Raw genomic sequence first — 65,559 nt, 5'->3', positions numbered from 1 at the left:
CTGTAATACATGTGATTTTATTTGCAATTCTTTAGAAACTACCGACTCTTTAATAATCGAGCAAGTGGGATTACATTTCTTGGAACATTCAAATTTTTGGAAGAAAATATCATATACGCAATAATGGTGTTTAAGTACTTCTAAACCCAAAATAAATGTATTTGAATCGAGTTGGTACAACCAATTGAATAAAATACATCATTAAACTATAGCCGACATAATATTCAAGAGAACAAAATAATATTAAGATCGAAATTCCGAATGATCGAGATCAGCACTCATAATTTAAACTGACTGTTTATGGACTTATCTTAAAAAAACAAAACTAGGCATGTTCTAAAAATTAAATAAATAACCCAGCACGTATTCAACGTAAAAATGCACATTACATTAGTTAAGTTACATACCTCAAACCAATCATACATCGGTTCCCACGCACATTCCAGGAATAGGACACTGCTGGAACAGGACAGGACCAGGTGGGGTAGGATCAGGTTGACTCGAACCGGGCGGGGTGGGACCGGTTGACTCGAACCGGATTGGTCGGACCAAATTTGAATTGGACCGGTTTGGACTAGAACAGGACAGCTTGGAACCGACCTGAACAGGAAATGCTGGAACTGACCTTGGAACTGGGTCGGCCAGAACAGAATAGGACGGACCTTGGAACCGGTCGGTCAGAAGAGGATAAGTCTTTTTCCACGGAATTTCCTCCTCCTCGGAACATATGGCATTCCCAGATCCAGATTTCTCTCCTCGTAACAATGGAGGACACAAATTAAAAAAAGAAACTAAATCGTGTACATGGAACAGTGGGATTGGATGTACATAAAGGAAAAAAAAATTAAACAAATCTATAGTAATTCGAACAAATATTTATTATGGGATTAAAATAATAGCATAGCAAAAGAAACAGATAGCATGTTCAATCAATCATCAGGATATACATGTACACAAGGGAAACATGGGAGACAACTAGACTACTCATAGATCACATCACGAGTTTTTTCTTTTCTTTTTTTTTCTTAAAAAAAAAAAAAACTTAAAGAAGACCAAATGTTTTCTAGCATATGATTACGAAAGGAAAAAGAATAAAATAGAAGTACCCGGTTTATGATATGCCTTCCAATATAGTACTCGCTGATTGATGTGAACGGAAGAGAAATCTCACGGAAGAGTTCGTGTCTGATAACGCGTTTTAGTATGATAATAGGGAAAAGGGAAAGAGACAGAGGCATAGAAGAGATTTATATTGATGGGCAACAACCTTATTACATAGCTATAGTATCCTTTATATACATGTAAGGGAAAACCCTAGGTATAGCTAGTTGGGCCGCACATCCATGGGCCGTAGGCCCTACAACAATATTCATATTTTTAGGAATATTATATTTTCGGAAGTATGAAATTATAAAAAGATCCTTCTTCTTCTTTGGTCATTCCTTGTCCGAACCATGAGTCTGGATCCAATATTTTGGCAAGATGTTAGATCAGAAAGATCAACTTAAGATTAAGTCTGGATCTTTTCTTGATAAAATTAGAAAAGGAAATTGGCTTAGTAAGAAGGAAAGAGAGAATATTCTGAAGAAAGATCAGTGTATTGAAGCATTGACACACTTTTGTGTTCAATCAAAGGAAGAATTACATGCTCTTGCAGAATCCTTCACGAAAATTTCTCACCTGCAAGAGATTCTGGTCAAGCAACAAGGTTTTCTACTTGAAGAAATTCACAAGCTGAAATCCGAAAGTAATAATCCACCTTCATTTTGCACTGATATGAAGGACTGAGTTGCAAAGGAAAATAGACATCAGTTGTTGATTTCTTTCAATGATTGTATTAAGTCTATTATGAATAAAATTATTTGATTTATAATTTTTCTTGTGATGGTTTTTGATTTACATAGCCCGTGCTAGAATGCTTTATTATTGCTATGGATGTTTATGGGATGTTTGATTTCGGTTTTATTATCTTGATATACAATGTCATAATATTGTGAACCCTTATGGTTTGGGTGTCTTTTTGATTTAGCAGGATTAAGTTCTAGCCCATGATGGTAGGCTTTATCAAAGGATCATGAGAGGTGTTGGTAGAAACAATATGTGAAAAAGACACAATATGTTGAATCTGTTTTGGTTTAACATAAAAGCATATGTGTTTCGACGGTTTTCAACTTTTGCTCGCAATTGTTAAAAACCGATTTTTCAACCTTTCTCTGGTAAAGGTTGGCTGTGTTATTCTTTTGTTTTGCATAAGGATGACAACATAATGATATTTCGATATCAATTCTCCCTGAAAGAAGATGCAAACATATTGGAGAAGTGGATGCGAAATTTGAGGTAACAATCTTGTTAGTTAATTATTTTCTTGTTTAAGAAAAGCCTGATTTTTATTTCATATATATTTTGCTTTTGCTTAACAAAATTTCGGTACAATTGATGTTTTATTCCATTATGTGTGTATGGATGTGTGTGTGATTCAATTGGTTCCGGTTAAGAAAAACCATTGTTATCTTGCTTTATTGTGTCGTATCAATTGTTTAGGCTTACAAAATTTCGGTGCAATTGCGGTGTTTTAATGCTTATGTTGATTCAATTGCTTCTGGTTGAGGTGAATAATTATGAAAGTTGATTTATTTGGTTTGTATGAATTATTTATGGCTTAACGAAAGAAAAGGTTTACGAGATGGATTTTTTAGTCCAATTCGATTCCGTATAAGAGAAGCTAAGTATATCTTAGTTAAAATTATCAAAGTGGAGGTTTCGGTCATTCAATTCTAATCGAATGCCTTAACAAGAAATGCTAGTTAACTAACCTGGTACTTGTCTTGTTTAAAATTTAAAGGTCTGAGTTATATGGATAATTAGAACCTGATGAGAAAAATACAGTTATCTTTATTTTGGTCTTATCGAATGAAGCGGTTGTATTTTTACAAAGAAAAGGGACTAAGTTGCTTAGTTTTTTTTTGGTTTGCTAAACTAAATTGGGAAATTTCTTCGGGAAATTGTTGCCTTGATAACATATCAAAACAAATTACTTTGTAGTTTCGGTTTTGATATTGGTTATTAAAAATGGTGTGTGGAACCCTCGTGCTTAACTCTATAGGTTTGCAAGTCTATTTTCAGATTTGTAAGATTCTTTCGGTATTGTCCTTTATTTTTTCGTTTCTTTGTCATTTGTGACAAAAAGGGGGAGAAATATATGGAGTAAACAAGTGATACTGGTATTGATTGGTATCACTAAGGAAAAGAACATTTGTGCTTAAACGTTTATCTAACGAAAGAGTGAAAGCATAGACTAAGGGGGAGTAGCATATCATATTAATTGGTATAACAAGGACGTGCAGGTTGATGAAATCTACCTATATCACCTTTAGGGGGAGTATTAGCTTTGTTATTATAATGTCAACAACGGCATTTAAGGATTGAATGAATGCAGGTTATTGTGCTTTTGAATTCGGGAATCAAGCGTATGTATAATGAATTCTTGTAATTTGTTTATCCATATGATTGTAAGAGTTTTGTCACTAAAATTGACAAAAGGGGAGATTGTTAGAGCATAGCTCGGTTGAACCCACCAAGCGTTGGTATGTCAAGTTTGGTTGTCATATTTTAGTGAATCCAAACTCATTTTAAGAGTCACTTGATTATGTACTAGAGTCAACTTCGTATAGGTTAGCTTGAAAGTATTAGGATATGAGACATTACAAGTATTGCGAAGACTTGAAGAAGTGAAGAATTAAGAAGCTACAAGGACAACATCATCCTTCCACTTGAGGCTAGTGATATTTGACTTGAACTGTTTCATTCCCTAACGTATCTTTCAAGTCATGCATATTGAAAACGAAACTGCGAAGCATGAACACTCTAGATAGACATGGTATTAAGGAATACAATATTTATTGCTTAACCATTAAACTTTGTAGATAAGACATCGACATAATCGTTTAAATGCTATTGTGATTATGTATGGGTATGAGGTAAGGATTTCATCCTAGGAAATAATGTTTTACATGTGTTTTAAGGAAGTAAGTTCATAAACTTGTTTATGAATCGAAAAGGAAACCGCCAGGCGTTATTGGGATTGTTATTCATCGCATATATTGTGGATATCCAATATGTGTGATTTAGTATAACCGCTCACGACTTGTTTGTGTTCTTGGTAAAACTATTCACAAAGGCTTGACTTATGTATTGGTATGACTTTTTTAGTGAAACAGATCTTAAGTAATCACCTGAGATGGTATGATCGAGTTTGTGTTTTGATTGAACCGAATCTGGGTAAAGGGGAACCATCCTATGAAGAGGTACAACACATCTCAAAGGGGAATCGATCCTTGTATGAGGTGCAACAAGTTTGTAGCAGAAAGGGGAACCGATCCTATGGACATGTGCAACACGTTTTTAGGCAAACGGGAACCGATCCTATGAACATGTGCAACACATATAAGTTAGATACCATATATATATGGGGAACCGGTCCTAGTACCTAGTCAACCGAATTTTGGAAAGCTAGTGTAACTATGCACAGTACTCACATGGAGGTAGAACCGAAACTTGTTTTGGTAGAACCGTTAAACCCATGATTTGTGATTGAGTGCTTCTTAATCAATCGCATAGTTCTTGAAAGTCAGATGAACCAATTCCAAACTTGTTTGGAAGTGTGGAAAATAGGTTTCGAGGTTGTAAGTATGAAAGGCGACTTACAAACTAAGGATGTCGACATACTTTGAACACGTACAGTAATGTTTATCTTTTATTGTTCAAAGTTATTTCTTAATAGCTACAAGAAGAAAATCCCAGGATCGAAATATAAATAAGTTAAGAATCTTTTAATTAAGGTTGTTAATTTTATTTTAGGAAAATGAGAATTAGTAATGTGTATTTACTAGTTGAGATTTTCCAAAGAGATTTTCGGTCGTTATTTTGGACAGAGCATTTCCAGGAATTATGAAAACCGAATTTGGAATATATTGAATATCTTTGAGAATATTCTCGGTTTTGGAAATTCCTTGGTGTCCAAACTTCCTTATCTATAATCATTTGTGACATCAAACTTCCTCGGTTGTGTTGTTACAGGTGTATCCTCCTATTCAGAGAGGAGAGTAACCTAATTAGGCGAAATGTCTTACGACTGCTCAGTTTAAGTCTTCTTTGGGATTGAGAAGCTCTACGAGTACCGTTGGTGGGAAACTAGATAATTTCGGTTTATCTTGTGTTTTCGATTGACTTGATTGACTAACGGTGGTTGAACTTTGATTGCACCTGGTTTGTTTATGCTTGAGAATCTTCTCTTCTGATATAAGATTCACTCAAACTAGATCGAAGTTTCGACAGGGATATTTAGACTGTTATTAGTGCTAAAGACGATCTTGTGACAATCCATTGTTAACGGACTCCGTTCTGTGCGTGATTGATCACAAGAAATTCAAGTTGTTGTGTGCAGGTGTTTATTGAAGATCTAAGAATATATTGAAGATTTCTGATTTTGGGTTCATAATCTTTGGGGTGCACAATACTTGTTTCGGTATAAGAGGATCCAACTATAATCAATTTATCCTTGTGGTAGGTTGGATTGATTATTTGTGTAGATCGGCATCAATACAATTCTTTGTGATTAAAAGTATTGATTACAAAATCTTAACAATTACTTCGGTAGTTGAGAACAAGATAGATCTAAGAACCTGACGAAGGAGTTTATGTTAAGATAAACAGAAGAGCCTTTGTCCGACTCACATCAATTGGTTGAATAGAGTTGATACCAAACAGATTTGTTGTTCCTTTACTGTCTGGAATACGAACCAAAGGAATTGTTCTAAGTATGTGACTTATTCATAAGTTGGAGGCGTGGGAATACAGACGGAACTAGGTGAACTATAAGTTTAGTTCCTTGATCTCAACTATACGAAGTTAGGTTTAATTTTGTGTAGCGGCTTAATCCTAAGAGTATTCAATTCTGGACAAGGTCCCGGGGTTTTTCAGCATTTGTGGTTTCCTCGTTAACAAAATCTTATTGTGTCATCTACTTAATATTTCGTGATAACTTATTTATTTTTAATTATTTGGAAATAACTAATTAACTAAAGAAATCAAACAAAACTTTTGGTCGGAAGCCTAGCAACAAGCTGGGCTCCAACTCCTCTTTGAATAGCAACACCTAATTTATGGAAAATGAAACTACCAAAACCACTACTAGTGTCATTACTAACTAGACAATTATTCAAACGCTTGAAAAAACACAAAGAGTCTTCACCAAGCTTCCCTAGAGTAGAGAAAGTTAATAATTGTTTTATTATAATTAAAGTAAATTACACAAACATTAATTCATATTTACTTGTTAAGCAATCCTATTGTGTTTGATTAAGTCCGAACCTTTTTTATCAAGTAAACATACTTCATTGTTGTATTATCTCAATCTCGTGTCCATAGATGATCGCACTTCGTGTGAACCGATTAGTTGCATTGTCTCGACTCAGTCCATAGACAATCACTTTCGGAGAAAGGACTTATATGTAGGAAAAGTTTTAGCTTGAGGTATATTTGGGTACCCTCTCCTTTTCACACGGTTTTGTAATTTATAGAAATAAATAGTTTCGTATTTACCCTTAAGAAAGCTATATTATATTATCGTAAAAGAATCCACACACATTAATCTTTATACAACATGGGTCACACGCTAGTCTAATATTATTATGCACCATAATACCATACCATCCATAATAACCGATAAGCATTTATACCAGTGGCTCTTTCTCTATCCTCTTTCTTATCTTTTCTCTTTGAAGTTTCCTTCCATGGCTCGTGAGTGATTTGTTATGTTTCTCTTCCTTAGATAGGGTAGAGGGTGAGACAAACGGGAAGATGATTAAATCAATTTAATTAATATCCATTAATATATTAGTGTTTGGAAGAACATAATCCTTAAATTTCATCTTGGAGGAATTTTATCTTAGTTGTTGTTTTTTAAATCATGTTACGTTATTCTTTTTCAACGTTCATATCCTTATTCATGTAGATCATTTAGCAGATTTTCAAACAATATATAATTTTTATTATATTCGATCTATTACTTTTCTTATTATGTTTCCTGAAATTTTTTCTTTAGTTTCTTTATCTTTTTATTTGATTTGACTCCTTATCCTTGCACATTTAAGCTAAAACAATGATGTATTTTAATTGTTATGTTTATTTTTTACAGACTTGTTGTTCTTGTCCTATATTAGTATCTTGGACCTTCACGTATCCTAATCTCAAAATACGCAAGATCCTTTGTTCCAACGATTCTAATTTCACCTTTTTGTATTTATCCCCTTTATAAAATCTTTGGAATTTATTCACCCTTATCTATTAATATTTGAAGTCACCTCTGTCTAATTTTCTTTGAAATTCTCCTTGGAAATGTATTAACCTTCTTTAAAAATCTCAATTAGTCTTTCCTATTATATGTTTGTTATCATTCTTTTCAATTATTCTTTTCAGAGTTTACTAGGATTTATAGCAAAATTAGGCTTAATTTTAATTACTAGAACAGTTTCAAGTATGTGAATGCAATAGGAGAACAAATTATGTAATCTAACTAATATAATGAAATCCCTCTTGTATGACAACTTAATATCAATTAGGATATAATATATACTTTACTAATATAACAATCAGATATGTGCTTATCTACTAGGATATGAATGACACATAAATTCCTAATATCAAAAAGATATTTAGAATATTTCGGTTCGGGATCTCACCTTGAGTATCAAAGAAAAACTTGAATATTATGTAATAACAGTTTAGCACATGTTCAAATACTATGTCGACATCTTGCAAACTTTCTATTTTTTATACATATTTAAACCCTAAGTTAACAACTGAATCGAAATAACTTTTTTAAACTATCTTGGGTTAGCCCATTTGGCCAGAATCCTGACTCTCAAGTAGGAGGTCAGCGGATCGAGTCTCCCCTCAAGAGTTTGGATATCTCATGAAATATTCCTCTTACATAGAATCAACTCAAAATTTCAACATACTAACTAGTAACGAATAACCAAATAGTGTTATGTCGAATCTACGAAGTTCAAAAGATAAATGTTATACTTCGTAATCCAATATACCAAAGTTGTATAAAAAAACTAGTATACGCTTCCTTGACACTTTGATCATTATGGAATGATCAAGTCACTAATACTAATTAAAGTTACGTTTTCAATCTAAATGACTTGAAAGAAAAGTATATATAAATGAAACAATTCAAGTTTGTACTACTAACCTTGAACAAAAAGATGATGTACTCGTTGATGCTGATACGTCTTCAGGTTCTTCAGAGTAACAAGAGCAAGTCTCAATATTTATGTTTTTCCTAGTCTAACCTAACGAAGTTGACTCGGTAATCTAAGGAAGCAACTTCAAGTTTTTGGAGCTAAAATATGATAACCAAACTTCATATACAATGAGTTCAACTGAGCAATGCTCTAACAGCAGGAAATGCTGCATCTGAGCAGGATAGAGCATTGGCTTTAATTTTTCTTCAGCATCATATCCATGATGGGTTAAGATCTGAATATTTGACCGTTAAGGATCCTGAAATTTTGTGGAATTGCTTGAAGGGTAGTAGATATGACCACTTGCAGATGGTTATTCTCACCAAAGATAAAATTGACTGGTTGAATATATGTTTGTAAGATTTTAAATATGTTTCCGAGTATAATTTTGTATTGTTTAAAACCACTTCCCTTTGAAACTGTGTGGTTAAAGTGTGACCGATACACAATTGCCATTTTTCTTGTCTTGAGTATTGTCTTACACCAATAATATTGAGAGCGTGTATTTAAGAAATATTCATAGTTGATTTCATCTCTGCTTGCTGCAGAACAAAATAATGAGTTATTACTGAGAAATCACGAATCTTATCATGTGGGCTCTGTTTCTACGCTTAAAGTACCTGCGACAACTAGTTCTACATGTGGTAATGGAAGGGGTAATAATAAGGGTAAATGAAAACGTGGTTATGGGTAAGAAAAATAACCAAGACCAGAATTAATGGTTCAAACCAAACCATCGTGAGTGGAAGTATGGCACGCCAAAGAAATAGCATAAGCCGAAGAAATAAAAACATTTGTATGATAAGCCTATAAAGAACAAGGAAGATATGTGTTACCATTGTGGTGTAACTGGTCATTGGTCGTCATACCGCCAAGCATCTTATTAATCTGTATTAAGCATCCATGAAGCGACACGCGGTTGATATTGAGACAAATCTTATAGAAACTAATGAGGCTTCTACTAGTTCTCCGACTTAGACTTTGATTTTCTTACAAAGTCATAAGAAGACAAATGTGACATATCTTATTTTCTTAATAAGTCAGATGACGACGAATATAACTAGTTATGAATTTGTAAATTTCGTATAATATAGTTGTATGTGTTCTAAGTTATAATCTTGTTTGTATACCATCTTTAATACGTACAATTACATGTTTAATATAAGACGTATATTTTATTAACTCACTGTTATTCATGTATTATATTTGTTGTTAATGATATCAAAACCACCGCGAAGTTGGTAGATAGCGTAACGACTAATACAATATTTCGCAGTAATAAGTACTTTACTTATTTAAAAGGATATAAGCCAAAAGTAAACACTGCCTATGGTTCAAAATTTTTTATACATGGTTTCGAAAGAGCCAATATTATATCTTACCATTAGGTATGAAACTGAAAATCAGTGATGCCTAGTATTCCCCGAGATCTTTGAGAAATCTGTTAAGTTTCAAAGATGGTCACCAAAGTGGATATCAAATAGAAATAACAAATGAAGGCAATACATAGTACTTATCCTTCACTCCATCTGGCACATGCTAGAAGCGTGTCGTAGAGAAGCTTGCAGCTATCTCTTCTGCGTTTTATCTTACAACAATTAAAGTTAGTGAACTGTATAGAGTCAAAAACCAGAAGTATAATAATCCAAAAAAAAAATAAGTTTTGGCATGATCGACAAAAAATTATGTGTTGTGATAGTGATAAGAAAAGTGTTTGATTTTTTAACTTGTAAAGATTTGTTTGTTGACTAAATTTCTAAACTAAAAATAGCAAAACCCAAACAAAGGTGATAACAAATTTTAAAGAATACTGAGGCTAGCTAGGATTCCACTATTTTTCAATTTTCAAAGTGATTTCATTCAATTAAAATTATGCATGCACACATTCAATTTGATTCAAAATTATTGCAACAAGTAGATTTTCTTAATAATAATTGTATATCGAAAGCATTGTCTATCAAAAACCCTAAGGTAAGCATATACTACCAATAGAAATCACAATTGCTTAACAAAAATCATTAAATCAATTTATTAACCAGAGCAACTAATCATATAAGAGAATTGCATAAATTGCTAATACTTGGAGCATTTATTCCCTTATAGCCCAATCCTCGTGTATCACAATGATTTTTACTTGCTCCTAGCATGTGGTTAATTTGCTTGAACTAGTATTGAACTTTTTTAACTCATCTTCCAACATCTTGATTTTATCAAGAGCAGCAGCTAAATCATCCTCAGGGCGTCTCGAGCGAGATAAGTGCTTTCTTTGTCATCAAAACTTGCTTACTGAGATTTAATCATTGTTTCAATTTCTGCAAGTTTCTCTTCCAACACAAGAAGTATGTTTGATAAAAATTATCACATTCAAGTGACTTTCTACTCAGGTTTTCCTCGGAATCCTTGAGGATCGATTCGCAAGAGCGATTCCAACCATAAAGACCTCCTTAAATCCTTTTCACTTTCTTGTTTTCGCGATAGAGAGGAGTCTGAAGAGGTGTGACATGAGAAATTGTAATCTTCTTCATTTTCAACAAATCCAAAAACTTAACATACACTGAGACTTCCTCGTTAACATCTCTATCAATATCTGAATCACCTTCATCAAAAAGTTCATCCAACTGTTCTTTTAGGCGTGTTTCCCAATCAACAGTTTCTACATTTTAGAGAATGTTTAGATATTGACTTACATGTGACAGTTCTCTCAAGTGAATTAAACTTTGAAAATCATATGGTAATTTCTGACCTGATACGTTATTAGAGATATACTCGTCCATAATAATCAGATTGCTACAAACACAGACTTATGAGGTGTTTAACGCCTTTGCCTCTGATACCAATTGAAAAAACGGGGATCTAACAACCACACCCAATATTTCGCTTAGAAATCTGTATGAACTAACTCCAATATACTTTCAAGAGAATCAACTAGACAGTCAGATTCAATCTTAAGAAAAGTATATCAAAGAGTTATATCCCAATTTCTCAATTCAATCCGCAATCAAACAAATAGGAATTTGTGGGCCTGATTGAATATAAGAAATAACTTGGACGGTATCAAAAACCAATATCCATTGTCAATCAATTTAATCAACAACCAAAGGTTGGATTCACAATTGATTGAACTTACGCACAACCTGTGATATTTCAATTATATAAACAATATAATGCGGAAAAGAAATAACACAGACACCAGAAATTTTGTTAACGAGGAAACCGCAAATGCATAAAAACCCCGGTACCTAGTCCATATTTGAACACCATACTGTATTAAGCCGCTACAGACACTAGCATACTACAAGTTAACTTTCGTCTGGAATGTAGTTGAGCCCTAACCAATCTCACACTGGTCAAGGTACAATTGGTTCCTTACGCCTCTTGAACCACTCCGGATTCTGCGCACTTGATTCCCTTATCTAATCTCACCCATTACTAAGAGTTACTACGACCCAAAGTCGAAGACTTGATAAACAATTTTTTTTCACACATAAAAGTCTATTGAATAGATAAATTTGTCTCCCACAGATATACCTATGAGTTTTGTTCTGTCTTTTGATAAATCAAGGTGAACAGGAACCAATTGATAAACCGGACTTATATTCCCCAAGAATAGCCTAGTATTATCAACCACCTCACAATAATCTTAATCGATTAACAAAACAAGATATTGTGGAATCACAAATGATGAAAAAAAGATGTTTGTGACTACTTTTCAATCTTGCCTATCGTAGAATAAATATCGAGAAAATCTTAAAAAAGATTGTACTGAATCACAATAGAAAACAACAACATCAGAACACGTAACTACAAAGAAAATAGTTGGGTCTGGCTTCACAATCCCAATGAAGTCTTTAAGTCATTAACCTACTGGGTTTTGGAAAAACATAAAGTTAAAGGAGTATTGACTAGTCGTAACTAATATCACACAGGAGGTGTGGGGATTAGGTTTCCCAGTTGCTAGAGTTCTCCTTTATAGTCTCCAAATCAGGGTTTGCAATCAACGTTACCTTGGTTACAAAGCATTCAATATTCACCATTAGATGAAAACCTGATTAGATTCAAGATAATATATTTCAATAGTTATATCAAACTTAGCTTGTTATACACAAATGAAATGTACCATCATTTAGATAAAGGTGACCGTACCTAAACGTGTACAGTTAGTTGGCAATAGTTAACCAGTGGTTAGCCATATGAGCACTTTCATATCAACCTTATTCATCTTTATCACAACTAGTTCAAATGACTCAAATGAAACAAGTTAGAGAGTTTTTAAATTATTTATATTCTCATAGAAGTATATAAAAAACAATATAAGCAAAATCGATTTTGATTTACTCGAATCATTTCATGAACATTATAGCCATGGTTTGCAAAAGATTGCATTCCATATTATATAAATGTATTAGTTTATGAACAAACCGATTTTAGAGTATAACCTACTTAAGTATGCAAACGGGTACGCATACCTAAGTAGCCGGACTGAGTTTATTTTTGCCAGTACGCGTACGGGTACGCATACCATATTACACACGGAATTTGAACTTCCGCCAGTATGCGTACATGTACGCATACTTAGTTCCCAGACTTCCAACAACCAACCAGTACGCATATCATGGTTCCCAGTTTTTGACTTTACACAAATGTGAATACACACTATGTTTATATCCAATCATGGTTACATGTTATAAACCCTCATTTCAATCATTGAAACATTCTTGGAAGACAACAATAGCTGTGTCACACAAACTATTAGCTTCAAAGTAATTTTCAAGTGATCGAACGATCAATACGAAACATTCCGAGTCTACATCAAATTACTGTCTCACACAAATCATGTAAGATGTTACAAGGCGATTTTCAAATGATCATCATCTGACTTTCGTCAAGAATAAAAGATGAACTTGGTTAAAGCGAAAACTTACCAACGCATATTTCGAGAAATAGATAAGGCTCGAAATATCAAATGTGTATAATTGAAGTCTATATAGCAATACGACTTTTGTCTCAAATAGGAGATAGACTAGATATACTTTTGAGTGATAGATGATTTCAAGTCTCCAGATACCTTTTGTTGATGAAGTTTCACAAGTTCCCTTGAGTAGTTCTTCTTCTTCATTCGATGAACGTCGTGAAGTCTAAAGCTCAACTACACTTACTATCCTAATCCGAGACTTAGCTATAAGTAGACTAGAAATCATGACTTATAGTATTGACAAATAAACTTGACAAACAAGCTTGAGATAACAACGCTTGCGAGTTCGACCGAGCAGTGCTCTAACACCTCCATATAAGAATAATTCAGAATAATATATATATATATATGTCATATAGTATATCAAAGTTTAAGACGAAGAGATTCTTTCAGGCAATTTGAAAAATCCTTTTAATTTTTATAGTGTATGATAATTATTTTTTTTGCACAACTCATTTGAATATCTTCGATCACATGAATTTGTTTGTTGATTTTTCGTATCATTGTTGAATTTTATCTGAATTGTGTTACATAGCAAACTTCATGTATTTAACTGATATATGTGAAAATAAACAAATTTCACATGTGAAACTAAACAAAATTATGTTTTCCTACGTATTTCCTAGGTACATTGTGTTGCATAGAAAAATTTGTGTATTTACCATACGTATCATACATGTGAAACTAAACAAACTTTAACTAATATTTGTATTGCCTAGGTACATTGTAATGTTTGTCGTGCGTAATTATGTTTTCTCCTAGGTACATATATAATTATTGATCGTTCCAAGGAAGACCTTCATATAAGAATAACCTCTATATTAGAATATTTTTTTACACCCTCTCGTTTTTTGATCAATAAAATTTTCTTTACCGATCAAAAAAACAACACTAAACAATGCTAATATGCATGTAAAATGTAGAAGTTTGAGGCATTTGGACAGGATTTTGATATATGATTTGGTATTTTGGTTAGTAATAGATTGTGGATGTGTATTTCCATGTTTCTAAATCTAATGAACTTATCGTTAATACTTCTTTCAACGTTTGATTTTTTATCCTTCTAGTTCACTACGCCTGACATGGGGAATGAACAAGAACATTACTGAATTTGGAAATCATTCAATACCAAATCAAGGTATGGATTTATATACATAATCAATAGTATGGTGTCGTGTAGTGTACGACACATCAATGATGCTTTCACCAAGTTCTTATTTTCAACCTATAATGTTGATTATTGATTTTTTATCAGTTCATTGTGCGTAGACCATTAATAAGTGACTACATCACTATTGACATTGGCGAACCATTAGATAGCGAATCAGAGTATGACTTTTTTTTGTGATTAATTGAGTTTGTCACCATCTAATAGTGTCGATGCATTTTCACTTATATTTTTATGAAATTTCGTTTGTTTTTTATTTGCAGTACCACTATATGGGATGAAAAACTCCGGACAGATCAATTTGCAGATCTATATACACTTGCTGCCGCTGCTTTTGTGGTTCCTCCTATGATTATTGCCTTTGGATTATTTAGCTCAAGATCAATAAGTTATTCAGAGGAGTGCGATTCATGTACAAACATCACAAAATAATCCATTCTTGAAGTGGTCGGATCTGTTACTTCTCTCCTTTCATCAATCTGTATGAGTTTCATAGAGAAAACTTGTATTCGAGGATTGCCAGTCAATTCTGATACATTTGTCTCCTCTTATGAACAATTAAGTCAATTCTGATTTTTATTTTTCCTTAACAAGAATAAGTTCAATTTTTTAGTAAAATTGATTCATGATAAGTAAAACTAACTCAATTATGATCTTACTTTAAGCTTATCAAAATTAGGTACAACTACATTTGAAATCCTGATAAGTAACGAAGTTAATTACAATCTTAGTTAAACTTATCGAAATATTTTTTTTTTACTTTGGTTAGTTATTTCCTTGGTAAGATACAAAAACCAAATTACTATGGTGGTATGTTTCCTATCAAAAGTGGTATGTTAGACCTTCTTGCTTAACTCTTATAGGTTGTATTGATTTCTTCTCAACTTGAGGGTCCTTTCGGAATACTTGTTGTATTTTTTTGTTATTTTTTTGATAAAAAGATGGAGAAATATGGGCATACAGTGACTCATAATCACTAAGAAAGTATATATATATGCTAAAAAGTATATATCTAAACAAAAGAGTAAATCATCGATTAAGGGGGGGAAACATATCATCATGTTTTGTAGTATTACATACTACGAAAGTGAATAACAAATGTGTTCGGATTAATTATATACCTATATTTCGTTTAGGGGGAGTAAAGCTTTTAGTTATCCAAGTGCTTCAACAACGATGTTTATTTTTTGAATATTTGTTGGTTAATTCATTGTTGAAACTTGGAATCAAACGTATGAGGAATGAGTTAACATACTATACTATAACGTAATGTAATATATTTATCTTTTAATTCTTGTATTGTTCATATGTAAAAGAGTTTTGTCACTAAAATTGACAAATGGGAAGATCGTTAGAGCATTGATCTGTTGAACCGACAAAGCGTTTGCATGTCAAGTTTGCTAGTCATATTTTAGTTCCAAAACTTGAGTTACTTGATTAGATTACTAGTGTCAACTTGGTTAGATTAAACTAGGAAATCTATGAATGTTGAGACAAACTTGTGTTACTTTGAAGACCCTGAAGATGTATCGGCATCGACGAACACATCATCCTTCTGTTCAAGGTTGATAATACAAACTTAACTTGTTTATATTGAAAACATAACATGCGAAGTTATATATATGAGTCTCTAGTATATGTGGCTTGATCAACTTTGTATTTGGTCAAGGAAATATATCCAAGTTGTATTACAACTTTGGTATATTGGAATTTGGAATACGAAGTATATCATTTATCTTTTGCACTTCATATATGAGACATAACACTATCTCTGTAATTCGACTAGATTGTGAGTTGAACTTTGGGTTGATTCCATGCCTAGATTTTTTTTTAACTACATGAGTTTAAGGAATTAGACTTGCAAATCTTGTTTCGTAGTTGAAAGGTGTCAAAGGGATTTATTAGTGGTCTGATTCCTATTGAGGATCTCTAGGAGGACCGATCCCTACCTTGGGGATATCTAGCATGACCAATCTTTAATAACAATTGTGATTCTGGTGTATGTATATATATCTTAAAGTTTACATAGATATTGGAATATGAGTTATTATTTAGGAAAGTTCAATGTAGACATTACAAGTTTTTGAACATGTACTCAAATATCATTTATTTATTGTTCAAAGATATTCCTTGATACTCAAGCTAAGATCCCGAAACGAAATATTTAAGAATCTTTTATTAGGTTTACGAATTTATTTGTCCTTACTTTTCCAGTAAGTAAAGCATATCTCTGGATAATATATTAATAAATTATACTTGTATGGTAGCTAATATTGAGTTGTCATCCACGAGAGATTTCAGTATATTAGTTGTATATTAGTCGAAATTAGAAAAAACTTAAAAATTGGCATTTATTGCATATTTGTTTGTGGAAATTCCTTGGCGTCCATTCTACCTTAGTATATAAATAGTGGGTTTTGTTCTTCTTACAAACTTATCCCAACACGTGCACTTCATTTTGTAATCAAAATAATAAGTAACTAATTAGGAAATCTCTATGGCCCGCTCTTTAAAGACTTATGTGGGATCAAGAAGCGTCTAGAAGTACCGTTGGTGGGAAACTAGAATCATATTGTTATTTTAGTTTTTGATTATTGATTTGATTGAGGTAGTTGAACCATGATTGCACCTAGTTTGTGTATTTCGTGATCCTTCTCGTATGATATAAGGTCACTAGAACTAGATCAACGATCGATGAAGTTTAGATATGTTTTTATATTTGAAGATCGTCTTGTGATCATCCATTATTACAGACTTCGTTATGTGCGTGATTGATCAAAAGGTGTGCAAGTACATTGAAGATCGAAGATTTGAAGACAAGAAGATTTCTTATTGGTTTATGATTGTTGTGATTATACTTGGTGCACACTTGGTTGGCTGAGATCCTACAAGTTGGTTTTTCTTTGATATACTTCCATAACTTGTTGTGTAGATCGAAAATCTACCAGTTGTTGGTTATATTCAGGATCCCAATCCGATAGGTTGAGCGAAGATCGGATTATCTTAATGATGCTTATATGACAAATTTGAGGATAATGATCTTGGCAAAACAAATTTTTGTCTCAATTTGTAGATCGAGCAAAAGACGCATACCGAGAAACTTTTAAAACGTTTTAATATGGATAAAGCTTACATTCTTAGCACTTTTATGGTAGTAGGATCTCTTGACATTAAAAATGACCATTTTCATTAAAAGGTAGAAAACGAGATTGTTCTTGATCCAGAAGTACCATGTTCGAGTGCAATTGGAAAACAATTAATCATGCCATGAACATGGCATTTTTTTTGCAGTTAATTTATTAACAACATTCAGCTCTGCTCCGACAAGAAAATGTTGAGCAAGTATGATACATATCTTTCGATATCTTCACAATGCTACAAATATGAAATTATTTTCCTCAACAGATGTATCCATTCTTGGCTATTAGTGGGATACAAATGCAGGTTATCTTTCCGGGTAAAGCCATTTCTCAAAACCCAATCCTTCCGCCCTCATCATATAGACTTTCTTCCCCATGACTGTCCCAATGGCCCGTCCCTCGGATCCCGTGCCGTAACGTTCCGGGTCATACCCAATTTCAATATAAATATATCCTTCCTTCGAGGCTTCGAACACAAAATAAAAAAAAGGAGCTCTCTCTCCAAACACTAAATAGTTTGCTTCCTCAAAAGCTTTTCTGCAAATCGATTGGATTTCGTCTCTGCAAATTCTTCTGTAAGTTCTTCTTTCTCTTCATCTTTTCATGTATTTTCATCTTCAGTTTTTTTTGTTTGCTTCTTCCAGTTTTCATATTTGATTCCAACTTCTACGCCTTTTTTTACTTAGCTACAAACCCTAACCCTAAATTTTCATCCCCTTTCGAAGAGTTTCAGAAACTCGAAAATGAAAGTTTTTGATGATAATATGGGTTGTTATGCAGCTTCTTTCTGTAGATATGGGTTGAAACAAAGAATTTAATTTGGGTTTTTGGTTTGATTTCTGAGTTTATTCTTATCTGGGAAAGTTAAAACTAGGGTTTCTCACTTTTGGGAAAAGAGGTATATGAGTCGCATTTTCGAATTTATTTGAACATTGGGGTTGTTTATTTGATTACATTGTTTAGATTGATGTATAATTACTGAATTGAAGTTAGATTATTAGGTCATACTGTGTCTTCTTTTTTCTTTTCTTTTTGATTTGGGAATTTTTCTTTTTGATCGGGTTTTACTTTGTTTGTTTTGTGATATTGGAGATGGTTGTGGTTTATTCCAACAGATTTGTGTGAGCTTTCATAGCTTACGATATGTGATGGCATCTCCAATGTGATTTTTTCATGTTTGAAAATATATTTTATGTGGAGGCATGGAGATAGATGGGATGGTGGTTTTCTACCACCTTAATGTGTAGTTGATCTCCAACAGAACTTGGGGAATTTTCTTGTTTTTACATCTTCTCTTGTGTGGAGTTATGTTTGCGGTTGGTTTCTCTTCTTTTCTGATAATAGTCAAAATACTGATGGAGATGTTTCCTTTTTCTTCAGGATTACATTCTATGGTTGTCTGTGCCTTTAACAGGCAGAGTTACTGATTTTTGGATTTCCAATGGCGGCAAATGGAAATGCCTCTGGAAAAGGCGTTAGTTACACCATTGATCTCGAAAACTTCAGCAAGCGCTTGAAGGCATTTTACTCTCACTGGAAGGAAAACAAGACTAATTTCTGGGGTGCCTCAGATGCAATTGTTATTGCAACACCTCCTGCTTCGGAGGATCTTCGCTACTTGAAATCCTCTGCTCTGAACATGTGGTTGTATGGTCTGGAGTTCCCTGAAACTATTATGGTTTTCACGGACAAGCAAATCCACTTCTTGTGTAGTCAGAAGAAGGCATCACTGCTTAATGAAGTGAAAAAATCCACAAAGGACACCATTGGTGCTGAAACTGTGATGCATATTAAGTTGAAGAACGATGATGGAGCTGCATTGATGGGGGATATTTTCCAGGCTATTTCAAAGTCAAGTGATAATGGCTCCCCTATTGTTGGATACATTGCGAAAGAGGCACCTGAAGGTAGTCTGCTGGAGTTATGGAGTGACAAACTGAAAACATCCAACCTCCAACTTGTTGATGTAACTAACGGGTTTTCGGAGCTATTCGCTGTCAAAGACAACACTGAGATTACTAATGTCAAGAAAGCTGCATTTCTGTCTTCTTCAGTGATGAAGCATTTTGTTGTGCCGAAACTTGAGAAGATTATTGATGAGGAGAAGAAGGTTACACATTCTTCGTTGATGGAAGAAACTGAGAAGGCTGTTCTGGAACCTGCAAAGGTCAAGGTGAAGCTGAAAGCAGATAATGTTGATATTTGTTACCCTCCAATCTTTCAAAGCGGGGGAGAGTTTGATCTCAGGCCCAGTGCTTCTAGCAATGAAGATAATTTGTATTATGATTCAGCAAGTGTGATTATATGTGCTGTTGGTTCTCGCTATAACAGTTACTGCTCAAATGTGGCAAGGACATTTCTTATCGATGCAAATGCAATGCAAAGTAAAGCGTACGGGGTTCTCCTTAAGGCCCAGGAGGCAGCAATTGGTGCTTTGAAGGCAGGGAGCAAGGTCAGTGCGGCTTACGAAGCTGCCCTTGCAGTGGTTGAGAAAGATGGTCCCGAGCTTGTTCCAAACCTGACTAAGACTGCAGGAACAGGAATTGGATTGGAGTTCCGTGAATCTGGTCTGAATTTGAATGCCAAGAACGACAGGATATTGAAAGCAGGGATGGTGTTTAACGTTTCCCTTGGGTTTCAGAACTTGCAAGCACAGACAAACAATCCAAAGACAGAAAAGTTTTCTTTATTGCTTGCTGATACTGTTATTGTTAAAGAAAATATTCCAGAAGTTGTGACCATGATCAGTTCAAAAGCCGTGAAGGATGTGGCTTACTCGTTCAATGAGGACGATGAGGAAGAAGACGCAAAACCTAAAGCTAAAGCAGAGCCTAATGGCAGTGAATCTTTGTTGTCTAAAGCCACTCTCAGATCAGACAACCAGGAAATGTCGAAGGAAGAGTTGCGTAGGCAGCATCAGTCCGAACTTGCTCGCCAGAAAAATGAAGAAACAGCAAGGAGGTTGGCTGGGGGTGGATCAGGAGCAGGAGATGGCCGTGGTGTAGCTAAAGCTTCAAGTGATCTAATTGCCTATAAGAATGTAAATGATGTCCCGCCTTCAAGGGAATTGATGATTCAAATTGATCAGAGGAATGAAGCTATTATCTTGCCGCTCTATGGGAGCATGGTCCCGTTCCACGTGGCGACAGTCAAGAGTGTGAGTAGTCAGCAGGACAACAGAACTTGTTATATCAGGATTATCTTTAATGTACCAGGGACAGCGTTCACTCCTCATGATGCAAACTCCTTGAAGTTTCATGGGGCTATCTATTTGAAGGAGGTCTCGTTCCGCTCCAAGGACCCGAGGCATATCAGTGAAGTGGTAAACATGATCAAAACTCTTCGGCGGCAGGTTGCATCGAGGGAGTCAGAGAGGGCAGAGAGGGCCACCTTGGTCACTCAGGAGAAGCTGCAACTAGCGGGCAACAAGTTTAAGCCAATGCGGTTGTCTGACCTCTGGATACGCCCTCCATTTGGAGGGAGAGGTAGAAAGCTTTCTGGTACTCTTGAAGCTCATGTCAATGGTTTCCGGTATTCAACTAGTAAGCCAGATGAGCGTGTTGATATCATGTATGCGAATGTCAAGCATGCTTTCTTCCAGCCTGCAGAGAAAGAGATGATTACACTCTTGCACTTTCACTTGCACAACCACATTATGGTGGGCACTAAAAAGACAAAGGATGTTCAGTTTTATGTTGAAGTGATGGATGTTGTGCAGACCCTGGGTGGTGGAAGGAGATCTAACCATGATCCAGATGAAATTGAGGAAGAGCAGCGGGAGAGGGATAGGAAGAACAGGATCAACATGGATTTCTCGAACTTCGTCAACAAAGTGAATGATCATTGGGGGCAAGCCCAGTTCAGAGGGATGGACCTTGAGTTTGACCAGCCACTTAGGGAACTTGGCTTCCACGGTGTGCCCTACAAGGCATCGGCCTTTATTGTCCCAACTTCAAGTTGCCTGGTGGAACTTATTGAAACACCCTTCCTAGTGGTGTCCTTAAATGAGATTGAGATTGTAAATCTGGAGCGTGTTGGACTTGGTCAGAAGAATTTTGACATGACAATTGTGTTTAAAGACTTCAAACGTGATGTTCTTCGAATTGACTCAATTCCTTCAACTGCGCTGGATGGCATCAAGGAGTGGTTAGATACCACAGACCTCAAGTACTATGAGAGCAGGCTGAACCTGAACTGGAGGTCTATATTGAAGACGATCACAGATGACCCAGAGAAGTTCATTGAGGATGGTGGATGGGAGTTCCTAAACATGGAGGTAAGTGACTCTGGGTCTGACGATACTGAAGATTCAGATCAAGGGTACCAACCTTCGGATGGACAGTCAGATTCTGAACAATCAGACGATGATTCAAGTGGTGGATCACTGGTAGAGTCAGATGAAGATGAGACGGAAGAGTCAGAAGAAGAGTCGGATGAGGAGGAGAAAGGGAAGTCATGGGAGGAGTTGGAAAGAGAGGCTAGCAATGCAGACAGGGAGAAAGGGGTAGAGTCAGACAGTGAAGAAGAAAGGAAAAGGAGGAAGATGAAGGCATATGGGAAGTCTAGGGTCCCTGATAGGAGGGATCCAAGGGGTAGCAGCAGTGGTCCTCCCAAGAGAGCCAAATTGAGGTAGAGAAGCACAACTTCTGTTAATCTCAGTAAATTACCAAGATGTGGTGCAAGCAGCAGTAGAGGTAGTAACGTGTAGTTAGTTTTTATTTTTGGTGTTATCTTCTTCCTCCATCTTTTTGTTTCCCTTTTTCTTTTTCTGGGGGGTATTTAGTGAATGAACCTACGTATGATTAGTAATTAGAGGATGCATCTACTCCGTCACTTATTTTGATCAAAAGAAAATCTTCATTGTGTTGAATCAATTTTTCTGTTGCTCATTGTACTATAATAGATCTACAGACTCAAATTGGAAACCAAATAATGTTTTGTAGACCTGAGAAGAAAGGATCGTTGAAATGCATTGCTTAAGCCAAAAACTTAAGATTGTAGTCTCTGGTGATTCAGATTTTTGGCTGCAAAATCATGCAGGTGGTGTTTGCACAGAGCCTCTAGAGTTGGCATTAGATGTTGCTAGGTCTCTCTCTAGGTAGTTCTCTGTCTCCTTTTCTCCATCACCTCGCCTCTGAAGATTGTTGAAGACACTTGAGACTGCAAAGTGAAATGGGCTTTGGTAAAGAGATCCAGACCATCACAACTTGAAAAAGAATAGTACATTCTAAGATTTCTTCATCGTTACAAACCGAAGATGAAACAGGTTCTGATTCTACTAATTCAGAAGAAGAAGAAGTAATGACAAATACCCACCTTCTCAATTCATTAGTAAGTTTGCAGCTTCAAGATAGACCGCGATTAGAAGAAGAAATATTAGGCTTGAAACATTTGGTTGGTTGGTCAATTACATAACTTGGTATAGCTGAAGCTTGCTCATTGAATTCTACAGGTTGATGGTTGATTTTATTGAAGCAGAGAACAAGCGATTTGGAGACATGGTTTTTGAGAACCTTAAAATTGGTTGGTGACTAGAGACTGTTTACTCGAAACGAAAGTAAAGAACTTGTTGAGTGCAAGTAGGGAATATGCTCATGTTGCAAGCAAGCAGGCATTGACATTACGAGCTAGAAAAGCTGAAGCTTCGAGAAATCAAGAAAAGCTGGAACACAAGGATAATATGATGAAGGATTTGCGAAATCAAATTCTGGAGCTAAAACAAATTCTTGATCAATTGGAGGACCAGAGGAACACCTCGACAGAAAAATTAAAGTTGGTAGAATTAGAGAAGAACAGCTTGACAGAGAAACTACATTAGAGTTGGCAGAAATCTCTTACTTCAAAACTCCATCCAGTGCAATGCAAGTGATCTTATTCATGTTGTAAAATCAAACCTCACAGATATCATGCCTTCAGATGGGTTCTAGTCTCATTTTAACTGAGTTGATATGAATTTTCAGTTTTGTTTTTCCCCCAGATTGAACAGGTGTCAACTGCAGAACATCAAGAAGACCAGCTGTTACCTGAGCTAGAACAACTTTGTAACCTTAGGATAGATTAGTTCAAAGAAGAATCAAGAGCAGGAAAGCATGAACAAAAGAAAAAGCATAATCCCTTAGAACTGAACTTCGATGAATGAAGAGAACGATCATAACCCAGGTTATGGTTCCGACAATTATTTTATAGATACTGCAAATGGTGAATCATGTCTGTACACATATAACCACTGGTATGAATTACCAAAGAAAGCCAAAACTGCTGAAGAAGTTGAAATGGTGGATGATAGGGTATGAGAAAACAAGCAAAGGATATTCGACAACATGCAACGACGAAGAAGAATATTATCAAAATAAATGTTTCGGTCGGTCGGTTTCTGTTTCATATGAACATCATGTTGCAGGGAGGAAATCTTGCTCAAGTTTATAACATACATGGACTTGCTATTATCTTGCTAACAAAATAGAACCTGATACAAAGCTGTAAAAAAAAAATTGTGTGTAAAATTGTTATTCTAGTTCATGAACTTCAAGCTTCTTATTATCTAGCTGATGATGTGAACCACAAATAGATACAATACAAAGTTATGCATCGCAAATGTCGATTCTAGCATCAAACAAGCAAGTTCTGTAAGAGAAAAAAGATAGAAGAGTACCTTGTTTTATATATAAAGTAACCAAGGGATAATAACACCTTGATTTTTGGAGAGATCCGAGTCCTTATTCTGTCCTTAGTAAGCGTCAATAGGAAATATGGTCCAGTTGCTTTACATCTAGAGGCAATTATTGATCACGATAAGTGAAAAGATACTTAACAGATCCGACACTTGGAAAGCAGCTAGACCTTACTTCCATGCTGGCATTTGATCCGTTAGATATCTTGTCACTCTCATAACCAACATGGCTTTCCTGAAATAACTGTAGAAATAGGTCAGAATGATCATAAGTTGGTATACAGACTCTCACTAAAATATTTTGGGTTAGACACTAGTGATTTTCATTGTAAGCATGGCGGGTCAACTGATCATACTGTGACAAGCCTTCTAACATTGTGCTCCAAATCTATAAAAACTTGTTTGCAAAGGTTTAACTAGTATTTCTAAGGGTACAAATACATTAAAAGGGAGATTATATTTGATAAAATGCGGAGTTCAAATTAAAATGATCAAACTTATACATTACCTATAGGAAAACAACAAGGAATAACATGGGTACAGAGGCGAACAAGCTGGGTTGCACCAATACGTCTTGGTGGTCGCCGTATCGTGTGTCCGGCAGTATGGACACAGCCACGTACGGGGACACACCAAAAATACGGCAAAATTATTAAAGGAAAATTTCTTGTTTGGTCCTAGGCCCATATAGTTATTTATAGTAGGGTCCAACTGGAATTTTTTTTTATCCGGAGGTCCAAAATTAATTAAAACATGGAAATGTCCTAATGCCCATTACTACCAAACGTGTGTGTCTACACTGCTTACAAATTTGAGTACATATCTGGTACACTGCTTAAAAATTCGAGTACATATTTGTTACACTGCTTACAAATTTGAGTACATATCTGTCTGAGTACATATCTGTCGTACTGCTTACAAATCCGATTATATATCTGAATTCTTACAAATTCGAGTACATATTTGCTGCACTGCTTCCAGGTAGAGTACAAATCTGTAAGAATCAATGATAAATAAATTAGAAAACGTATTACATCACATACACTGTAGGATCATACAATGTAGCAACCCAACCTTCTATGTTCCTCCAAATCCATTTGCAGCACACCTTCTTTCAAACACACGTCACAACCAATTTGTAATTTCATCAAGACCACCACCAATTTCACAAGCTTGCAAATCTGAACCAACGACAACTCCTGTTCCTATCATTCAAAATCTGTCATTTCTTGCAATAAGTTTTGAACTGCAGCTCCAGATCATCTCCATATCCAATTCCAGTACTAAATCAAACGTAACAAAGAGCATCTATTTCAGTATTTCATATACGTACTGAATCAAACATAACAAGGAGCACTTCCTATCAGTATGCGATATATGTACTGAAGATTCATGAACTACAAATCAACAGTATGACAACAACAGGTGACAGATCTATGAAAAATAAGAGAATCGAAAGACATATTACAATATTTCACATAAGCACTGAAGGGTAAGACTAAAAAAAGAGCAAAAACACAGCAAATAACACTTCCTATCAGTATTATACATACATACTCATGGATCGAACCAAAAAAATTGGAAAAACTTCAAATAAAACAAAATTAGAAGAGTTTTGTATCAGTACGCCATATATGTACTGTCAATTCATACACGAAAAACAACTGTAACAAACCTAAAAAATGTTATAATGTTGAACCAATGATAAATAACAAATAACCGCTACAGTTTTAGTTACCTGTAACCCTGGGAAAACAGCATTGTTAATCGCAGATTCCATATCAACCCAAAGAACAGGATCTTTCTTGAAGAAAATCATGCCACCTCTGGGACCTCGTAATGACTGCAAATTGAAACAGAAGACATATTAAACAACATGACCCTTGAACCTAAACCAATAAAAACAAATGCTGCTTGTGTTGGTGTCAGTAGTTGCAGTCTTGCAGACTTCATGAATGGGACTAGGTGTACCTTGTGAGTGGTGGTTGTTACAACATCACAGTATTCAAATGGGTCGGAAAGTAGAGATGCAGCAACGAGACCACTTATGTGAGCCATATCCATCATGAGAAAAGCCCCAACAGAACAATCTTCAAGAAACATAGTAGGAAAGGGAATTAGGTGTGCGTAATGGGTTAACTAGTCTGATTCTCTGATCACTAAGAATCACAACTGTTGACAATCAAAAGATATGTGTATACCTTTCTCATTCGAGGATAATCGAAATCACGAGGATAAGCACTAACACCAACAATGATGAGTTTTGGTCGAAAGAGGGTGGTAGTTTTCTCAAGCATATCATAATCAATAAGGCCTGCAAGTGAATTTGGTAATGAATGCAAATTATCAACGAATTATAAATGAACAACAATAGACCACATAGTCATTACACAATATAAGAATGCAGAGCAGCACCTGTTGATTCATCAAGACGGTAGGGCATTGATTCAAAATAAATCGAAGTCCCAGATACCCGTCTTTTAGGAGTCATAAATCCATGTGACAAGTGACCTCCATGAGGAAGATCCAGACCCTGTGCCAGTTACATGAACAAATTAATACAGCCTCATATTTTGAAAGGAGAGTTGATTACATCCCTTAGGGGTTCAAAACTGATTTCAAAAAATTGGAGAGAAAGAGGCCTCAACTTACCATAATACAGTCATGTGGGTTGAGAAGTGCAGTGTAAACTTCAAAGTTAGCAAGAGAACCAGACAGAGGTTGGACATTAACTCCCCATTTCTTTGGGTCTAAGTGAAATGCAGCCAAAGCCCTTTGTTGACAAAGTGTCTCTAACTCATCAATGTACTCATTGCCACCATAGTACCTACATTGCAGAATGAAATGATCAAATGCATTTCAATACAAATACAGGGAAAAAATACAACATTAAGCACCATCTTTACCTTTTACCATGAAGCCCTTCTGAATACTTTTTTGTGAGACAAAAACCCACAGCTTCCATCACTGCGCGAGATGTAAAATTCTCTGAAGCAATGAGCTCCAAGCTGTTAAACTGACGATTCTTCTCACTATCAATTATTGAACGTACTTCAGGGTCTGCCTAACTTGAGAAGGTAATCTATCCGCAGTAGTAGTACCCAACTTGGGAAAAAAAGTTGAAGAACCTTTAGTAAAAAGATTGGGTTGTTGTACAGCAACACCCATTATTGCAGCTCCACTGTATGCCTGCATCTTCTTCACTTCTCCTTAAACATAACAAGGAGCACTTCCTATCAGTATGCGATATATGTACTGAAGATTCATGAACTACAAATCAACAGTATGACAACAACAGATGACAGATCTATGAAAAATAAGAGAATCGAAAGACATATTACAGTATTTCACATACGTACTGAAGGGTAAAACTAAAAAAGGAGCAAAAACACAGCAAATAGCACTTCCTATCAGTATTATACATACATACATACTCATGGATCGAACCAAAAAAATTGGAAAAACTTCAAATAAAACAAAATTAGAAGAGTTTTGTATCAGTACGCCATATATGTACTGTCAATTCATACACAAAAAACAACTGTAACAAACCTAAAAACCATAAAAGCGTCAATCAAATCGATTTGATTATCATAATACAATAAAAAAACAAGTCAAAAGAAGAAAAACCGAACAAAATAATCAAACAAGATGATTAGAAAGCATACCTGGAAACAGAAAAACAAATATTCTCCTCGTAAATCATAATAATGCACCATCTTGTTCTTCTTCTTCTTAAAAGTAGACTAGGTTTCTGTCAGTACGGGATATACGTACTGCTGGTTCATACACAACAACAAACTGAAATAAATCTAAAACCAACAAAAATGGAACTGGTATAATCAGATCTAATAACGAAATGAACAAACAATCTGATTATTCATCTAGATCTAGTAAAATAATCAACAAATTAGACACGGAGATAAAAGACGAAATCAAATACAACCACGATTAGATCATGAAAACCCTAATATAAACATTGCAACAAAGAAATTTTCATCTGATTTTGTAGAAGCGAGAGATATTGAAGAAGACCATAAATCGAGAGAGTCTTATTTCAGTATCGAAGATATGTACTTATGAATCAAACAACAACAAGTGATAAAACTAAGAACAAAACAGAATCAAAAGCAATTTGTATCAGTATTCAACATATGTACTGTTGGATAATACCCCTGAAACAACAAACAAGCACGATTTTGATAAAATGAAGAAGCGAAAACAACAAGATAATCAAATCGAAAGTTCAAATATGTTAAAAACATCATAATCTAGCCAAAAAATTAAATAATTACGATCAAGATTCATAAAAATCAAACCAAAACAAAAATAAATGCAAAAAACAAACAAAAACCGAAAGAAGAAGGTGAAAACGTAATCAAAACGATCCGATCTTCACAGATTCAGTTGAAAAAAAAAACAGCAGAAAAAGATATTACATAACATACCTGTAAATCTTCAAAGAGATCTTCATAAAAACTCTACCTCGTAATTCAAAAGCAGGAGCAAAATTTGAGAAGATGAAGAAAGAGAGGAGGAGAGTGGAACTCGGATCTGTAAAAAATGGTGATTTTTTTTAAGAAACATATATGTATTATCAGGAATGGGTAGTTTGGGTATTTTTAAAAGTGGATTATGACATCCCACACGTGTAACGGACCAGGGGATAAAAATTTTGGTCTAATTTCTTCTTTTTTTTTTATTATGGACCTCTGGTTACTGGGCTTTAGTGGGTGGACCTGCTACTAACTAAGACTACCATAATAATACCTATATTGGCAATTCCTACATTATTAAACCTATTATTTTAATTGTAATGTAACGGTCACCTACTTTCAAGGGAGGTAGTAATTGAAAAATTACAGCTGTGTCGTTGTAATCATCTGCCCGTGTTAGCATCAAAGATAATAAATATCTTTGAGTGAGATGAAAAACCTAATCTATCTCTGTCCGCCATTAAAATCAATCTCCATTCTTCACCATAAGCCATTACTCATGAATCTGTATTACGACTAGGGGTGTAAATAATACCCGAAAATATTCGGCCTGCCTGTATCCGCCCGATCCCGCCTGTATCCGAAGTAGTCCAAAGTCTGTTATGGCCCGTCATGGACCACCCGGCCTGGCCTAGATTAATTTATTGGGCGGTCTCGGGCTTTGCGATTAATTATGATGCCCGGCCTGATCCCCGGCCTGAAAGCCTTCTATGTACCATTAATCATTTAATATCCTCTTAAAAAGAGTTAAAAGTTACAATTTTATAATTGTCAATTTTGTGTCAAGAAAAATAAAATATATAATTGTTTTTTTACTTATAATTAACCTTTTCAAAACATTAATGGTAATATATTTTCTTATTAGAAAGTTTATTGTACTCTAATTAATTATTTATTATAGGCTAAAATTAAAAATTTGTCAGTGTAATTTAAATATAAAATAATACTATCACTTACGATATGTGATGTTGGAAAGGAAAGGATATTGTATTTAATACCGTTCATTTGAAAATTTAAACTTAAAAAAAAAAAAAAAAAAAATAGTGGCCTGTCCGGCCCGATCTGGCCTGCCCGTATAAAAAGCGGGCTTTGGGCGGTCTTTGAGTAGCAAATTATCTACTTGTGCCCGGCCTGTCCGGCCTGAATTTGTTTACGGACTCACAAATATTAAGCCTGGCCTGCCCGGCCTGTCTTAGTTTTTGGGTCGGGCGGCCCAGCCTGCCCGAATTTACACCCCTAACTACGACTGGTAAGTAAGCTAAACTGTTGTATTTTAGACTTGAGTTGTCCCGTTTGCTAGTTAGAAATGTCAGAAAACTCAGATGTTGCACCATTATGGAACTATGTTGACAAGACTTGCCAAGTTATAACAGCCAATACCCAAGATTAGCATACACACTAGAGGTTGAACACACAGAAACTACTACTGTGAATGGAATGTCAAGGTCTAGAATACTTGACTTGTTCTTGACAGAAGTTTATACTTAGCGCCAACTTTAATTGACTCTTTACCTGACAGTTACAGTATCTTTCCCAAAAACGTGGAGTTATAGAAAGACATCGATACATGGATCAGAGAGTTTCAATAGCTGAGAAAAGAGACTCGATGACTGGAGGCCCTACGGCCAAAGCAACTGTTCAGGAAACTCTAGCAAGTAAAACTCCTTTTGTGCTACATCCTATAAGTAGGTAAATGGCGATCAGTCGTAATATGGTTACATGTGGTTCTGGACATTGGCGGGCATCCAAGAGTTTTGTAGCATTTGGACAACCACAAACACGATGTACGCAAGATTCACTAAAAAGATGTAGATGGCACCTTTGTCTGATTCAGATGAACTGTATGTAAGATTTCAGACTGTCTCCTATTCTTACTTTCAAGCTCAATCACCTGGGGCCAACAAATTGTTTCAACGGTTTCTCATGCTGAGTCGCTGACTTATCGTAATCACTTTTGACCAGTTCCATAACTTAGAGAAGAGGATACTTCAGCATCCCTCTCAGAACTTAGCGATGCCCTTCATAAAAGACTAGCTAAGTGAACCCAAACCTATTTGGGGATTTTCATAAATGCAAAACCTATTGAGACCAATTACTTGTGAACACTAAGCTCAGATATCATCACTGGAATCTTTCTTGCTGTTGACAATAAAGAAACTAAATGGTTTCAAAGGATAAGCAACGAGACGACAATAATGGTTCCTGAAAATGTTCTGTTGTTAATGTGCATCAAAGAAAGCAATATAGACTATAAATCACTAATACAGGAATACTCAGTTTAAGTACCAACGAGACCAGTTAATGTAATTTAACTGTCATCATAGAAAACAGGCTCAGCATAGATGACTGGCCAAGCAAATCCGAACCTATTCAGGTTGTCTTCACTATTCAAGATTTTCCTCAGGTTCAGTTTAGTTTCGAAGTGTTTACCAAATGGTTCAACATATACTACGAAATTCCAAAAGCATTTTGAAATTTGTTTTCAACATGAAAGCTGAAAAGAATATTATTCTCAGGCTTGACATGCTGAAGACAGCGGTTTTGCAGTCAGGAAGGATGCTAATAGACCATTGGGGATGGTAAAGCATTTCCCGAAGATCAGAATTGCAAAACCGTTTGCAACTCACCAAAATTGAACCACCTAATTCACACACGAAATAAAATCCCGAGCAGGTTCTTAAAGCAAACAGATATAGATAATAGATTCTTGCATATGCCATATGTACCATTCTCATCCACATATATGCTAATTTGCTCAGATTAGATCAACTAAGCTAGTATTTTATGGAAGAAATAGCACACACAATTAAGTGGTGGCAAATGATGCCACTTGGGGTTCTATCTGAGTCGAAGTTAATCAACTGGAAAGTTCATTCATATGTGGATGTAGGCATGAAATGTGTAAAGTACCTTTGCTAAAAGCCTGAAAACAAAATCATTGTTTTACATCCTGGTAATAATCTGCAAGGTACATTTACCATCAGAGAGAACTGCCTAGTTGAATCTATTGTTCTTGTAAAATTTTCATTGATGAATGAAGACAAATTTTTGTGCAGTTACTATCGGTTAAGTCACTAACGAAATGCAGAGTTGATAAAACAATATAGCTTAACCTCAAATAAGAAAGTAAAAACCATTCCCACCAAAGGTGGATCGATGATATAAAGATAGAACAGCAAGAGTCGACATATATCACTTACTAAGACAATTTCATTAGCATTAATATTCACGTAACTGTTACTTTTTATCTAATTTCAAAATGAAACTCAACGAAGACTGACCAGTTTATACTACCAGAACCTGGTTTACTTTTGGAGCAGTCCATCTACACTGTGAAGCAGCGATTGCAGCAAACCCAGCTTCTAACTAGAGAGAAAGGAACATGTTGACAGAGAACTAAAGACCCACTCTAAAATGTCCGGATAGCTAGAAACCTGAAAATGCAAGCAGCATAGATCCATAGATGCAAAAACTGTTGCATAAGATTTACCTTAATGGCCTGGGTTGCACCGATACCGCCACGGGTGTCCGACGCACCGACGTGTCCGTGTGTCCATTACGACAACTCTGAAAAACCATAATACGGGGACACACCGGTATACATAAATATCGTAAATTTTTAAAGATATGTATAGATACATAATTTTGCCGATGTGCCTTAACCCTTGAATAAGACCCCTTAAAAGTCTCTAAACAAATTTTGCATTTGATTTCCCAATTTCCACCACCACTTTGACTCCTACAGACTCTGTCAACATAATTCCATAATGGTGCAACATCTGAGTTTTCTGACATTTCTAACTAGCAAGCGAGACAACAACTCAAGTCTAGAATACAACAGTTTAGCTTACTTACCATTGGTAGTACAGATTCATGAGTAATGGCTAATGGTGAAGAATGGAGATTGATTTTAATGGTGGAGAGCAGAGATAGATCTGGTTTTTCATCTCGCTCAAACATATTTATTATCTTTGATGCTAACATGAGCAGATGATTACAACCACGCAGCTTTAATAAGTTTTTCAATTACTACCTCCCTTGAAAGTAGGTGACCGTTAATTAAAACAATAAGTATTTGTGTGTCCCCGTATGTGGATGTGTCCATACGGCCGGACACACGATACGGTGACCACCAAGACGTATTGGTGCAACCCAGTTAATGGCATAGTTCCAAGAAAATAAAAAGCATAGCCATGATGTGCATTGTGCCCAAAAACAACCCTATGTCTACAGAATGCACATTAAAAGAATAGTGGGCACACTGAAATGTGCATAATGGAATGCATTGTGCTCCTTCGTCTTGAAGTGGATTTTTGTATGTTTACGATATTGAAGGCCCTTTAGCCTAATTAACTATAAAAACAACTCAAACTTCGTATTAGGGAACCGAGATTGTAAGAACACGGGGATTGTTAAGACCAACACTAATTTGCAACTAAAAAGGGAATCAAATTTTTACGAGTAAACCAGTTTTAAGGAGCACCAAGTTTGTTAACAACTTATGCCAAATCATACGCTGTATGAGTTGTTGGGAGTAATCCACACATGCTTTCCAACTGAATTTAATTTACACAAAATAACAAGAGATTCGAAACTTTACCTTTCAGATAGTACCAATCATCTTTTTGACTGACACTTTGGCCAATTGCGGTTTTCAGGAGCCCTATAAATGTTTTTTGAGCTGAGCAGCAGAATTGGGACCACGGAGTTAGCAGGACTCTGTCAGAGCCTGCTGCACATTCCTCATCTCTTTGAAGTGATAATAATGGCCTCTTCAAACACTTCTTAAGCAATGTGGGTCTGCAAAATAATCGACAGTATAACATATATGATAACAAGTCATTATCGATTTTTCACAAATTTGACAGGCATATACTTAAGCAACCAAGATTATGTAAACTGGTAAAGAAGCTCATTTTAGTTTGGACTAAGCAATGTATGACAAAACATAAATCATTGATGTATCGCAGCTAAGACATTAAAATGTGACAGAATCAGGGTCCATCTTCTAGTGCACGCAATGCTATGATATGTAATAAAATGAAAAATAATTGAACTTATTCACTCCGGTAATCACTAAACCATCCATCATCCACATATCCCATCTAAACTAACAACTGGTGTTTCCAGTGCCATTACTAAAGACGACAAAGAAGATGTACTATCGGCTCTATCATAATCCAGTACATGATAGGATATTGTAAAACATCTACAAAAGCACATAGAGAAACAATAGACGTACTGAAAAATAAAATTATACAAACAAAAATTACATAGCATTGATACCTGGGGCGTGTACATTTTTGAAATTTCCCATGAAGTGACATTAATAGTTCAATCAACAGATTATCTTCGGGTGAACCATATTACCAATATTGACCCTGCCATCAGTTTTGGTGCCAAAAGATTCAGTTCGTAACCCTCTTAAAGATTGATTTCCTTCCTCCACCCTGTGTCTCCGACTCCGTAAACTCCATCTCATCTTCTGCTTTTCTTTTCCAACATTTCAATTCCCTGTTCTGAGTCTATCTTTTAACATTCCAACTACCTCTTTTAAATAAGAAACTTTGTCCTGTGTTGTCTTCTCTTGTACTCCCTAAGAGCAACTGCAGTGGTGCGATCAAAACCAAAGAGTAAAGAGCAAAAAAAAGATCAAAATTTGGGTTTAGTCCGTGTTCTAACGCTACGGTACTGGATTATATATGATCAAGCGGAGATATAGTGTTAGACCATATGATAAGGCGGAGATATAGTGTTAGACCATATGTTATGCGGGCTTATAATGTACGCCTGATAAGTAGCCTGACGAAGTTATAAGGTGATCCATACACAACAACTCATGAAACGGGGACTATACAACCGCCCCACATGAAACGTATATTATATGTTCGCCCGTTAACAAGCGTACACTTTAAGTTCGTTCGACTATATTTGGGTTTGGGTTTGATCCCAGACCAAATATAATCCAGAATTTGGTTATAGTCAGGCTTTTGCTCTTTAGTCCGTCCCACTGCGTCTCGTTGCTAGACCATATTTATGGGTTTGATCGCCCACTTTGGTTGTTCTAAGCTCGCTATCTATCTTGACGAGCATTTGGTTGTTCAATTCTTTACCCAAAATTCAATCCCATAATTCAATTTGCTAGAACCTCCGATTCCACATGCATTCTCTCTAAAACTCCAAACTCATCATCTTCGCAGACTTCGATTTGAACCCCTTACAGTCACCCCTCATGCTTCTTCCACGAAATTACTTGGTTTTAAGCTAATGATTCAACCAAAAATCGGCTTGTTTCTCAAGATCTTTAGCCATTTTCAACTGGCATTCCATAGATTTACAACTTCCACCCATTTTAATAGAGACAAGGGTTTACAAAACGAGTAAAAGAAAAGAAAAATTGATAAGAAAAACAAGCTCAGAGATAGTAAGTAAAAAACTCAAAAAGAAAATACAGCCAAAAGTGTACTTGACATTTTTATCCTTCACTTGCATCTTGTTTGTTTGAAGCTGACCCGGTGTCTGGATCTGAGTCAATCCCTGACTCGGACCGAGTCAGCAGTCAGACCGTTTGTTTTGCATTTTGAGTCAGATCTGACTCGACCTCTGATTCAGATATAATTCCTGATTCGGACCAATTTGAGTCGGGTAACAAAATATCCCTGACTCACGAGACCAAACTAATGACTCACGTTTTTTGAGTCAGATGAATCAGATCTGACTCAAAACAAACATATTGAGTCAGAACCAAATGAGTCAGGTGATTTCACTCAGATCCAGACGACTCAGATGAGTCAGGAGTAAACAAATATGGTGTTAGTCCAAAACAAGTGTTTCTTCATGTATTTTGTGAGCAGGCAACATGTCCCCGCATTTGTTGATTGTTGATATTGCCATGCCCATACGTATGAATGTCAGTTTACAATGTACATGGTCAGTTTTTTCTCAGCTTGAAAATGAAAACCCTTTAAAACGAATATATTATGCCCACATCAAACAATTTACCTGGATAAAATCAATATTATGCCCAAATTGGTTGTCTAAGGATGAAAAGATCAATATGAATAATACTTTCTTGGGAAATTGGTGTAAAAGCAAAAGACATAGGGCTAGCTCCATTTGTAAAATAGACAAATAATTGCTTTTACATGAACTAATTAACCTCATTTTTCAGATTGTTCATTAAGAAGCACTAAGAACCCAACATTTCATTTTTCTATGTTAAGAGAAGAAAAATACTACAACTTGTATTTTTGACATTTTAGTTTTGTCCACGAGGTTTTGATACCATGTCAAGATTTTCGTTATAGAAAGTTAAAACATTTAGTTTACTCTAATATGTCAGATTGTAAAATAAGGAAAATCTTACAACCCGATCGATTGGGAGAATTGGATTCCTAGGAATCGAATTCCTTGAACCGAACGGGGCAAATGAATTCTATGTAATTGGGAATTTCAATTTCTAGGAATCCAATTCCCTCTAAAATGATCGATTTCCATTGCATTGGTCCAATAATGCAACAGAATTGGATTCCGAGATAATCACAAAGATAATTGAATTATCTCAACCGAACATGAATTTTTTGGATTGAAATCAAATTTCTTGGAATCCAATTCCAAGAATTGGATTACCCCGTAATTGAGTTCGTAGGATTCCAATTCTCCCGAACGAACGGACTATTAATGCTTAATGTTAAAGTGGAATGCATATTATAGCCTAGTGGGAAGTCAAAGTCACAAAATAGATTAAAGTGTTTGGGATTCGTTGAACTGGGAGCCAAAGCAAGTATATAAATTATTAGGAATCATAAGGTTTTGGAAGAATATCAAACGGTAAAATCACCTTGCCTGGCCCTGTCCACACAACTGAAATAACGTGACCATAAAAAACAATTATGTCATGTTCATGCACAAAAAATCAGTGATCTCTAAGCATATCCCTAATCATATACATTATCGATTTAAACTTTTATTTATAGTCGTATCTTTGGCATGGAATTGTCAATGACGTTCTAAAAAAATTCCTAGAATCAGATAAGTAGGAATTAATGGTTAGTTCCATAATAATTGTGTTTTAGATACCCTAGTCTTGTCCTCTCAAGCTTAGAACTAGGAGGTTGTCAAATCACCGGGTGTTTGGAGTGTTTTATGGGGTGCAATTAGTACAAATAGTAATAAGTAATGATTAGCAGTAGCATTCATTAGTATAATTAACCGTAATGTTGTATTAGGGTTAATTATCTAATGGTTGTCTGTAGGAGAGCCTTGGCCATCTAACGACTTTGAATGCTTAGGGTTTTCTGTAGGAGAGCCTTGGCCATATGGTAGCTCCATCCATATAACTAGTTTCATCATGTTTTAGATAGGGTTGAATTGAATTTGGTTTCATATGTGTTTAAGTCGGAATGAAAATGCTTTCATCCTATTTTAGATTGGTTTGAATTGGTTTTTTCCAAGTTTAAGCAAGTTTCATCTTGTTTTTGGAATTGGTTGAATTTAGTTTCATCTATGTTTAAGATGTGATGAAACTAGTTTCATCCTGTTTAAAATAGAGTTGAATTGAATCTCGTTTCATCTATGTTTATGCCAGGATCTGTCTTTGATTAAATGAATTGGTCTTTCCAAGTTCAAGTTCATCCTGATTTAAATTTAGTTGAATTTGGTTTCATCCAAGTTTAAGCCAATTTCATCCTTTTTATTCTTCGATTTAGTTGAATTTGGTTAAATTGACAAACTGAATTTCTTTTTCAAAGATATTTGCAAGATATAATTTGAGTAGTGTTAGTGGTGTAAATGGTGAAGGATGTATTAAATTTTGCTGGTGCATCTAGTTTGAACTTGGATAAATCCATACACATCCAAATTAAGGCAAATCTTCTTGGAGTTTAAAATAAAAGTAAGGCTAGATATTATAAATACTAGTGGTGTTAATCAATAGAATTCATGTCACCAGTGGTGAGGATGGAAACTATGACGAAGTTAGTCACGCTGGCGGTAGTAACATCGAGGGGAGTAAATGAAAATGGCGAAAGTAATAACAATGGGGAAGTTAGTGAATATGGTGGTGGTGGTAGTGGTGATTGTAACTGTTAGAGCACTACTCGGTCAAACTCGCAAGCGTTGTTATCTCAAGCTTGTTTCTCATGTTTAGGTGATCAAAACTACAAGTTTTGGTTTCTGGTCTACTTATAGCTATGTCTCAGATTAAGATAGAATGTGCAGTTGAGCTTTATACTTCACGACGTTCATCGAGTGAAGACGAATATCTACTAAGGAGAGCTTAGAGGAACTTCATCAACAAAAGGTATGTGGAGAATAAAACTTATCTATCACTCAGAAGTCTATTATATTTTATCTCCTAATGAAACTAAGTTGTATATCTATATAGACTTTTACATTATACACATTTGATATTTCGAGTCGAGTTTATCTCGCTTTTCTATTTGTCGAAATATGTGTTGGAAGCTTTTTGCTTTAGCTACATTCATCATTATTTTTGACGAGTTTAGTTGGAAACAACTTATTTGTTGGAAGCTAAATAATAAGTCAAAAGATGATCATGTGAAAATTTCCTTGAAACATCTTACATGATTTGTGTGAGACAGTCATTTGATGTCGACTCGGAATGTTTCATATTGACCATTCAATCACTTGAAAATTACTTATGAGCTAAAGGTATGTGTGAGATAGCCGTTGTCGTGTTCTAAGGATGTTTCAATGATTGAAATTGGAGTTTAGAACAATTAACCATTGTCTGGATATAGCACAGTATGCATACCAGTATGCAAACTGTGTTGTATGATTCAGGTCGGGAAACCAAGTTTGCATACCAGTATGCGAACGTTTTTAACTGTTAAAGTCCAGGAACCAAGTTTGCATACTAGTATGCGAACTGTTCTACCTGAGTTAGGTCCGGGACGACAGTATGCCTACAGGTTTGCGAACTGTCAGACAAGACCAAAAGTCTGGAACTTAAGTTTGCTACCCGTTTGCAAACTTAGTTGGTTAAGTTCTAAAATCGGTTAAGTATGATATCATACTCATGGACAAATACATTTATAAATTAAGGAATGCAATCTTTGCAAACCGTGGCTATATGTTCATGAATTGATTCTCATGAATCAAATCCAATTTTGCTTCAATTGTGTCTTGTATACTTGTATGAGAATATAAACAATTGAACAACCCTATGAGTAACACAATTAAATTCATTTAATTATCCTTTGATATAGAAGTGTTAGATGAATGTGGTTAATACAAAACTGTCCATATGGATAACTTCGGTTAACTATTGTTGAGCCAATTCAATATACACATTTAGGTACGGTTACCCACATCTAAATGAAGGCATATTTCATTTGTGTGTAACAAGCTAAGACCATCTAATGGTGGAGATATATTGCTTTGGTTTTAAGCAAACGTAGCTTGAATCTTAAATCAGGTTTTCATCTAACAGTGAGCATTGATAGCTTTGTTTCTAAGCTATCAAACCCTTATTTGAAATATTATATAAGGAAGAACTCTAGCAATTGGAAAACCTAATCCCCACACTTCTGTGTGATACTAGTTGCGACTAAAGTCGATTCTCCTTTAACCTAGGTTTTTTCTAAAACTATTATAGGTTAACGACTTGAAGACTTCATTGGGATTCTGAAGCCAGACCCAACTATTTTCTCTGTATTTACGTATTTTGACCTTACTTGTTTTATCGTATTGAGTACTATCTTCTCTCAGATTTTCTCGAGATTTATCTCTGATAGATAAGATATAAAAATTAATCACAAATCTCTTCGTCTCATTCTTTGTGATTCCATAATAAATTTTTCTACTACCATATAATTTAGTTATTGTGAGGTGATTGATATTTCTAGGATGTTCTTAGGGAATATAAGACTGGATTATCAATTGGTTATTGTTCACCTTGATTTATCAAAAGAAGGAACAAAAACTTCATGGGTATTTTTGTGGGAGACAGATTTGTTTATAAATTCTTCGACTTTGGGTGGTAGCAACTGTTAGTTGTGTGTGAGATCAGCTAAGGGAATTAAGTGCGTAGATCCCTGCTGAGATTCAAAGACGTAAGGAACAAGAATGTACCTTAATCAATGTGAAACTTGTTTATGGATCAACTACATTCCAGTCCGAAGTTAACTTGTAGTAGGCTAGTGTCTGTAGCGGCTTAATACCGCGTGGTGTTCAAATCTAGACTAGGTCCCGGGATTTTTCTGCATTTGCGGTTTCCTCGTTAACAAAACTTCTGGTGTATGTGTTATTTCTTTTCCGCATTATATTTGACTATATAATTGAAATATCACAGGTTGTGCGTAGTTTAATCAATTGGTAAATTCGACCTTTGGTTGTTGATTGAAATTGATTGACACTAGAACATTAGTCTTTGGTACCGATCAAGTTATTTCTCATATCAATCAGGCTTGCAGATCTCTATCTGTTCGATTGCAAGTTGTATTGATAAATTGATATAACTCTTGGATATTTTTACTTGATTGAGGCTAACTGTCTAGTTGATTATCTTGGAATTATATTGGAGTTAGTCCATACAGATTGCCGAACGAAATATTGGGTGTGGTTGTTAGACCCCCGCTTTTTCAATTGGTACATCAGAGCAGGCAAACACGCTAAGACCTCATAAGTCTGTGTTTGTAGCAATCTTACTCTATGTCAGAGCAGGAAACGCATCACCAGTTTAGAAACGTTATGACTTGGTTCAAATCTTTGTTTCTCCTGAGAAATTTCTCACGTCTTCTCAATTGTCTGAAAGTGTGTATAACTAGGAAACACGCCTAGAGGAACAGTTGGATGATCAGTCATATGAAAGTGATTCAAATGATGGACAAGATGTTGATGAGTAAGTCTCGCAGTATATCAATCTTTTTGACCATATCATAAAGAAAAATAAGTCAACATCTTGCTTGAATGAGTTTCTGAATCCTATTCGTCTAGAAAACAAGAAAATGAGAAAACTCTTTAAGGGCTACAATTGTGGATATAATCTCTTACAATCACTTCTTAAAGATCCTGAAGAAGATGTGCATTCAAGGAATTCTGAATGTGAAAGTCTTCGTCGAAATCTCTTTGTGTTGAAACAAGAACTTGCAGAATCTAAAGCAAAATACAGCTCTCAGCAAAGTTGTTTTAATGACAGATAAAAAAAAAATCTCTCTCGAGAAAAAGAATTGTAGGCTGACCTAAGTGCTGCTCATAACAAGGTCAAGCTGCTGGAAGAAAACTTGAAAAAGTTTAATCTTAGCTCAACAAAATTATCCACCATGCTGGGAGATTGTAAGAAACATCGTGATACACGAGGTTTGGGATATGAAAGAATAGACGCTCCAAGCAAGTATAAGATTGATTTTGTTTGTGCTAATAGAAATTTCCAGCAGAAAAATTTCACAGCTGGCCAAAACGAAAAAATACCTTCAGCAGCAGAAGTTTCAAAAACCAAGGGTAGTCAACCTCAAAAGACAACTCATATGAGAACAATTAATAGTATTCCTTTTAGTTGTTATTATTGAAGAAATAAAGGTCATCTTGAAAGGAGATGTCGTTTTCATTAACGGAATGAGAAACTTCATTACATTCTTGTTTAGATGTCTAAGGAACTAATCAAACCTGTTTCTCATATTACTGGTTTTAAATGTCCAACCTTCAGACAAGGAAAGTGTTGTGATGAGCCAATTCTTGCCTGTAAGAATAACACAATTAAAGGCTTTTATAATTGTAAAAAAATAATAATGTTATGAGGACAAATGACTACTTTGTTGATCCAAGAAGTAAGAAAATATTTTCAAACCCTTCTTCCATGGCTGAATAAAGTGTTGGATCAAAAGTGTCTACAGTTCCTGAATATATTCTTATCAATAATCTTGCTTCGAAACTCAAGAATAGTATAAATAGACTCAATCATAGCATTAAGAAGGCAAGGAAGGCAGCAACTTCACGTATCTCTTGTCCTAATTTATTGTTTCTCTTAAGACTAACTCTATTGACTTCCCTGATGATATTCAAGAAAGAAAATGGGAGAATGTCAATACCCTTGATAAGCAATATGCTCGTCAAATTACAACTTGACTGCTTACAATTGTGTGTCCTTTTTGAGACCGTGTGAGGATGCACATAACTCTCAAGAAGATACCTTCTAGATAAGGTGGTCTTTGTTGTATCTGTTATGTTTTCTTTTGGTTTAAAAAGTAAAATAATGATTATCTTACTGTTGAACCCTGCTCCGTTAATTATTACATGGTGTAATATAAATGATCAATAACTCTTGGAAAATTCTCTTTGTTGTTCACTTTGAAAATGCTTCGTTTTTTTCTTCCTTTTAAACAGTTGACTAGTTATTTTTTAACAAATGTCTTGTGCTCTAAATCCCATTAGGCTAAGACACTCTGTCATATGTATAGAATTTGTTTTTGTTATTTTCTCAAAATGTGCTTCTAAATTAGACTCCACTGGTTCCTTGGTTTTGAATTTTGGTTCATAATCACGAACGTACGTGCAACAAGTCCATGACCGAATGTAAACGTGTAACCCTAGGGTTTCCTTATGAATACATATAAATATATCAAGGATTCTTTTTCTTCTGATATATGATCGTTCCATAGTATCAAGAATTCTCTTGTGATATCATGAAGTGCACAATGGATGGATGCAAATAGGAAGACAAAGTTGAAGTGGGAAAAGTTATTGAGTTTCATGAGAATCCCCTCTTCATAACCTGCTATCATGCAGTTGATCATGAAAACGGTTTTCCATTCCAGATGTCATCTTAATTGATTGGAAATCTTCTTCGAGATTTTGGGGTTGTACATGACCATATTGAAATTGCAAGAAAGATATTGAGTATATGAAAACTGAACTGAATAAAGAAACTGATGAACTTGTTTTTGTTCGATCTCTGGTTGCCGATTATGTCTAAGTATTTTCAGTCTTGTTTTTATTTTTTGATTGTTTTTGTTTTTTCTAGGAATCTTCTTATGAGAATTTATTCTTGTGTTTTAAGAAGGATAACTAGGGTTTGTAATAGGAAATATTGTGATTACACACAGCTATTGCCAACGATTTTCATCTTGCAATGTTTTAGATTTATTTATTTAAATTCAAAGTTATTTGGAAGATGATTTTGCAGTATTAATCTTTATTGGTTTTATATATTGCAAAAATATTATGGGATATGTGTGTTTACGTTCGTGAACTATGATTATCTCATATATGTCAAAAGTTAAGTCTACCATGTCTTTATGCAAATATTGATAAAAGATAAAATGAACTTTTGAATATTTCGCAGTATTGATCTTTCCCTGATCCACTTATATGTGAAAGTACTGTATGGCTCCGTAAGTTTTCTTATGTTGAGCATTTCCGATTAAATTAATTATTAAGTTCTTCTTATGGTTGATTTATTCGAGTTTTCTGGATACAAATTCATGTTTCATTTGATTTGTTAATATCCAAAGAAACCCTTCTTTTCTTGTAAAGTAAGGTGACGAGGTGTCAACTTGCAAATAATATTTCTCTATTTCTCTTTACACTAGCAAGTAATATAATGAAAGCAGGATCGTCCTAAGGGAGGTATGAAGCAAAAGTTGTTATGCAAATATTCTTAGAAAAGAAGATTTTTGTTGTAAAAATTCTGAAAATCACAAAGTTGTATTCAAATATGAGATGCGATTGATTAAGGATTCATTCTCGACCACAAAACACAAACCAAATTGATATATAGCACGTTCTTTGAATTATCTTGTTATTAACAACCCTAGGATAATTAGTACACTCAACTATCCCATTATTATCTCCTAAGCTCACCGGACACGGAAGCGCTCGACTACCGGTTTCTACTTGTCAAGTTTCCTAGAGGTACGCTTACTAGGTGTGACTTAAACAAATGCTCTAAGTTTGTGAGATAAGGTTTCTCATAGTGATAAATCCAAAAGCTTGAATTACCTACTAGTGTCAATTTCTACATATGGGTACTTAAAAAAGTCCCATCATCAATATCCATATATTGCTACTTGTGTTTATCATTCTAGAAAATTACGGGTCGAAGAATTCAAAACTAGCAATAGGAAATTGGCACCGCTGCCAGGGAAGCAGTGGCAAGTTTAGTTGTTATTTTTATTCTTAGTTTATATTTTTGCTTTTAGTTTCAATTTCAGTTTACTTATTCAATCTCTTATAATCTGATTTTCAGGTACTATTTCTTTGGTGAATGCGTGGAGAGGGCAGACCAAGTCCAATTGGTATACGTCTTCGTTCGGGAACTTTGCTAAAAGACTTTACTCGAGCATTGAATACTCCACTTCCTCCTAGTTATACACCAAGTGAATTTTCGGACTCGGACAAAGAGGAATACAACACAATGGGAGGTCGACCACCTGCTCCAAGAACACTCAAGGAGCTCACTTCTCCAAACATTGACCAGCATCCTTTATGTATTCAGCTGAGTGGAACCATTAATTTGAAGCCGCAATTGATTCACTTGATGCCCAAATTCAGAGGTTTAGCGGGAGAGGATCCTAATCGTCACTTACAACAATTCCATCATGTTGTGACTAGTTTGAAGCAAGCAACTGCAGATGCCGATATGGCTATGATGAAAACTTTTCCTTTCTCCCTTATAGATGCTACAGGAGAGTGGTTCTTTTGCTTACCCTGGAAGTATAACCATATGGAATGGAATGAAGAAGTTTCTTCTTGAGAAGTATTTTCTGACATCAAAAGCAACTGTGATTCGCAAGGAGATTTGTGGTATTAGACAAGTATTGGGGGAGACTCTCTATGAGTATTGGGAGCGTTACAAGAAGCTTTTAGCTAGCTGTGCACACCACCAAATCAACGATCAACTTGTGATTCAATATTTCTATGAGGGGTTGCTTTCTAATGATAGAAATTTGATCGATGTCGCAAGTGGTGGTGCACTCACCAACAAAACCATTGTTGCTACAAGCTTGTTAGAAAACATGGCTGCGAACATTCAACAATTTTACACTCGATATGAACCAACAGTAAGGAAAGTGAATGAAGTTGGAGATTCTTCACACTTGGAACATAGAATGGGTAACATGGAGAGGATGATGCAACAAATAACAGCGACTGTAATACCATCATACTCCGAAGAAGTGGAGAAAGCAAGTGTTATGTACCCAAATCAGCAACTGCCAAGATATGATCCTTATTCCAGCACATATAATCCGGGTTGGAGAGATCATCCTAATTTCAGCTACGCCAACAAGCAAGATGCAGTCTCTAATCCTTCTTTAAATCAACAAGGTGGGTACCAATTCTTGCAAAGGCCGCCAAAAGAATCTCAAGGCATGAGTATAGATGACAAGTTGAATCTAATTCTTAATACAATAGCGCAAGATAAGCAAAAGGCAGAGATGGATATGAAGGACATCAGAACACAAATGGGTCAACTAGCTACTACCGTGAGCAAATTGGAAGCACAAGCAGATGGAGAACTTCCCTCCTAACCATTGAATCCCAGGGAGACTATCAATGCTATTGAGTTGCGAAGTGGGAAACAAGTATAGAAACCGGAAACATCACCAGAGTCCCGTGAACGTGATTTGGAGAAAGAAGTGGACAAAACAGTCCCTAAAAAGACTGATTCGGTAAATTCTAACTTTAAACCTCTTGTTTCTACTTATGTTACTCCTCCACCTTTTCCTAGCAGGTTTGCAAAATCAAATAAGGAGACGTTGGACAAAGAGATTTGGGAAATCTTCAAGAACATCGAAGTGAACATTCCATTAATTGAGGCGATAAGGCAGGTTCCTCGCTATGCAAAGTTCTTGAAGGAATTGTGCACTAACAAGCACAAATTGACCGGTAATGAGGTAATGAGTGTGGGGGAGAGTGCTTCGACATATCTTCAAAAGAAACTCCCACCTAAATTGAAAGACCCCGACAGTTTTAATATACCTTGCATAATTGGTAAAACAAGGTTTACAAAAGCTTTGTTAGATTTAGGAGCATATATTAGTGTCATGCCTTCTTCAATTTATCAATCTTTAAATCGTGGTCCTCTCAAAAGTACCAGCATAGTTATTCAACTCGCCAATAGATCTAATGTCTACCCGAAAGGGGTTGTTGAAAATGTTTTGGTGCAGGTTAATGAGCTTATATTTCCTGTGGACTTCTATGTTCTTGATATGAGTGATGAAAACTCATCATCATCTACACCTTTGTTGTTGGATAGACCATTTATGAGAACCGCTAGAACAAACATAGATGTATTTGAAGGTACCTTTACAATGGAATTTGATGGAGAGGTCGTTCGCTTCAACATCTTTGAGGTGATGAGATACCCAAGTGATGTGCACTCATGTTTTTCCGTGGAGGAAACTGATGTTGGCTAAGAATGCAAAGGAGATGAAAGTCGGGCTGACGACTTTAAACCAAGCGCTAAGTGGGAGACAACCCACCGGTTTTCTATCTTTATCTTTTTATTTTTAAGCACTTTATCTTTGTTTTCTTGTTTTGAATATCATTTGCAAAATTTCCCACCTTGAACGTTACTTTGAATGACTAAATTTTACATTGAGGACAATATAAAGTTTAAGTGTGGGGAGCATTTATATGTTTTTAGAGTTTGTTGCCTTTAGTTAAAAAAATAGAAACATAGAAAAAATAAAAAATAAAATAAAATTGCTTTATAAACTCTGAAATCTAGAAACTTGTGCCTTTAGGATGACACTACCAATATAAGTGGATGGAACCATCTTGATTGCAGGAATTGGGGAACCCATTAACTAAAAGGACTGACAGAGCTCATGTGTTAGAAATAATATGATAGTTGTTACCATATCTCGGAATGTCACCACATCATTCATAGACTCTTCACAGGTAGTTGAAATTTGGAGTAAAAGATTTTGTAGGTACACCTATTGTAAACCTTCACGAGACTAAAACTCGTCCACTAGGGACACCTAGGGGTTCAAAGGCTTGTTATACGTGCTAAGTGTAACCGTATCCTCGACGAGACGGAGTTGTATGTATGTTTTAGAATTATGTTATTTGATTTTCTCGAGGACTAGTAAAGTCTAAATGTGGAGGAATTTGATAAGTGTTTAAAACACCTTAATATTTATCTATTGTTTATGCTTTCTTTGCTGAGTTTTCTTGTAAATTATGTATCTTATGTTTGCTTTTGAGTATTTAGGTACTTTGGAGTCATTTGGAACAAAATAAGAAGAAACAGGGCAAAAGTCTCATCTCATGTGCAACTGTTGTTGGAGGCGAACTATTTCTCATTATTTGCTTCTATTTCTTCATCTCTGGCTGAAAAGCATGTCAGCTTTAGTGATGCAAATTCATTGTCTGAAAAGCATGGAAGCTTTAGTGATGTATAGAAATTGAAGGAAAGAAGCGGATCTGAGAAATAAAAGACGACTGTTGTTGGTGAAAGAAATCAAAGAAGAGCAAAAGCGCCAAGCCAATAAACTGGATACCAAGGACGTTGGTGGCAGGGGCCAGGAGATGAAGCTGATTTTCAACAACTATGCATTCAGGGCCCAAGTCAATACAACCACGTGCTAGCTGGGTTGGAAGGCAGAGTCATGGGCTTACCATTGGAAGGGCTATTGATCACAAAGGCCTGAACTTCACCTTAAGGGTTATGCACGTTTGTGCTGGTGGACATGTGCAGATGAAGAGGAGAAAAATTAGGTCTAATTACAAGCAGAAAGGAGATCGAGTCTTCATCATTTCAAAGCAGCAGGCGCTACATTTCTGATTGCCGTTTGCTGGAGATTGAGATGGGGATTGTTCATTAGCAAATGGAATGAATTTGATGGATGTTCACCATGGTCAAGATCCCTAGTTGTATTCGAGAGGTAGAACGAAGAATTGGTGGTGTTTTAGACCAGAAACATGGAGGAAATTGAGCTACTAAAGTCGCGGATTTTGTTGGGTATTTGGATTAATCAGTGGCTCAGTTTTATGAGGAGATTATAGCTCAAGTTTAAGGGCAGAGTGTGGGTCAAATTCTGGGCATAAATCAGTCGAGATTGCAATCGATCTAGCCATGGCCGGTGGGTTTCTTTCCATAGAATCAAGACAGGGGTTAGAGCAGTCAAGAAAAACGAGGAATGGCATGGTCAGCTGTGTGGTTCAGGCGAAATTTTGTACATCTACAAATGGAAGAACTGAAGCTTTGTTATGGTGGTTGTTATTTAGTGAAGATGCCAGTGGAATTGAGGTTTGTTCATGAGCAGAAGCAATGGGTTTTTGAGAGCACTTCTATTGCAACAAGAACAAGGAGATGTGGCTGTGCTTTGGTGGTTTTACAGCCGAGTTTGGAGCTGAACTGGGTTCGATTTGAGCTGAATTTCAGTTGTAATATGTTGCTGCTACAACTAATATAGTGAGAACTGTTGCCAGGGAATTGTCATTGTAATTGATTGAAATTCTTGAACTCAATTTCAGATGTTGTTGTGATTCGAAGGCAGTCCAAGACACGGTCGCAGTCATGAGTTTATTAAGAGAGTACCAAGGGCTAGACGCAAGTAAGGAGGTGATGTTACTATCTTGGTTTGAGCAGCTGATTATGCTGTTGAAATGATGATTTTTGGTGGTTGTTTCCGAGAAGATTCGAATGGGTTTGAACTGGCAGTATGGCTCGAATTTGGGAGGTTTTGGTCAAGTTTTTTTATGTCGACTCAGACATAAAAAATAAGTCAAAAGATCATGTGGAAACTAAACAATAAGTCAAAAGATGATCATGTGAAAATTTCCTTGAAATATCTTACATTATTTGTGTGAGACAGTCATTTGATGTCGACTCAGACAGTTTCATATTGATCACTCGATCACTTGAAAATTACTTATAAGGTAATGGTATGTGTGAGACGGACATTGTCGTCTTCTAAGGATGTTTCAATGATTCAAATGGGAGTTTAGAACAATTAACCATTGTCTGGATATAGCACAGTATGCAAACTGTTGTGGTATGATTCAGGTCAGGAAACCAAGTTTGCATACCAGTATGCGAATGGTTTTAACTGTTAAAGTCCGAGAACCAAGTTTGCATACCAGTATGCGAACGGTTCTACCTGAGTTAGGTCCGGGATGATAGTATGCTTACCGGTTTGAGATCTGTCGGACAAGACCAAAAGTCCGGAACTTAAGTTTGCGTACCTGTTTGCAAACTTAGTTTGTTAAGTTCTAAAATCAGTTAAGTATGATTTCATACTCATGTAAAAATACATTTATAAATTAAGGAATGCAATCATTGCAAACCCTGGCTAGATGTTCATGAATTGATTCTCATGAATCAAATACGATTTTGCTTCAATTGCGTCTTGTATACTTCTATGAGAATATAAACAATTGAACAACTCTATGAGTAACACAATTAGATTCATTTGATATAACTGTTAGATGAATGTGGTTAATACAAAAGTGTTCATATGGCTAACTTCGGCTAACAATTATTGAGCCAACTCAATATACACGTTTAGGTACGGTTACCCATATCTGAATGAAGGTATATTTTATTTGTGCGTAACAAGCTAAGACCATCTAACAGTGGAGAGATATTGCTTTGGTTTTAAGCAAACAAAGCTTGAATATTAAATCAGGTTTTCATCTAACGGTGAATATTGATTGTTTTGTTTCTAAGCTATCAAACCCTGATTTTAAAGACTATATAAGGGAGAACCGTATCAATTGGAAATCCTAATCCCCACACTTCTCTGTGATACTAGTTGCGATTAGAGTCGATTCTCCTTTACCTAGGTTTTTCCTAAGACCATTATAGGTTAACGACTTGAAGATTTCATTGGAATTCTGAAGCCAGACCCAACTATTTTCTATGTAGTTGCGTATTGTGACCTTACTTGTTCTATCGTATTGAGTACTATCTTCTCTAAGATTTGCTCGAGATTTATCTCTCATAGGTAAGAGTAATCACAAAGCTGTTCGTTTCATTCTTTGTGATTCCATAATAACTTTTTCTACTACCATATAATTAAGTTATTATGAGGTGATTGATATTTCTAGGCTGTTCTTCGGGAATATAAGATCGGATTATCAATTGGTTATTGTTCACCTTGATTTATTAAAAGACGGAACAAAAACTTCATGGGTCTTTCTTTGGGAGACAAATTTATCTATCAGAATAGAGTTTTCTGTTGGACTTTAGGTCGTAGCAACTCTTAGTTGTGGGTGAGATCATCTAAGGAAATTAAGTGCGTAGAGCCCTGCTGAGATTCAGAGACAGTAAGGAACGAGACTGTACCTTAATCAGTGTGAGACTTGGTTAGGGCTCAACTACATTCCAGTCCGAAGTTAACTTGTAGTAGGCTAGTGTCTGTAGCGGCTTAAGACCGTGTGGTGTTCAACTCTGGACTAGGTCCCAAGATTTTTCTGCATTTGTGGTTTCCTCGTTAACGAAACTTTTGGTGTCTGTGTTATTTCTTTTCCGCTTTATATTTATTTATATAATTAAAATATCACAGGTTGTGCGTTGTTTAATAAATTGGTAAATTCGACCTTTGGCTGCTGATTGAAATTGATTGACACTTGTACATTAGTCTTTGGTACCGTTAAAGTTATTTCTCATATCAATTAGGCTCGGAGATCTCTATTTGCCCGATTGAAGATTGTATTGAGAAATTGAGATATAAGTCTTGTATATTTTCCTTGATTGAGTCTGACCTTCTAGTTGATTGTCTTGAAATTATATTGGAGTTAGTCCATACACATTACCGAACAAAATATTGGGTGTGGTTGTTAGACCCCCGCTCTTTGAATTGGTATCAGAGCAGGTAAACAAGCTAAGACCTCATAAGTTTGTGTTTGTAGCAATCATACTCTATGGACAGTTGTGTTATCTCAAACAACGCATCACCAGTTCAGAAAGGTTATGACTTGGTTCAAAGCTTTGTTTCTCCTGAGAAATCTCTCATGTCTTCTCAATTGTCTGAAACTGTGTATAACTGGGAAATACGCCTAGATGAACAATTGGGTGATCTGTCAGATGAAAGTGATTCAGATGATGAACAAGATATTTATGAGGAAGTCTCGCAATATATCAAGCTTTTTGACCATCTCATAAAGTAAAAGAAGTCAATATCTTGCTTGACTGAGTTTCTAAATCATATATGTCTAGAAAACAAGAAAATGAGAAAACTCTTTAAGGGCTACGATTGTGGATATAATCACTTACAATCACTTCTCAAAGATTTTTGAAGAAGATGTGCGTTCAAAGAATTCTGAATGTGAAAGTCTTTGTCGAAATCTCTTTGTGTTGAAAGAAGAACTTGCAAAATCTGAAGCAAGATGTAGCTATCAACAAAGTTGTTTTAATAATTAGAGGCTGACCTAATTGCTTCTCATAACAAGGTCAAGCTGCTGGAAGAAAACTTGAAAAAGTTTAATCTTAGCTCAACAAAATTATCCACCATGCTGGGAGATTGTAAGAAACATCGTGATACACGAGGTTTGGGATATGAAGGAATAGACGCTCCAAGCAAGTGCAAAATTGTTTTTGTTTATACTAATAGAAATTTCCAGCAGAAAAATTTCACAGCTGGAAAAAGTGAATAAATACCTTCAACAGCTGAAGTTTCAAAAACCAAGGGTAGTCAACCTCCAAAGAAAACTCATATAAGAACAATTAATAACATTTATTTTAGTTGTTATTATTGCAGAAACAAAGGTCATCTTGAAAGGAGATGTCGTTTTCATTAACGGAATGAGAAACTTCATAACATTCTTTTTTAGATGTCTAAGGAACTAATCAAACATGTTTCTCATATTACTGGTTTTAAATATCCAACCTTCAGACAAGGAAAGTGTTGTGATGAGCCAATTCTTGCCTGTAAGAATAACACAATTAAAGGCTTTTTACAATTGTAAAAAGAATAATTTTATGAGGACATGACTACTTTGTTGATCCAAAAAGTAAGAAAAGATTTTCAAACCCTTATTCCATGGATGAATAAAGTGTTGGATCAAAATTGTCTACAGTTCCTGAATATATTCTTATCAATAATCGTGCTTCAGAACTTAATACCAGTATAAATAGACTCAAGTGTAGCATTAAGAAAGCAAGAAAGGAAGCAACTTTAGGTATCTCTTGTCGTCCTTTATTGTTTCTCTTAAGACTAACTCTATTGACTTCCCTGATGATATTCAAGAAAAAAAAGGGGAGAATGTTAATATCCTTGATGAGCAATATGCTCGTCAAATTACAAATTGACTGCTTATAATTGTGTGTCCTTTTTGAGACCGTGTGAGGATGCACATAACTCTCAAGAAGATACCTTCTTCTTGACAAAGTGGTCTTTGTTGTATCTGTTTTCAGTTTTCTTTTGGTTTAAAAATTGATCATCTTACTGTTGAGCCCTGCTCCGGTTAATTATTACATGGTATAATATAAATGATCGACAACTCTTGGGAAAATTCTATTTGTTGTTCACTTTGAAAATGCTTCATTTTTTTCTTCCCTTTAAGACAGTTGACTTGTTGTTTTTCAACAAATGTCTTGTGCTCTAAATCCCATTAGGCTAAGACACTCTGTCATATGTTTAGAACACTTTTTTGATATTTTCTCAAAATGTGCTTCTAAATTAGACTCCATTGGTTCTGAATTTTGGTTCATAATCACGAATGTACGTGCACCTGATCCATGACCGAACGTAAACGTGTAACCCTAGGGTTTCCCTATGAAAATACATATAAATATATCAAGGATTCTTTTTCTTTTGAAATATGCTCGTTCCATAACATCAAGATAACGAAGCATTCCAGATGTCGTCTTAATTGGTTGGAAATCTTCTTCGATATTTTGGGGTTGTACGTGACCATCTTGAAATTGCAACAAAGATCTTGAGTTTCTGAAAACTGAACTGAAGAAAGAAACTGATGGAATTGTTTTTGTTCGATTTCTGGTTGCCGATTTTGTCTAAGTATTTTCAGTCTTGTTTTTAGTTTTTTATTGTTTTTGTTTCATCTAGGAATCTTGTTATTAGAATTTATTCTTGTGTTTTAATAATGATAACTAGGGTTTGGAATAGCGAATATTGTGATTACACATAGCTATTGCCAACGATTTTCATCTTGCAATGTTTTAGATTTATTTATTTAAATTCAAAGTTATTTGGAAGATGATTTTGCAGTCTTGATCTTTATCAGTTTTATATATTGTAAAAATATTATGGGATATGTGTGTTTACGTCCGTGAACTATGATTATCTCATATATGTCAAAAGTTAAGTCTATTATGTCTTTATGCAAATATTGATAAAAAGATTGTAGGATCAGAATCTCGAAACAATAACGCCTCAGCGAAATTATCAACAACACAACACAACAGTGTCGCGGAACAATTTCAGAAATGACATAATAAACGACGTCAGCTAAATCATGAGAAAAATGTGATAGTCCTGCGAAAATTAGAGAGTTTGCGAGATTAACATTTGTAAGGGTGCGAGAATGTCGCAAGTCATATCCGAAAATAAAGGACAGAATAGCTGTCATCCACTATGTAATTCCCTATAAAATGCCGCTCAGTTGTAAAGGAAAGGGGAAATCTTTTCCGAGTGAGAAGCAAGTAAATAGGAGAGAGAAAACCTAGATCAGTGGTTATTCTTGATTCCTTTATCTTTTCTTGTAAGATTGTTCAAAGATTCATCAATAAAATTAAGATTGTTAATCTAAAATGAGTTGAATGTTAATGAAATCTTGTGAGGGGTGTAGTGTAGGATTTCCTGCAACTACATAATGGCGCTAGAAACAGGGAGAGATTGAAGATTATTCTAGAAAAAATTGAAGATTAATATTGAGATTTGTGAAGATTTGGAGTAATTGGTTAATAATTTTACATAATCTCTTGCAATTCGTTAACATTGAAGAAATGGCTAGAAGAAAAAATACATCAGAACAACCAACTACTGTTAGAAGAAGCAAGAGAATTGCCGGAAGGGAAAGAAGTGAAATGGGAGAATCTACTAGAATGAGAAATAATGGAGAAAATCAAATTCAACCACCAGTTCAACAAACACTAGTACAAGAAAGGATTACAGATTATGATAGGGTGAGTATACACACTTGGCAATCAAATTCAACAGAAGAAGTAGAAGAAGAGCAGCAAACTAGAAACCATAGACAGGTAGAGAGAAATCAAGAAGCAGATGAAGGAATAATTCATGGAGATGAGGAAATTGGAGCGTTAGAAACGTTGAGACGAAGAATACATGAAGAAAGAAGAGCTGGGGCAGAAGAACGTGCAAATCTAACAAGGCAAAACCACGAATTGAGGATGGAAAATATGAGACTACAGAGTAGAAGATTGAGAAGTACTACAAAATCATATTCAAGATCGACTAGAAGAGAGATGAGGCGAAACTCACCCACAATTAATGCTGGAAATAATATTCGAGAAGAAATATCAAATCCTAATGAAGAATATCGCGAAGATAGAGAAAGGACTGATGATCGTTACGTTCCACAAAATGAAACTTTTGATGATAGGCAAAATGATAGAAATCAAGAGAATGGACAATATCAGGGACGAAATAATCAAGATGGCGAAGGGAATCGATAGGAAGGAAGGAGAATTTTACATGAGAGAGAAGCTCAAAGAAATCAACAAACGATTGAAGAAAAAATTGAAAGACATTATGCTGAACAAGCACGTTTAATTTGCGAACGTGAAAGATTGAGAGCGGAAATGGAAGAACAAGAGCTTCAGGAGACAATTCACCAGAACAATCACGACAATCGAGAAAGAAGGCGTACACAAAACTGGAATAACGGTAATATCAATGAAGAATATGATTGAGTACAGAGGATGGCTGAAAGACAACGAATGGAATTGATAAGAAATGAACAAAATCTTGGAGGGGAAGATGAGAGACATCATCATATGCGAATGCAAGATAGAGATGAGGAAGAGAATCGCAGAAGAAGACGAGATGAAGATGATGAAGAAGAAATGCAAAATTTCGCGAGAGAAGAAAGATATGAACGCAGAAGAAGGGAGGCGAAATTAAAAAGACCAATGGATCAAAATTCAGGTGTAAATAAACAAATCTTAACAGAATTAGAAGAAATGAGAGGAATGCTAAATAATGGAGGAGAAGTAGGCATAAGACAATTAGATGAAGCTATAGAAGAAGCTGCGAAAACTCCATTTACAATGGAAGTACAACTAGGAGGAATACCTCCGAAATGCAATTTTCCCGCATTAACCAGCATTTTTGATGGAACAATTTGTGCAATTCAACACATTAAAGCCTACGTGAGGTGCATGTTGAAATGGGAAAATCATGATGCCGTATTATGCAAGTATTTTGCATCCAGCTTAACAGGGGAGGCGTTAAAATGGTTCGAAGGTCTACCAAAGAATACAATAACATCCATCAATCATTTGCAGACTACATTCCTGGGGGCATATATAAGTAATAATTCTTCGCGACCTGGTATTGAAGATGCGTTTGGATTGAAACAAAGGATTGGCGAAAGTTTGAAGCACCTAACTAAAAGATGGAGGACTATGTGTAGCGAAATGGCTGGACGTGTGGATGAGAGATATCTTATCTTATCATTTATCAATGCTATGTTTTCAACCAACCTATTGTATATCCAAATCTTCAGAGTCAAGAATACGATCACGATGACTGAATTGCGAGAACTTCAGGAAGAATATATTTCTCTAGAGGAAAGGCAAAATGAAATGTAATCATATCCAGTTGCAAACACCAATTCACAAACAGCGAATGCAAGATTATTACCCAAACTAATAAACACAATGGCGAACACTTCGCAAGTACAACAAGAGAAGATGACGGGCAACAATCAACAGAAACTGGTGGCTATGGGAAGCCGAGATCAAGAGGAGTATGAAAGAGAAAGAAATTTATACAATCGTGGTGGAAATAACAAGATTAAAAGACTCGATCAGCCGCAAGAAACATATGGAAGTCAAAGACAAAACTATAATAGAGGACAAGGAGGTCACAAGGTAGTATGGGAAGAAATCAAGATGCCACCTCTAAATGCAAGTGTGGAGAAAATATGGGAAGCTATAATTTTGATGGAGAATATACCAACACCATGGAACATGGGAACGGAACCACCTCCAAACCACAGAAGTCATGAGTTCTGTTCTTATCATCATTTTCATGGACATACTACAAATGCTTGCAGAAATGTAAAAATAATTATTCTGATAATGATAGATCAAGAAAAACTAAACCACTTTTTGGTAGGGCACCCACAATCTCAACCATTTCCACCACCACCAGAGCATCACAATGTAAACACGATTAAAAAGAAGGAAACATTCTTCATAGAAGTTGATGCAAAAGCAAAGAATCTATTCTGTCACTCTATCGTACATTCATACAAGACAATTGAAGATTTTCATGACAATGTTTTGAGTAGAGTATTCGCAAGAGATAATGATGGAAGAGAAATTATGAATATTGCGAAAATCTTGCCACTAGAGGAATGGCAGAAACAAATTATTTCTTTTACCGCAGAAGAAATCCCCGAAGGTGAAGAGGTACATGATAATCCATTGGTAGTAAAATTAGAAATTAATCCAAAAGTGAAAGAAGATGAGGATGATGAAGCTGAAGATTCATGGGCAATTAATAGGATTCTAATCGATACTGGAAGCTCTGTGAACATCTTATTTTATCATACTTATAAAACTATGGGAGGAAGAGGTGATGATCTTATATCATCAACATATAAGATATATGGTTTTAATGGTGCTGCCAACAAGCCTAAAGGGGAGGTTACTATGTGAATTCCATTGAAGGGAATATCTTCTGAAATCCTGTTCTGTGTCGTTGACGTAGAATCACCCTACAATGCATTAATTGGTCGACCTTGGCTACATGGGATTCTAGGTGTAGCTTCAAATTTCCATCAGTGCATCAAATTCCCTCACCCCAGCGGTGTAGGAATCATAAAAGGAGATTGGGTTGAAGGAAAGAGGTGTTACGAAACTGAGGTGGAATCATGCGAAGGAAGAACAAACAAGAAGGAAAATTGGCGACACAAAATCAAAGAGACACAAAGAAGTGAGAGATTGATGGTGGATGCAATCGAACGAAAATAAGAAGAGATATTGTGAAACTAATGCTAGCTCAGAATAAAAAATGGTGAACATACCACTACCAAGGAAGCAGTCGCAGAAAATAACAAAGAAGCAAAGAATGTCAAAGGTAATGTATGAATGATTGATTTGTTGCGACTACATTCTCGAAACAAATAAAATTCTCAAAAATACATTTTATTGAATGACAAAATTGAGATTGCGAAATGCAAATACGATATGGTGATGTACGAGACTCTCGTAGAGATAATGAATTCTACAAAAGACAATCATAAAACAATGACAAAAGAGAAATGGGCGAACCTTTATGGCGTACACCCTAGTTCGCGATTGCAATTTCGCAAGAGGAAAATGTAAGACCTAAAGTACGTCATATAAGGGGGTACCTGTTGCATGGCTCAGGGAAAGGCTACACTGCCACCGGAACATGAGTCATGGAGATTTTGGGTCAATAAATCCCATCCGGGAGAGGCACCTTGGATTCTAAGCTTAAGCATATGACTTAGGTTGGGCGACTGACCAAGGCGCCGAGGTGCATAGTTGAGTCAAGAGTGCCAGGGGCGTCTGGAGCGTACCTTGCCATTCTTGACAAGTCTTGGCTTATACTGCACTCGGCCCGAAGAAAGCCACACTTAGGATGCAGTATCGTAACCATAAACCCTATAGGTAAAAGGGATAAGAGGCTGCGAAAATAACTGGTTGTTGTTAAGACCGGATGGGAGGAGCTAACCTTGTATGGTAGAAGTACGCCTCCTTGAAGGGGAAACCAGGGGGAAGATAAGGGCGACACCCTCCATTAGGGAGCTGATAAGTGTCTTAAGACGCAAATGTCATGAGGCTTTTTACTCGCAAGGGTATTAAGGTTTGTCATATTTGTGCGAAAATCCTGAAGAGAAATAATAAAAAGAAAAAGATAATACGAGATCAATGGGTTTTCGCATGAAAGTGCGAAGACGTCCTGCGATTTCGTCGCAAGACGGCAATGTCATGGGGCTTTATTTTCGCAAGAATATTTAGGCCCGTCATATTGTCGCAACATTCCTGAAGAGGCCATAATACAAAAGAAAAAGTTAAGGCAATATCAATGGGTTTTTGCATGAAAGTGCAAGGACGTCCTGCGATTTTGTCGCAATGACAAGAGGTGGCATAATAAGACCTTTAACTAGGAAGGAAAAATAAGACCACACAGGGATGTGATTTTGAAAAGAATCAAAATTCACTTCGCATATGATTGCAAAATTATACATAAACAACTGCGAAGACGAGGCACAAAATAAGAAAAATCTGCAAAATCTCTCATTTGGATACAAATAACAGAGGCAAGTATGGGAGTGAATGAAATTAGAAAATGTTATTTGTCTCCACATGATAGATTTACACAAAAATTAAAAAATCAATGATTATGTTGATTAACCGTATTGCAAGGAAGAATTGTTTTAATGAATGCAGGTCAAAATGAAAGAAACTCATATATTAAGGAATATGGAAAACCAAAAGAATTCACAAATATACATAAAGAAGGAATAAATGTACAAGTATTAGAGGAGATCAAAGAAAGAAACAAAGACTACTTCTTAGTTGATCCTTCATCATCTTCATCAGACTTGTTCCCTTCTTCGTCTGCATCAGAACTATTATCTCCATCAGAACCTTCATCGCCATCAGATTCTTCATTATCAGCTTCGCTATCAGAGATGGTAAGACTAGGAATGTTCGTTGGGATATCCTCCAAGAGACAAGGATAATCAAAGTGAGGAATACTATGCTCATCACAAACCATTTGAATAGTTTGATTGCGAAAATGCAGAGCATCGTTGTTAAAGTTCGCAAAAATGATCTTGATTTGATTCTTTAATCTAGAATACTTATCGTTGCTAGAAGAAAGATTCTTTGCGAGTTCCTCTTTTTCAGCTTCAAGTTCCTCAATTCTTTCGCGATATCTACTTTCAGAATCTGCGAGCAAAAGGCAATCAATTAATAACTTGATGAAAATTCATAAGAAATAAAAGATTAGTGAAGAAGAACAATTAATGACCTTCTCTGTCATAAATCATATCTCTAATCAACGTTGTATGCTCAACTTGGAGACTAATATTTACACCTAAATCTTTTCTGGCATCGTCTAAGATTTTCGCAGCCCAATCGAATTCATCCTCATTATTTATAAGGAGACGAGAACGAATTTGGTTTTCTCTTTCGTAGAGCTCGGTATTCTTGCGGTTAGCTTCATCTCGTTCAAGTTGAACTTCAATAAGGGTCTCTTGGAATTTTGCCAAAGTCTTAGCACCTTCATCAGAGATGCGATCCTTATCATATATGAGACCGCTAATTTTGGTTCTTAGCTCATTGATTTTCTCTTTAGAATTAATAAAGAAACGCTTAAATCGATTGGCTAAACTTAAAATAGATCTATGGTCAATTTCTAAGAGGCGAAATATGGATCTCAGTTTATTCAGAGAAAGAGACGAAATTTTATCATTTGAGAAACTATTTAAAGATTTATTAAGACGCTCAAGAAGGGTGTCATTATCCAAGGCATTAGGAAATGAACGAAGAATGATGGCTTCATCAGAAAGACCATAAATGTATGCAAAAAGGATCAATCAAATAAGATAAAATAACAGGATGAATGAACGGGGGGAAAGGAGAAAAGTAACATACCATAGAGTTGATTATTATCTTGATGAAGACTATAGATTTTATTCTTGTACGAAGAAGAATCAATTTCTAGTTGTTTGTTCTTCTCGCGAAGACATTTGACTTCAGCTTCCAGTTCCTCATTCTTTGTAAGAAATTGAAGATTCTTCTTTTCAAGAATTTCGCGTCTCCTCTCCAGATCTGAGGCAACAATGAAAGAAGATTTTCCAGCCTGCAAGAAAATATAAAAGGTATTAAAATAGAAAGAAATTTTGAGTTACAATAATGAAGAAGTAAAAATACGAAAGCATACCAGACTATTAAGAGAATGCAGGAAGTTGGGAGTCACCGATCTAGAAACTCCACGAAGAGAATTATCACCATCCAATAAAGGAACATCGCAAATCGTAGCGAGAGCTTTGCAGGTATTAGCGAATTGATTATTTCCCATTCCTTGCTAAGAATCAGAAAAGAGGCCAGAGAGCTTAGCCATAGAAGATTCGGATGGAGAATCTTCATTTGCAGCAAGGTCATCATTATCCTCATCATCCTCATCACGCTCGGAGTTTTCATGAGAAGGAATATTTGAAGGAGAGGAAGAACAGATTTTTCTCTTCTTTGAAGGAGGAGCAGTTAGTTTTTCCCTGCGAAGAGCACCTTTGCCTTTATCACCAGTCTTCGCAACATTGGCAGGCTCTTCTATTTCAGCAATAATCTTCACACACAGATAGAAATAAGAAATAGAGGCAACAATATACTGTTTAAAATCATAAGAGAATATTTCTTACCTCATCTGTGTATGAGCGAAGAGCTAACAAGGTACTATCCTTCCCAGTCCTGTGATAGCTATCTTTCAGTTTCTGGATCTGTAGAATGTTGTAAGAATCAGCGAACAAAAGAATAAAGACAAATAAAGAAATATAAAGTGGGTGAAACTGGAAGATACATACCTCTTTCTTCTTCTCGGTCCAAGAGAATACCCAAGGTTGATAAGAAGCGAGATTCTCAGGAAGAACATTTGACCCAGCAATGTAAGGTCCTTTCAGCATCAAGGGAAAAACACACCATTTATCATCTTTGGACTGGCGAGGAGTTGTGTTCTTAACAGAGTGCCAATCAATGTCTTGCATGAGTATTTTAGCTTCATAAATATTATCTTTCCTTTTCAAGCGAATACCCCAACGAGTATTCTCTTTCTTCATGGAGATCAATTCATAATTTTCAAAGAAACTCACTACTGTGTATTTTTCAGCAATTATCTCCAAATCTGTGAATTTAGGATCCCTAAGTTTTTTAGAATAAATATATCCTTTACCAGCACCACGGTTAGCGAACTCCAGCATCAGACGGATGCAATCCCCACTCAATTGGAAGATAGCTCGCGAAAATCCCGAGTGAGCGAGAATTTCATAGAACAGAGGAATATCTAGGTCATAAAGAGAAATGTGGAGACCTGCGAGAATTTTACCCAATGAAACTATGATTGATTGATCATCACAATGTTGATCAAAGAAAAGTTTGATAAAAAGAATTGATTTGGCACTTTCACCAGGAATGGTAGAAAGTGTGAAACCTTTCTCGACAAGATCTTTTTGGGTTTCCTTAAAAGTTTTCTCATGCTTTTGACCGCTTGGAGGAATATCTGAATATAGAGTATGGGAATGGATGAAAAGTAAGAAGATTGAAGAAGGAAGAATTATAGTAGCAGAACTTACGGAAGAACAATAGAGTTGCAGATGAGAGAGTAAAAAGAGAAGGGAAAGTAAAAAGAAAATGGAAAGAAGAATAAGAAGAATATATAAAAAAGATCTTTTTTACTCGAAGAAATAAACACCATTAATGCGAAAAGACGTGAGCGGTTGAAAAAAAAACGGTTACAGAAGACTTGTCAAGAAATAGATGAAAGAAATGTGATAAATGCAGAATATGAAGAGATGGACAGCTGCGGCATTTCTCACATCATTTTCAACTTCGCAGAGAATATATGAGAAGAGGCAAGATGTAGGATCAAAATCTCGCAGCAATAATGCCTCAGCGAAATTATCAACAACACAACACAACAGTGTCGTAGAACAATTTCAGAAATGACATAATAAACGACGTCATCTAAATCATGAGAAAAATGTGATAGTCCTGCGAAAATTAGAGAGTTTGCCAGATTAACATTTGTAAGGATACGAGAATGTCGCAAGTCATATCCAAAAATAAAGGACAAAATAGCTGTCATCCACTATGTAATTCCCTATAAATAGCCGCTCAGTTGTAAAGGAAAGGGGAGATCTTTTCTGAGTGAGAAGCAAGTAAATAGGAGAGAGAAAACCTAGAGCAGTGGTTATTCTTGATTCCTTTATATTTTCTTGTAAGATTGTTCAAAGATTCATTAATAAAATTAAGATTGTTAATCTAAAATGAGTTGAATGTTAATGAAATCTTGTGAGGGGTGTAGTGTAGGATTTCCTGCAACTACAAAGATAAAATGAACTTTTTAATATTTCGCAGTATTGATCTTTCTCGGATCCACTTATATGTGAAAGTACTGTATGGCTCCGTAAGTTTTTTTATGTTGAGCATTTCCGATTAAATTAATCATTAAGTTCTTCTTGCGGTTGATTTATTCGAGTTTTCTGGATACAAATTCATGTTTCGTTTGATTTTTTAATATCCAAAGAAACCCTTCTTTTCTTGTAAAAGTAAGGTCGCTCTTGTTTTTCTTGCGGGAATGACATTTTATGGGGGAGATTTCTTAATTGAACTTGTGCTTAATTGCCAAACCTTTATGGGCTTCGGAATGTTGTGGGAGTTATCTTGTATCTTTATAAACTCCTTGATGAATACCCCTAATTTTCGACTATGTGAAATCATCAAAACAAAGTTGGTATATTCTCTTTTAGTCATGAATAATCTCTTTGAGAATTTCATTATGATCCCGTTAGTTTTTGTACCTTTTCCAATTTATATTGACAAAAAGGGGGGAAATTACATTGTAGTTCACACTACATACATATGGTTTACGGATCATTATGTAAGGGGGAGTGATTTTCATTGCAAGATGAAGTATTGACTATGGGGGAGTGATACATATCAACGTAATATTATTTTCAAAATTGTGATACAATTCAACTTTGATGTTATGTAATAATACTATGACACTGTATATTAATAATTGTGAACATTCGTTTTCTTATCGTTATGGCTACGAATCTTCAACAACAATGATGATGAGTTGAACATGTTCAAGGAATATTGAAGAACCAAGGAAATCAAGCATGTTGGATGAGAAGATACAAAGCTTATTTATTTTCTAATCCATATGTATTGATAGTTTTGTCACTAAAATTTACAAAGGAGGAGATTGTTAGAGCACTGCCCGGTCAAACTCGCAATTGTTGCTATATCAAGCTTGTTTGGAAAGTTTAGGTGATCAAAACTATAAGTCTTAATTTCTAGTCTACTTATAGTTGTGTCTCGAATTAGTATAGAATGTGTTGTTGAGTTTTAGACTTCACTGCGTTCATCGATTGAAGACGATGATCTACTAAGGAGAGCTTAGAGGAACTTCATCAACAAAAGGTATGTGGAGACTAAAACTTATTTGTCAGTCAGAAGTCTATTATATTCTATCTCCTAACGAGACTAAGGCGTATAGCTATATAGACTTTTACATGATACACATTTGATATTTCGAGCCGAGTTTATCCCGCTTATATTTTTGTCGAAATATGTGTTGGAAGCTTTTTGGTTTAGCTACATTCATCATCATTCTTGACGAGTTTAGTTGGAAATAGTTTATTTGTTGGAAATTAAATAATAAGTCAAAAGATGATCATGTGAAAATTGCCTTGAAACATCTTACATGATTTATGTGAGACAATCATTTGATGTCGACTCGGACTGTTTCATATTGATCATTCAATCACTTGAAAATTACTTATAAGCTAATGGTATGTGTGAGACATCCGTTGTCGTCTTCTAAGGATGTTTCAATGATTCAAATGGGAGTTTAGAACAATTAACCATTGCCTGGATATATCACAGTATGCAAACTGTTGTGGTATGATTTAGGTCAGGAAACCAAGTTTGCATACCAGTATGAGAATGGTTTTAATTGTTGAAGTCCGAGAACCAAGTTTGCATTCCAGTATGCGAACGGTTCTACCTGAGTTAGGTCAGGGACGATAGTATGCTTACATGTTAGAGCATAGCTCGGTCAAACTCGCATGCGTTGCTATATCAAGCATGTTTGTCAATGTTAGTGATCAAAACTATAAAGGCTTGATTTCTAGCCTATTAGATAAGTCTCGGACTATGATAGGAAAAGTGTAGTTGAGATCAAGGACTTCATGGTGATTCAACGACAATGACGAAGATCTACACCAAGGAACCGTGGAACTTCATCAAAAAAAAGGTATGTGAAGACTTGAACTTATCTATCACTCGAAAGTCTATCTATTCTTCTCCTACTTCTTATGATACAAAAGTCGTATGCTATATAGACTAGATCATATACACTTGATATTTCGAGCTGAGTATTCATTGCTTATCTTTTACTCGAAATCATGTGTTGGTAAAGCGTTTCGCTTTGATCAGGTTTATCTTCACCTAGTGACGAAAGTCATGAAAATTTCAATCACTTTGGAAATTTCTCTGACGATAAAGGTCTGTTGTTCTTCACGACTGAATATCGCCCTATGAGAATGTTCCAATGATTGAAACGAGATTTTAGATTATATAACCATGTATTCCTTGAACCGAAGTTTTTGAACTTTGTTGATCAAGAGAAATCGGTAGGATTGTGGAATTGGCTTGCCAAGTCCGCGAACTGACGAAAGTTCTCGACCGAGAATTTCTACTAGGATTTCCAAAACTCGTTTGTGTGCTAATTCCGCGAACTCAGTCCGAGAACTGGCGGAAGTTATCGACCCGAGAATTATTACTGAGTATGGAAAACTCAACCGATTAACTTAAGTCCGCGAACTTGTTTGTGAGCTTAAGAGGTTATGATCTAAAGATGTGCTCTGAACATGAAACATTAATTATTAAGGAATGCTTTATGCAAACCGTGTTTATAATGTTCATGAGCCGATTCTAATCGAATCGAATCGAATCATCTTTGCTCCAATTATGTCTTGTGTAGTTACATAAGATCTCATAGTAATTGAACAACTCTTAACTAGTTCATTTGAGTCAATTGAACTAGTTATGGTGAAGAAGAACATGATTAATATGAGATGCTCATATGGTTGACCTTTTGGGTTATCATGTTGAACCAAAATACGTGTACTCGTTTGGGCATGGTTTTCTCAAACCTAGTAAACGTGTACCCAAGTGTGTGTGACAATCTATATCTTTCGATCTAACGGTTGAGAGATATTGGCTTGAATCTAAATCAGGTTTTCATCTAACGATGGATAGAGTTTGCTTTGTACCTAAGGCAAAACCCTGATTTGAAAGGATATATATAGGAGACATCTAAATAGAGCAAAACTTAATCCCCACACGTCTATGTGATACTAGTGCGCTCGCTAGAGTCGATCTCCATTAACCCTTGATTTTCTTATCTAAAATCGGGTTAACATCTTAAAGACTTCAGTGGGATTGTGAAGCCATATTGATACTACTTTTATCGTAGTTGTGTGATCTGATCTTTCATCTTCTATCGTACGAGTACAATCGGTTGATTGTCTTGAGATCGTAAGATTTCTCCGATAGGCAAGATAAAGAAGTCACAAACATCTCCGTCTCACTGTTTGTGATTCCTCGACAATTCGCTTGTGTAGTCAGGAAGGATTGTAGAGAGGTGATTGATTAATCTAGGCTGTTATTCGGGAATATAAGATCGGATTATCAATTGGTTCCTGTTCACCTTGATTTCCTATCTTAAGACGGAACAAAACCTAGGGTTTATCTGTGGGAGACAAATTTATCCTTTTGATAGACTTTTCTGTGTGAGACAGATTCGTTTATTGTCAAGTCTGTGATTTCGGGTTGCAGCAACTCTAAGTTGTGGGTGAGATCAGCTAAGGGTATCAAGTACGCAGTTTCCTGCTGGGATCATAGGCGTAGGAGTACAACTGTAC

General features: G+C 35.6%; 3 protein-coding genes across 3 annotated transcripts; 2 read left to right on the top strand and 1 right to left on the bottom strand.

The window, feature by feature from the left end:
• The first annotated feature begins 18,068 nt into the window (after positions 1–18,068).
• On the top strand, positions 18,069–22,524 carry LOC113284260 (FACT complex subunit SPT16-like). Its single transcript, XM_026533675.1, has 2 exons — positions 18,069–18,164; positions 18,970–22,524. Exon 2 carries the CDS (start codon positions 19,031–19,033, stop codon positions 22,220–22,222), a length of 3,192 nt encoding a protein of 1,063 aa, XP_026389460.1. The 5' UTR covers positions 18,069–18,164; positions 18,970–19,030; the 3' UTR covers positions 22,223–22,524.
• A 1,844-nt stretch (positions 22,525–24,368) lies between these two features.
• Positions 24,369–32,715, bottom strand: LOC113280554 (serine hydroxymethyltransferase 3, chloroplastic-like). Its single transcript, XM_026529167.1, has 9 exons — positions 32,611–32,715; positions 32,050–32,121; positions 27,166–27,323; positions 26,912–27,086; positions 26,675–26,792; positions 26,433–26,573; positions 26,231–26,349; positions 26,004–26,102; positions 24,369–24,503 (listed from the first exon to the last, which is right to left on the bottom strand). The coding sequence occupies exons 1-9, from the start codon at positions 32,713–32,715 to the stop codon at positions 24,369–24,371; spliced, it is 1,122 nt and encodes a 373-aa protein (XP_026384952.1).
• Positions 32,716–44,390: 11,675 nt separating this feature from the next.
• On the top strand, positions 44,391–45,242 carry LOC113280553. The gene has a single exon (XM_026529166.1). It carries the CDS (start codon positions 44,391–44,393, stop codon positions 45,240–45,242), a length of 852 nt encoding a protein of 283 aa, XP_026384951.1.
• Positions 45,243–65,559: the final 20,317 nt, after the last annotated feature.

This window comes from Papaver somniferum, chromosome 5 (genome assembly GCF_003573695.1).
Source record: "Papaver somniferum cultivar HN1 chromosome 5, ASM357369v1, whole genome shotgun sequence".
Lineage (NCBI taxonomy): Eukaryota > Viridiplantae > Streptophyta > Magnoliopsida > Ranunculales > Papaveraceae > Papaver > Papaver somniferum.
The sequence above is the reverse complement of the archived record's forward strand: the minus strand, read 5'-3'. Positions and strand labels throughout refer to the sequence as shown.

Coding starts and splice junctions, on each gene's coding strand:
- LOC113284260 (XM_026533675.1), top strand. CDS start 19,031: ATGGCGGCAAATGGAAATGCCTCTGGAAAAGGCGTTAGTTACACCATT.
- LOC113280554 (XM_026529167.1), bottom strand. CDS start 32,715: ATGTTTGAGCGAGATGAAAAACCAGATCTATCTCTGCTCTCCACCATT. Junction 32,122..32,610: donor ATGAATCTGTACTACCAATG/GTAAGTAAGCTA, acceptor CTTTCTCTCTAG/TTAGAAGCTGGGTTTGCTGC. Junction 24,504..26,003: donor ACAATGCTGTTTTCCCAGGG/TTACAGGTAACT, acceptor CTATTTCTACAG/TTATTTCAGGAAAGCCATGT.
- LOC113280553 (XM_026529166.1), top strand. CDS start 44,391: ATGCTACAGGAGAGTGGTTCTTTTGCTTACCCTGGAAGTATAACCATA.